The 72,089-nt window shown below is 41.5% G+C and overlaps 1 protein-coding gene across 1 annotated transcript; it reads left to right on the top strand.

The window, feature by feature from the left end:
- The first annotated feature begins 28,947 nt into the window (after positions 1 to 28,947).
- HCRTR2 (hypocretin receptor 2) lies at positions 28,948 to 69,180 on the top strand. Its single transcript, XM_064146773.1, has 8 exons — positions 28,948 to 29,193; positions 46,534 to 46,712; positions 48,765 to 49,008; positions 57,089 to 57,204; positions 61,700 to 61,920; positions 63,763 to 63,884; positions 66,330 to 66,530; positions 68,762 to 69,180. Exons 1-8 carry the CDS (start codon positions 28,965 to 28,967, stop codon positions 68,953 to 68,955), a joined length of 1,506 nt encoding a protein of 501 aa, XP_064002843.1. The 5' UTR covers positions 28,948 to 28,964; the 3' UTR covers positions 68,956 to 69,180.
- Positions 69,181 to 72,089: the final 2,909 nt, after the last annotated feature.

Here is a 72,089-nt window from a genome sequence, read left to right as displayed (position 1 = left end):
TTTCATTTTGGACCCTCTGCTTTCAACCAGAGAAGGCAAGTCTAAAAGCCACACTGGATAATTTACAGCACTGTAATTTAGTAATGCTATATGAATGCTGCTAGTGTTGTGCAGCTGAGATACCCTGACTGCCTCTATTTGTGCCTTTAGTTCTTTACAGAGGCTAGTGCACAGATCTGAGCACTCTTTTTTTCCCCTCATCAATAATTTCTTAGCATTGCCATAATTACAGTGTCCCAGACCCAGCTCAGGAGTTAGGTCACACTACAGATGAATGCCAGTGTAGTTCAGGTAAGTCTGTCTCCTGATTTTGTGAAGATGAGAAATGCTCAGTGTGCCAGCTGGCCTTCAGTTTATGCAGTATTGATCAACCACTGTTATTTATTAATACGGGCAAATTCTCTGGGTTTGCCAAAACCTCTTCACTAGGAACATGGACTAACAGATTGGTAATGATGTTAATAATAGCCTAGATCAGCCATAATGTGTTTGGCAGGCTTAGAGCTGGAGAAATAGAAAACATTTATTGCTTCAGAAGAGAGGAGTGAAAACTGGATTTGGGACTCACATTTTGTAGCAACAGTCTGCTCTTTAAATGATTGCTAATTGTCCTCTGGTTTTGGTGTCAGATCTTCCTAGCAATCATTAAAGTATCAATTCTAACTGTTCTTTGCACAACCACACTAGGGGTATTTCCAGTTGCCTGCCAACAGTTAGTTGTGAAAAACCCTGCAAAAGGATTTTGTTGGTGTGCAGGAGGAGTGGTTGGATTTTTTCCTTAGCACACAGCCGAAGCAGTTATATTTCAGACATGAATGGAATGCGAGATGAATGGAAGCTGCTCAGCCTGAGAAGTCTTTTGATCCAAAGACTGATGTGAATGACAGTGATGGAAGGAAATTCAAAACAAGGCTGTGATGCCCCTAAGCCAAGAATGTTTGAAATAGCCTTGTAGGGCTAGCCTTATAGCTCCAAGATGGGACTTGTCTTGCTCTGGTAGCGTTAGAGAAGTTGACCCATACTGTGTTCCTACCAAGATCTGGCATGCAACATGACAGGACACACACTGAGGACTCTGACCCAATCTCATGTGTCATGCCATTACACTGGGGCAGCTCATCACAAAGAAGCCCAAGTGTTGCCATGGAAATACAGGGTGATCCGCACAGGCTGGCTCTGAACGCTGACTACAGGATGGCTCCCAGGAGGTGAATCGATGGCTGCCTTTTAAAATGAAATTCAATGTCTCTGCAAGAGCTTAATGCTCCCCCACTTCTTCTGATGAAGTATTCCACTGTTTAATTTTCATCCTCAGGGAAGTGGCCTGTCTTCAACTTCAAGTAGCTGTGCTATCTCATGCTCTTCTCTGTAGGACTTAGAAAATTCTCTCTTTTCCACACTGGATAATTACTAATTACTTGTTATGGACGAGCAACCCCCATAACTTCTCTCTGGCTAACTGGACAGAATATGCTTTTCAAGCTCTTTAACACAAGGGTACACTCCCTCACTCCCCACCTTTTTTTTTTTTTCTTCCTTTCTTGAGTCTGACCTCTTAAGACTGGCTTAAAGAAATGCTTGAGAATTTGAGTTCAGCCTGGAAAGGAGAAGATTCTGAGATGTTATTGCAGCATTTCAGTACTTAAAGGGTACTTCTAAGGAAGATGGAGACAATATTTTTATCAGGGAAAAGAGTTGAAAATTAAACAGGGCAGACTGAGACTCCATTTAAAAAAGGAATTTTTTCATGATGAGGGTGGTGAAACACTGGCATAGGTTGCCCAGAGAAGTGGTAGATGCCCCATCCCTGGAAACATTCAAGGTCAGATTGGACAGAGTTGTGCGCAATCTGATCTAGCTGAAGATGCCCCAGCTCATTGAAAGGTACTTGGACTACATGACCTTTAAAATCCCTTCCAACCTGAAACATTCCATAATTCTATGGTTCTATGATATCAGACGAAATTCTTCCCAGAGAGAGTGATTTGCCATTGGAATGGGCTGCTCAGGGAGGTGGTGGAGTCACCATCCCTGGAGGTGTTCAAGAAAAGCCTGGCTGAGGCATTTAGTGCCATGGTCTAGTTGACTGGCTAGGGCTGGGTGCTAGGTTGGACTGGATGATCTTGGAGGTCTCTTTCAACCTCGTTGACTCTATGATTCTATTCTATTCTATGATTCTCTGATATCAGGCTGTAAGTGAGAAGGGCTGGAAGCCAATTTTGGTTATGAAGGCCAAGACAATAAAAGTATTGAGTAATTTAATATATTCTGTATATCTCTCCCATCCAAAAAGATGCCACATTTTCTCTGAATCTCCTCTTATTACCAGCACACCTGTGGAATTCTTCTTATCCTTTATGTGTCTAGCTAGCTTTGCAGGTGAAGTTTGACCTTCTTGCTTTGTCCCTAAATGTCCTTGGTTTTAATTGTTTTTCATGGCCTCTGGAACTATGTCCATCCTCTACTCTTACTAATCCAGGGTGAAAGAGTAATGTGTTGGTTCATCTCAGTGAAGGATATTGGGCCCTGTGCAGATTCAGAAAATATGGATGCCAATATTTTCAATTACCTCCAAGTTATGCATATTTTTTGTGCCTTAAACAGCTGTAAGTGAGGATTAAAATAGTCCTTTCCATCAAGACTGGATTTGTGCAAAGAAGTTTCTTTGGCCCTCCTCAAACTGGAGCAAACACCCAAGAAAGCAATCAGTGCAAGCCTTCTCCAAAGACAGCCATCAAGAGGCTGGGCATCCAGGGAAAGGTTCAGTTGCCTGAGGGGAATGTGATTAAATGCTAATGCATTTTTCTGGTATGGTAAAAGTAACAGAAAATGTAAGACTAAATTTCTGCTACCCTTCTGTTTCTGCTACCCTTCTGAATGTAGCAGTGGTGTTTGTCACACCAGTCTCCTCACCAAATAATTTAGCCTATGGATAGAACTATTTTTTTATCATGCCTCCTGGTGTGATCTACTTGCCAAATATCAGCAGCTCCACCCATGATGTTTCTTTTCTTTATAGCTGAAAGCCCATATACAATGAAAACCATATTCTGTTGTCATTTTCTGTCTTCATAGTCACTTTAAGATCTTTATGGTTGACTTAATGTATTTTGTAGCTGGTGCAATTAGTAAGAGCTAATAGGAATCAGTTTCTCTGTGTTTGTGAGCAAATGCTACCAGATGGAAAAAGAAATGGTAAAAAGTACATAATGTTCTGTTCTTAGTGTTACTCTAAATTACTTTGGCAAAGGAAGAAAGCATAGTGTGTTTTTTACACTGGTTAACTTGTAGTCAGTGGAAGTGGAACTGCCACAAACACTTCCACACAAGGCCAACATAGTTTTAAGAGCTATGACAGTCATAATGCTGTGACGTGGTTCATTAAAGGAAAATAGCATTTCAGTTGATCACAGCACTCAACAAACCTTGAATGAAAATCACAGGTCTGTGGGTTTAGAGTTTTTTTAATAGGTATTTTTCTATGTTCTTTGAATCCACTCAATTTATAGTCAGAGCCTCAGGTTATAGTTACCTTCACAGTTGGCTTTTTGACTCAGCACTCAAGTATTTAAAAGTGAGTTTAAAATATGGTCATGGTGCTTGTTTTCATCCTTTCTTGACCAAACAAAACCTTCCTCTTTGCCAAGGACAATAAAAGTCATCCTGTTTCTGACCTGCTTTCAGTGGCCCAGTCTCCTGCAGGCATTTTACAGAAACAAAGCAGAGAAACACAATCCAAAAGGAAAGTTAAATACAGAGTGAGTAAACAAGGTTTGCTCTAGGTTTAAATGGAGTTTCCTGTATTAGAAGCTGTGCTCATAGGTTCTTGTCTTATCACCGAATAGCACTGAAAAGAGCCTGGCTCCCTGTTCTTTACACCCTTCTTCAGGTTGAGCAGAAGATTAAGAGAACAGCAGGTCTTACTCATGGAAGTGAGATAGGCGTTTGGCAGTGAACCCTTACTGGATTACTCTGCAGAAGCAGGCTTCTGACGCTGCAGACAATATCCAACAGAATAGAATAGAATCAACCAAGTTGGAAGAGACCTCCAAGATCATCCAGACCAACCTAGCACCCAGCCCTAGCCAACTAGATCGTGGCACTAAATGCCTCATCCAGGCTTTTCTTGAACACCTCCAGGGACGGTGCCTCTACCACCTCCCTGGGCAGCCCATTCCAATGCCAATCACTCTCTCTGGGAAGAACTTCCTCCTAACATCCAGCCTACACCTACCCTGGCACAACTTGAGACTGTGTCCCCTTGTTCTATTGCTGGTTGCCTGGGAGAAGTGTTTGTCCACGCAGCAGAATCCCAAGGCGCGTGCAGAGCTGCCAAACTCAGAAACATCTCAGGCACTCCTTCCACGAGTGGGATGATCACGGGACGACATTGCCTTCACAGTGGCAGGGGAGAGCCAAAACTGCTCACATCCCCAAGTCTGGAAGGCAGCCAGGAACTCAGCTGCTGGTATGGTCTGAGAGGGGACGGTCCAGATGTCACCAGTGGCTCTCTCAAAGGACTCCAGGCCTTGCTAAGGCTGCAAGTTTGCACAGAAGGGTGCAAAAGTGGAGAGAACCGTCCAAAAGCAGGGACGGGGCAAAACAAAACGCCATGCAAAAAGGTAGGAGTCGTCCAAAAGTGAGGACGGTCCAGTCACAGCAGGAACCTGTCCTGCTGGACGCTCTGTAAAGATGGGGACCTCTCAAGGCTGAACCTCTCAAGGCGAGGAACCTTTTCCCATTCTCTCTTGCTCTATTTATGCTTCTCTAGACAAAGTGTCCATTTACCATTTATACTGGGCACAAAACCCCAGCCAACCACCAGCCCCATTCCAGCACGGGCTTCCACATGGGTCAGCCAAGGCACCTTGTGTTGTTCCCCCAAGCCCACAGGGCAAGGGTGGGGAAAGCAGTTTTTGCACCTTCTTCTCCCATTCGAACCTGCAGAGGGGGAGGGAGAAGAAAGGAATTTGGGGTACCCCAGGACACCTCACTCTGAAGTGCTAAAGAACTGTGTGGGTGAGCATCAACTGTCAGAGTACATCTTTACAAACACACAGCACTTCTTTCCTTTTCATATAACAGCAAATAAAAAAGCATGTTCTGTACCTGTGCATCTCTAATTACCAACAAACTATAGATTTTTGTAAAGAATCAAGTAAAAAAAAAAAAAAAAAGAACAAAAATTAATTTCCTTGAGGTTTTGGAACATCTTTTAGGTAAACATCTTCACCTTCTTCAGTATAGGTTTGTGGTATAAGAGCTGTAATGGAAGCATTGGAGGTCTTTTATTTTGCTCTGACTCCACGTCAGACTGTGGCTATGGGTAGCTAATGCTTCTCATTCCATGCCAACATGTTGTACTGACTGTTCTCAAGAACATACTGTGTTTGTAATAATAAAGAAGCATTTTGGACTGGAAATAAAAACCATCTTCATTTATTATTCAGAAGACAGTGGTATACAAAATAAGGGATTTATTTTTTCCCCACAATAACACCTTCAGTCTAACTAGGTCATCATTCCAAGATCAGCTCTTGAAGGTTTCATCCACCAGCCACATCAGTAGGCTGCATTCACAAAAGAATACAGTTTTAAGAGTGATTGTTGTACTCTTCACATCTCCTTTCACATGGATTTCAATTGAGGATTAGATAGCTGTAGAGAAAATCTAGAGCGTGTTGCTAAATGAGATACTCAGGGTTTGGTATAATGAATGTGGGACTCTCTCTTCTACTTTTTAAGCAATGGAGCATTAGGTGGCCCAGGACATTAAGAAAAGTAGCCATCCTGATACCTGGACCTCACTGTTGTCTACAACTACCTGAAGGGACATTGTAGCCAGGTGGGAGGTGGCCTCTTCTCCCAGGCAACCAGCAATAGAACAAGGGGACACAGTCACAACTTGTGCCGGGGTAGGTATAGGCTGGATGTTAGGAGGAAGTTGTTGGCAGAGAGAGTGATTGGCATTGGAATGGGCTGCCCAGGGAGGTGGTGGAGTCACTGTCCCTGGAGGTCTTCGAGAGAGGACTGGATGGGGCACTCAGTGCCGTGATCTAGTTGACTGGATGGGGCTGGGTGCTAGTTTGGCCTGGATGATCTTGGAGGTCTCTTCCAACCTGGTTGATTCTATGATTCTATGATATTTTTTTTTCTTTTCTGGTGTATTATGACTAGGCAAATGGAAAAGAGTTTTCTGAAACTAAGATAGAAGGAAGCAAGAAAGAGGGGGGGAAAAAGTGTGTTTATAAATAATAATCTATGCAATCATAATTTGTTGCATCAAATTATTGATGAAGCCAGAAACAACAATGATTTAACCTTACAAAATGTAGAATCTTCTCTTTTCCTACCCTGTTTTGGTGATGATTTCTTCTCACAACTCTGCATTGAAGTAACAGTCATTTTTGATTAAACAGGCATTTTGGAATTGGAGTCCAACATGAACTTAATTAAAGGTTGACATTTCCATTTTCCATAAAACCCCTTTGTAATTAGATCTATTGTGAAAATAATTACTTTCTCTTTTTACTTACATGTATGATACTGTATAACTATTTCTAAATACAAAAGTGATGTGAACTGATGTGAAAGGTTAAGGACTTTATTCAAAAACTACTTTTTAATACACATAATTTATAGAGTATCTTAATATTAGTACTTATTCCTCAAACTACTTCCAAAAGGGAAGGTAATAATTTCTCAGGGAGTAACAGAAGATCTAATGATTGAAAATTGACCGTGGTTGTTGTTAAGGGTTCTTAATAGCTGCCACCCTCCTGCAGCATTGACCAAAGACCTCCTCCCGCCCAGCTGCTGAAGCCCTGCCCAGTATTCCAGAGACCTGGAGTTGCTGTTAAGGCACAGTCACTGTTGTTACTGACCAGGTTTGTTTCTTGGTTTTGTCTTCATTACTCTTGTCTGTTGGTTTTGTGTCTCTTTTCATGTTCTTCTTTATGCCTTCCCTTACACCATTAAAGGAGCAGATGCTCTTTCACAATATCACAGTATCACCAAGGTTGGAAGAGACCTCACAGAATCTTTCCTTACACTCATCCTTGGAATTTATTCCACGGATTGGCTGGACCACATGTTTATTCCTTGCAAGCTTAAAAGGAAGGAGTCCAGAACATTGAGTCAGAGTTTAAGTCTGGTATGAGATATGTTATTAATTATAAAAGCTAAATATGTATTTAATCTACTACTGCCAAGTGCTTTTGGTGCTTTTGAACATGAAAGGAAGCCTCTGACTTGAGCTTACCACATTTAAATACAAGCTAAAGTAGTGAGAGCTTTGATGAAGATTGTAATGATAGACACTAAACTTAAACCAAGTGTATTAGAAATGAAAAATCAGTTATGAGTTATATTAATTTCTGTAGGATTATCAATTTTATTATTAATATTAAAAAAAAAAGGGGGGGAAAATTCCCTGAGATTCTTTGGATTTTTGGTTGACAGGAAGTAGTTGCACAGAGGGCATTTAGAAACACAGAATTAAACAGTTTAAACAATCAGAACTTGGAAAAATAGCAACACAAAACCAGGAAAAATTCTAACTATGCTTATGGATTCTTAGCATTAACTCCAGCATATGTACTCATGGTGCTTTTGGTCCCTGAGCAAATTTCCTGTACAAAGACGCTTCCAAACCTCATGATAATGGGCCAGAGGTAAAAAGACAAACTATTCCAGGCAGGGGGAAGGAGAGGAGAACTGAGTTGCTGCTGCTGAGCTAGTGCAAGCTGCAAACACATGGACACTGAGATTCCTAATTAACAAACCATAAATGGGGTGATGCTCCTGGTGGAGGATCATTGTTGGAGAAATTCTTGTTAGCAGAGCACACAAGAATTGATAAACAATGAGCAACCCGTGCTGGGAATGTCCTTGAATCCATCTTGGGAGTTTAGATAGCAGGCACAGGGTAGCTTCCCCCCACATGCAGCTGCAGGGGGTGGAGTGCAGCTGCAGGTGGGCAGAGTTTAGCCAGCCCCAGAGGCTGACCCTCAGATTGTTATGGTGTGCTGACCTATTGATGCCTTACAAGTAACTCCCGACCCTCTGACTGTAACCAATCTTGGTGGAGCACGCCTCTTGCTGGAATGCATATAGGTCATTGTATCACGGAAATAAAGGGGGATTTGACCATCTAACCATAGTGGTGAACAAAGAGTCATCTTCCCATAGCGCTCCACTGAACGTGTTCTCCAACATATCAGTGCAGAAAGGCAGGGTTTCTAAATCAGCCCCCATTAGATACATCATTTTGAAAATGAAACTGGCCAGTAGGCACTAGCATCATTGTTCTGGCCAATGAATTCAAAGCTACATGCCTCCTGTGACCACACAGCCACCTTTGGTGGATACAGTAATATTAAATGTAGTGATTTTATAGAATTGTCTGACTGTGGTACAGCTATTGGAATATTATACAGTGGAAGATCAGTCATGGACAGGTGAGAGTGCACGAGCTCAGAAGTACTGATAGAGGATTGGAATGACCTTAGAGAACGGTGTAACAAATATAAACAACTGTAAGGCTGGAGTCTATGATCTTCTCCTATCTCTACTTAGACACAACATACGTGTTGCTGAGAGAATATGAAGAATGTCTTTGCTAATTAGTGTGTAATCCTAACATAATCCTGACGTAAGTGTATGTAACCAAGTAGAGTCTAACATGATTTGTAATCCTGTTATGTAGCCTTCTGATGGAAAATATATAAACCCATGCTTGGGGTGCAGTAAAAGGATTTGGATCTGAATTAGAACTTGCTTATGTTAAGTGCACCCTGTCTCTTTTATTACACATGGTAAACAGCCTGTGGCAGCACAAGACACCTGCAACAGGAGGAGAGCAAGGGTTAAACTGACCTGGCAGGATTTATGCCCTACTGGTACACCAAGTGCTCTCTTCTCTCAGGTGGCCAGCATCAGGACAAGAGGACACAGCCTCAAGCTGTGCCAGGGGAAATTTAGGCTTGAGGTGAGGAGAAAGTTCTTCACTGAGAGAGTCATTGGACACTGGAGTGGGCTGCCTGGGGAGGTGGTGGAGTCCCCATCCCTGGAGCTGTTCAAGGCAGGATTGGACGTGGCACTTGGTGCCATGGTCTAGCCTTGAGCTCTGTGGTAAAGGGTTGGACTTGATGATCTGTGAGGTCTCTTCCAACCTTGATGATACTGTGATACTATAATTGAATGGAAAGCAAACAGAATGCTGAAACTAAAGGGGTTATTTTTCAAAAGGAGAAGTGTTGCTACCGGTTTGAGTCCATGAACAGAGGGGTGAAATAAGAATATTTTAGGTGAACACAGATATACAGTATTTCAAAGCCTAAAACATCTTGGCTACAATTAGTGTTCTCTGGAACAATGGTTTAGTGTCCATTATCCTGCCTTTTTCTTTGAACTCATGCACCAGCTTCTAAAATGCTCTTATTTTGTTTATACCTGCTGGGTAGTTTTTATATAGAATTTAAAATGGAGTTTATGTGAGAAAATAAGAGTTTATGTGAGATTCCTAGAACTATTTAGGAGGAAGTTCTTCACAGAGAGAGTGATTTCCCATTGAAATGGGCTGCCCAGGGAGGTGGTGGAGGCACCATCCCTGGAGGTGTTCAAGAAAAGCCTGGCTGAGGCACTTAGTGCCATGGTCTAGGTGACTGGATAGGGCTGGGTGCTAGGTTGGACTGGATGATCCTGGAGGTCTCTTCCAACCTGGTTGATTCTATGATTCTATTAATCCTTTGCTGAATACTCTTCAACTAAGTTTCAGAAAAGATGGGATGAATAAATAACTCTCCATCCCATCATAATTCTGAATATTGCCAGTGTCTGATTTGGATCCTGTAGGAAACTCTGAGTGACCAGGAACTTGCTGGTGAAGCTGGGAAGTTCTGAACTGTGACGTTGCTAGATTCTGCTTTAAGGTTATCCAGCAAGGCTATAAATTGTCATTTGTGAGCATTAAAATTAAGAGTTCAATTTTAAAATAGCGAGCATCAAATTCTCACTCAGAGAATTTAGTCAGAATACATGTCCAAAAAACCCTACTTTGAAGCACTTAAAATATTGAGATAAGCAAAATAATGAGTAATAGCAGTGCTTTCAGAAGTTGAATATATTTCTGACTCTTTGTTAAAAAATTTAACTCCCCAGGAACTCCTATAATCCCTCAGACCACTCATTTCAAGCCTAGTTTGGCAGCCCTTTGATGTCTGAAAGGCACTTTGAAACATTTACTGTATCAAATTCTTTTTATCTAATGAACATGTATTTCCCAGCATAGTTCAAAGCAAGTCCCTACCAATAATGATGGTTTAAGGGTGTGCTAAACCATAATGATTTGTATCTAATATTGTGCCAGTATTGAACAGTCAAGGTTCAATGGACCTCTAACTGTTCTTCCTCTCTAGCCATGTTTTCTTGTTTGTTGGGAATAGTAATATTAAATGTAGTGATTCTATAGAATTGTCTGATTATGGTACCCTGGAACATGAGCCATGGACAGGTGAGAGTGCAGGAGCTCAGCAGTACTGAGTTGAGATAAAATAGAAGGTTGGAATTACCTTAGAGAATGGTGTAACAAATACAAACAAATGTAAGGCTGGAGCCTGTGGTTTTTGCCTATCTCTGTTGACTTATGTTGCTTAGACACAATGCACATATTGTTGAGAGCATATGATGAATGTCTACACTAATTAGTATGTAATTTCTGTGGCAAGTATGTGTAACCAATTACAGTTTAATACTATTTGTAGCCTTCTGATGAAAGGTATAAAAACACATTTGGAATGCAATAAAGGGATTGGATTGGCTTGGCTTACATTAAGCATTGCCCTATCTCTTCTGATGCCTGTGGCATTTGTTAATGCAAGGGAAAAGCCTGCTACCAAGTAGACTAATTTAAACAAAGTAAATTTTTTTTCTATGCAATTATCTACTGGTCAGATTCCCATTTTCATCTCCTCCATATGCCGGCTATACTGATCTTCCCTTCCTTTGTTTTCTAAAGTAACAGTCTTTTCAAAACTAAAAGCTAGTGTACCAAATAGCAGAAAAAGACAGTGCAATTTCACAAAATAAGTAGTTGTTGCAGAACGCTGTTTAGCTTGCCATGAGAAGGTGGTCAAGGCCCCACAGATCAATGTGATCAAAGGCAATGCCATGTGGACTCCAGATGATTCAATATGAATTATGCCAGAGGCATTTATTGATCATTTTAGCTCTCAATAGATCCCTCAGGGCATAAGGCACATGCCTACATATTAGCATAATTAGTCAAGGACAACCCACTCCATCAGCATAAACCATGCCTTGCTCTCCTCATTAATGAGGTGTCCGTTACCTATCCCTTCTGAGATAAGTTAGCCAGCAGCTGGTGGAAACCAAGGTCAGCATCCGCCTGTTATTATCCTTCTTCACTTTGCATCCCCACAAGTAGTCACCTTTTGGAAATACTTCTTGGAGCAGGCAGTGTATGTTGAAAATATACACAGGAAAAAGCAACAGCCCAGCCCCGCAAAAAAACCCAAAACAACACACACAGACAACCCAAACAACACAAACAAAAACCACCACCAACAAAAATATTAAAACTAAGCACAAGGTCCAAGTTCCACCCACCAGAGAGTTATTTCAAACCACAGAAATAGATTTTGCCCTAAGGAGGGATCATGTATTGCTAGCAAGGACAAGAACTGCCAAGCTACAGATCAATAAAATAGAAAAGTTTGCATAAAAAGACATTTCAGATATGAAAAAAGTCCAGGAAACTGGAAAGGAAGAGAATGATAACCTTTCTCTTTTGATGTCATGAAACCTACACTAAGCTAATTTGTCAATTTAAAAGATGTAAATAGCACAATACATGCCAGAAAACATTGGTTGGTTCTCAGTAAAGATCAGGTATTTACTAATATTTATGTATAGATGTTTGATCAGTGTCATGGTCTAGTTGATTGGATAGGGCTGGGTGCTAGATTGGACTGGATGATCTTGGGGGTCTCTTCCAACCTGCTTGATTCTATGATTCTATGATATTGGCTGTGTTTTGGGTTTGTTTGTTTTTCCTCATTTGGAGACAACTCCCTGCCAGCTACCTCTTAATGTCACCTTTAACTCACTGTGTGTTGGGGAGGGGAAGTTAGTTGATGCGAGATGATATTTTCCAAAGTTACTATTGTTTATTAATTTTGCTATTCAGGACTCTGCCACCCCTGACCACTGATTTTAATAGTACTTTGGTTCTTACATGGTCATGGAAACATTCCATGGGTAATATCTACAGCTAATATAACCAGCAAAATATAGAAACATTAATTGAACTGGAAGAGACTATTCCTGCAGTCAAATGCCGCTTGCCCAGTAGCTGGGCTCAAGCTCTGTCTGCTCTGTGGCAGAAGGCAATAGAGAATTACAAAGAGGCATTGAGCATTTACTCACAGGTTATTATTGTTACCCACTTGCAGGTCCTTGCCACAGTCCAGACAGTGCCCAGATGCTTTCAGGGGACTCTGTCTTGTTGGATGTTGAGGCTTGAATCTTCCCAGCTTCTGGGGACAGGATGCAGGCAATCTCTGCCCTTGTCTCCTGGCTGCTTCTGCACCATCTGTGTCTATGCCCAGGGATTCTGAGCAGGACCTTCAGGTGCAGAGGCAGATGTGGTGCAGTCTCAGCACCATGTCACGCTGGCCACACAGGCCGATCGCCTGCAGGCATCCAGGCTCTGCTCCTGGTCACTGGCGGCAGTGGAGTTGAGCAGGCAGCACTAAGGCAGTGTGCAAGAGCAGCAGGGCTGGGCACAGCAGAGAGAGCAGGCACAGAGCAGGGCAGCAAAGCAGGGAAGCAGAAGCAGGTTGTTCACCTGCACATCTCCTTTGATCAGTGTGGGCCGAGATGAATTGCCCTTTGGACACAGAACAGCCACTCAGGATGGCAGTTAGCCAAACCTCACCATATGAGGCAAAGTCACAGGCTGGCTTTTCCCTACTTTGGGCAAAGCACAGGCCCTGCACTAGGCAGGTACAAGCTCAGTGTGTGTACCTTACAGCACAGGACCCTGGGCAGGCCAGACTCAGTGGCTCCAGGTCCTTTTGTGTCCCTTTCCCACGCTTGCCTCTTTGGTGGTGGAGCAGCAAAACATGCCTAGGCAAGGCAGTACATGTGTAAGCCTATTTTGGACCCATCAGGCCTACCACAACACTGTGCTAATGACAAAGTTTTAGCAAGTACACTATGCAGCACACATTGCAGTTGGCACAGAACAAATTATTTTTCCTCCAGTACCTGATATGAGCAGCAGCTGTTTTGTGACACCAAAATTTGCACAGCTAAGCACAAAGAATTAGTGCTGTTGATAAAGCAAGCAGGAGTCTAAAGAATAGAAATACCCCCAGGTTCTCCTGCAGACAGGACATGTTCCTGGTATTTTTCCAGTTGTTCATTTTGCACTTATTTTTTTCTTCATTTCACATTTCTCAAGAAAGAGTATTGTAGGTAGTCCTCACTACCTAAAATACTCACTACTCTTCAAGCTCTTTCTCTTTTTCAGGGAAGACTTCCAGGCAAGCCTCAGTATTCAGTTATCTGGAAACATTTCTGATTTGTTTTCTCTCTCTAGTCTGACCCTAGGACCTCTGACTTGGATGTCTCCGTTCAGCACTTAAATTATTCTGGTAAATGTCACCATTATGCCATAGATAATAAAGCACACCAAGAGGACACTACTAGCACTTGAGTTCTATCTTTAGGGATACCCAGGATAAATAATTCTACCACACATCTAAAGCCATTTTCCAGGTATCCTACATTCAGAGTGGAGCTGAAGGATTTGCCCAGGTTTGACAATGCTTAGAAGAGGACTGTGGAAGCAATCAGCCAGTTTATGTATTGCATTCAATTTTGTTTGTCATTTCAGCGTTCAACCATTCTGTTTGTTAAGTTACTGAGGATACAATTCAAGCTGTTGAGCAGGACCTTTAAAACTACCAATTGCTGATCCACCAGGAAAAAAAGCCATCACTCTAATGGTCAAAGTGATTTAATTTAACTATCATTAAAGTTACAATGATTTTCTTCCATCATGAGAAACCATAGAAAATAACGAGAGGTACAAAGATATTTCTTGTACCAGAAGGTGATGTTGGTTGCTGTCAACATGGATTTAAGCACCAGACAATTACAAACTCAGTTTAAACAATACAATGTCTGATTCAGCTTTCTTCTGTCTTAAATAGTTCTGAGAGGGGAGTCCTGTGGATACAAAGCTGACTGAGAAGATAATTGGAGGAAACAAAGAAAACCCTGTTCCTCTTGTGCTCAGGGAAAACAGGCTTGAGGTGTAGGGTGAAGAAGAATCTCGTGTTTTGTCATTGATTTATTCTGAAAATAGAGAGAGACTATCTAGTGAGTAACTAACAACTCAAAAGTTATCATAGAATCATAGAATCAAGCAGGTTGGAAGAGATCTCCAAGATCATTCAGTCCAACCTAGCACCCAGCCCTAGCCAGTCAGCTAGACTGGATAACTAGAATGGAAACCACAGAGCTCTCACTAGGCTGTCTAGGAAATCAGCTATGTAAAACTATGTGATTGCCACTCAGTGAAGAAAGTGAATTATTTAGCATATGCTATTGCTTGATTTTCTTCTTTTATTGTTATTTCTTAGTGCAGTTCTGCTGCAGGTGAAAGAAATACAAGGTGCCATGCTCTAGCCTCAGCTGGTGACTATGCACCACACAGCTGCTTGCTCACTCATCCCCAGTGGGATGGTAGAGACAACTGCCTCAAACTAGCACACAGTTAACAAAACTCTGGTGTCTTTCTGGCAACAAAAATTGAGGAGATGGAAAGGGATAGAACCCCCTTTTTTTTTTATGGCTCAAGTGACTCTAAAACTGAGCTATTTTTACCTTGTTGATGTTTGATTGCTTTGGTCTTTTGTATGTGGCATTGTTCTTTGTTCATTTGTTTTGTTTTGTTTTTTCTTAAGATATTTATTTGTTTTGTTTTGTTTTTTCTTAAGATATTTATTTGTTTTGTTATGATTTTTTTCTTAAGATATTTCCCAGAAATTTTATCACCTGAGGTTTCATTGTCCAGAATCTAGCTCATGGTCTTTGTAAGAGCTCATGCTCTTTGTAAGCTATCGAGCTCATGCTCTTTGTAAGCTATTTAGCTCATGGTCTTTGTAAGAGCTCATAGTCTTTGTAAACTATCTAGCTCATGGTCTTTGTAAGAGCTCATGGTCTTTGTAAACTATCTAGCTCATGGTCTTTGTAAGAGCTCATGGTCTTTGTAAGCTATCTAGCTCGTGGTCTTTGTAAGGGCTCATGGTCTTTGTAAGAGCTCATGGTCTTTGTAAACTATCTAGCTCATGGTCTTTGTAAGAGCTCATGGTCTTTGTAAGAGCTCATGCTCTTTGTAAGCTATCTAGCTCATGGTCTTTGTAAGAGCTCATGCTCTTTGTAAGAGCTCATGCTCTTTGTAAGCTATCTAGCTCATGGTCTTTGTAAGAGCTCATGCTCTTTGTAAGAGCTCATGCTCTTTGTAAGCTATCTAGCTCATGGTCTTTGTAAGAGCTCATGCTCTTTGTAAGCTATCTAGCTCATGGTCTTTGTAAGAGCTAAGCTAGAATGTTTCATCTAATTGGTTAAGAATTATTCACTTCTTGGGAGCAATTTAAATTCAAGACATATGTGAGTTATAGAACAGATCACAATACTCCTTCCTTATAGTTGGGACTATTGCCAAACCAATATTTTTCAAGTGACTCTCTAGAAACCACATGCCATTCTGTCACCTAAGAAAAGTTTCTGGAATGCTTGGATAAGATCCAAACCCAAATGGCTTTAAGATATTTAGAAAGCTTCCTGATCCTTTAAGAAGCATATTATGACCACTGTTAGAAGGAAATGCATAACCAGACCTACTGGAGCTTTTCTGCAGTTTTGTTTCTGGCTTTGAACATGCCTTAAGGCTGTCAGCAAATGGAATAATTTGGAATGGCCCTAAACTATCTTCTTGCTCTAAGAACATTGCTGGGCTGTTCTAGAACAGAAATCCTTGAGTGATAGCAGTCCATCTGCCTAGTCATGCTCATGTGTCTGTGGAAATTCTCATATGATTCTCTGCCACATGCCTTTTTCAGAACTAAATAATGGTTTGGGTTTCATTGAGAATTACATCAAACTAAAGGGAACCACCAGCTGGCAGGAGTTATACATATCCAGGCTATGCCTAGGCTTATAGTAATGAATCAAAATACAGTTTGAACATGAGTGCTCTGATTTTGAGGAAAAGAAAAACCAAGTAGTGTCAATGCAATTGCTAAAGAACTTTGTCTTGTGTACTAATTCATTTATCACAGATATAGCTCCACTTCCATGATAAATACCATTCATTTTATGAGATGAAAGCATCCATGAGTAGCTTCAAGCTGTTGGCAATGGTAGTTGGCTACCTTCCTTGAAGCACAGAAGGTTTCTGTACAAGCACTTACAATATGCTACCTTTAAATATCACCTTCTATAAGCACCTGACCTAGACATCACTGAGTCCTCCAAAGATCCAATCTGAGCTTGGAAGAAGCCTTAATAGATGCTGGTTAAGATCTAGATCTTTCCAGCAACCTCCCTTGTGCATAACCCTCAATAGGTAAGCAGTACATGTAATGGAGGCTTTGATGAACAGCTGAAATAACAGGGCAGAGAGTTATGGTTCTGCTGTGAGCCACTGCTTCACAAAAAGAGCATAATTTCCGATGTAAAGAGTATGTTAAAATGCTCAAGCTTGGGGGCCTCTTTTTTCTAATGGGCCACATATCCACACTGGTCATAATCCTCTATTTTTAAGATGCAAAGGTTTGGGTGTATAAGACACATGATTAGGAATCAGAAGAAATGAGCTAGGTTTCCAACAGTGTGAATTATTTTCTTTGGCATTAGGAAGGTCTGCACATCCCTGTTTTCCTGTTTGACCACCTACATTTTTCTTTCTTGTCTGTTCCCACAACATCTTCAAAGATGACCACAATTCCTTAACTCTGTTTATGTTTTCTAGACTGCTGTGGTTTTCTTTTAAAGTACACATTTTGGAATACAAACAAGGTGATTTGTCCTAACTTTCAGGGACTTTTATTGATTTATAAGTGCTATGATTTATTACCTGCACTGCCTGATTTCATTTAACTAAAATTTCAGTCCAAACATAATGAGTATAGCACTTGTCACAGAAAACATCAAAGGTATTTCTCTTCCTAGGAAAATCCATCCTAACTAAATAAATAGAATGTGTTTCAGCTGGAAACAAATATTGAAGACTATGGTATGGGCTGTAGGACTTGCAACTGGAATCCATGGGAGAAGTAACCAACGGTTCTCTGCTTGCCTTTCAGTTCCATCAGCAAGATTCAGGCCATGGTTCAACCATCACGAACCTAAGATCTGGACACTACTGAGTCAGCCATGGGGTGGAGTAAATCCAGTGATGCAGAAGGAAGTGCTTAATTCTGTTGACTTTCTCTGTCACCTTTAAAAAGTCAGGACAGTCAGGAAAGATTACCCCTGACTTCAAAAGTGAAAGTGTCACATACATCTTCAATAAAGGCAAGAAAAAGTATCCAGGAACATGCAAACAAATCAGGAACCTTCCTCTGATGACATCAGTTAATATGGCATGGCTCATGTCAAAAGAGATAAACTCTTTTCATAGAATCATAGAATCAACCAGGTTGGAAGAGACCTCCAACATCATCCAGTCCAACCTAGCACCCAGCCCTATCCCAGTCAACTAGACCATGGCATCAAGTGCCTCATCCAGGCTTTTCTTGAAGACCCCCAGTGATGGTGACTCCACCACCTCCCTGGGCAGCCCATTCCAGTGGCAAAGAATAGGTGGTGTCCTGAAAACTGTGTGTAAAAATGGTTCCTACCTTATTTTAACTTCCAAATCACATTCAGGCATTGCTTAAACTTCGTTTAGTTTACTGTCTAAATGTAGTCAGTAACATCAGAGCTGCAGCCAGAGATCCAAAGCCAGGCTAACGATGGACCAGAGAACAGGCCCTAGCTCTATTTAATTAAAATTACAGATGCATTGATTACTTCACAAATCAGTCCAACATATGCACAGGCACTCTGGGGACAAGCACATAGACAAGCAGATGGTAAATATTTTGCTTGTGTGAAGTCACTTCAAACAGCAGAAGGTTTCTGAAACTGGTCAGAGTATTTTTCAGAAGGCGTGGAGGAGGGGAACAATAGAAACAGAGTTGGTCTTTGCTCTGCATCACATTGCTAAATGTGTTTTCCAGAAGCCTGTTCAGACAACAGCTTATTCTAACAATAAAATTATTTTATCTGAGTGATGCAAGTTTGACTATTTTGTTAACCTTTAATAACTTGTTTCATTCTTTACTGTTGTTTAACACATTCTGTCTGACAATAAAAACACACGAAAATTCTACAGATATAATTATACAAGTCAAAAAATAAGATTCCTTCCTGGTGCAAACTGAAATTCCTCAGCATTCACTTCAGTGTTGTTGCTTACATGGGAGGAAGCTCATTATTCCTTTTCTAAACTTTGCCATGAATGCACATCCAGCAAAACAATATTCACAGGGCAAATCTAAAACCTAGGCTCAAAGATGGGTCACTAGGAGAATCTTACAGTGATGTTAGTGCATAATGACACAGCGTTTAGAACACTAAAGGGGCTGTGCTTTGTGGGGCACGAGGAGCACTGATATTTGAAGAAAGTGCACATCTTGCACTACAGGCCTAAAGAAAAAGGATGGGAAGATACAAGCTAATGTACTACACTATTGCAGCAATACAGCACAACACAATCCAAGGTACCGTTAGTGCTACGTTGTAATGTTGCTTGCAATGGTATTCATAGAAAAAGGAGGCATTTGTCTGCTAGGTGAATTGTATTCCCTCTTAACTGTGTTTTCCTTCACAGAGTGGCAAAATATGATCTAGCTAACCTGCCTCTAGTAAAGAGAAGGAATATCTTTTGGATAATTAATTAAATACTAGTTCCTAGGAGATGGATTGATGCACAGGAGGCAGGGTAAGTCCTCTTCTCTGGAGCAATGCTTGCTCTCCAGTGTGCTCTCAACCTCCAATATTAAGCTCTCTTAATGGATCTGGGAATAAGAAATCTGTTTCTGTGTAAATGTCCTGAATTACTGAAGAGTAATTTAGGAAAATTTCCACATTAATTATGGCAGCCTCTCATATTCTGTGCAGGAGACTTGAGTAAGATCCAAGTACAGACTTCAAGAGTCTATGTGTTACCAGAAGTCTGTGAGGTTATCCTGCCTGAGTACACCACACATGTACAAATTTGGTGGGATTGAACCCCAGGAGCTGGGGTTGTTTAGCCTGGAGAAGAGGAGGCTCAGAGGGGACATCATTGCTGTCTACAACTACCTGAAGGGACATTGTAGCCAGGTGGGGGGGTGGCTTCTTCTCCCAGGCAACCAGCAACAGAACAAGGGGAGACAGTCTCAAGTTGTGCCAGGGGAGGTCTAGGTTGGATGTTAGGAGGAAGCTGTTGCCAGAGAGAGTGATTGGCATTGGAATGGGCTGCCCAGGGAGGTGGTGGAGTCACCGTCCCTGGAGGTGTTCAAGACTGGATGAGGCACTTGGTGCCATGGTCTGGTTGACTGGCTAGGGCTGGGTGCTAGGTTGGCCTGGATGATCTTGGAGGTCTCTTCCAACCTGGCTGATTCTATGATTCTATGATATCTGAATTGGAACTTTTATATTGTGGGATGTGCATTTATGCAGCTTTTGCACTGATGCTTCCACAGAAGATAAAACTTACATTCTTAATTATCTGTAGTGAAGGGGGACAGTGCAATATTCAAAGAATATGCTTTTCCCATAGTGTTTTATTTTAAACTTCAAATTATAACTGATAATGTAATTTGCAAACCATTCAGTTCAATAATATTTAACTGTCTTTCCTGTTATTTTGTGATGACAGACATACAGTTTACCTGGGGACAACTGTGTCCTTACAGTAGGCTAGATTTGCAGAGAAAACAAATGTGCTTAGGGTGCAGCTTACCAAACAAATATTATGGTGTGTTAATCTATGAGCAGAAAGATATCATGTGGTTTAATCTCCTTTGTGAGACTTCAAAAACCTCCTGCAACTTCTGACAAAGGAAAGCTAAGGCAACCGTTTTGTTATAATCAACAGTGTCAAGCCTGGATATTATTCTTTGCTGTATGAATGATGAGAACCTCTAAAAGGTAACTACATTTTTTTACCTTAATGAGTTCTTCAGTCTATATTTGTCTCATTGGGAAAAAAAAAGGTAGATCTACTCTATATTTCCCACTACTAATTTCATTCAGTGATTCCCACTTGTGCCACAAGTTAGAGAGAACAGAAATACCTAATTTGCTTTCCTCTTGCTGTTCATTTTTTGACACATTGCTTTAGTAATGCCCATTCTAATGTATTTCCTGTGGCAAAGCATTCCCACTTTTAAGCTTCTTTTCAAAGATATTCTCATTGGATTTATATTTCTTACCATCCTTTTACAAAGATTGCCTAGTGCATCCAACAGTATTACTGACCAGATAAAGCTACTGATCTCTTTATTACCATGTGGATGGATTTCTTGCTAACAGAGGACATGACTTGATAAACATGAGCAACCCTGCTGCAGAGTGTCCTTGAGTCCATCCTGGAGGCAGGAACTAAGACAGGGAAGCAAACCTCCCACATGCAGCTGCGAGGAGGCAGGGTCTGCTGGCTGCAGGAGGCTGACCCTACAAGTTGTTCATGTAAGTTTAACCTTTCTGTACCTCACACATAGCCTTAAGCCTATCTGTACCTTCCACATGTACCAATCTTAACTAAGCTAGCTATGCTGGCTCAGGGGTGACCTCATTGCTGTCTACAATGTCCCTGAAGGGAGGTTGTATCCAGGTGGGGGTTGGCCTCTTCTCCCAGACAACCAGCAACAGAACAAGGGGACACAGTCTCAAGTTGTGCCAGGGGAAGTCTAGGCTGGATGTTAGGAGGAAGTTGTTGGCAGAGAGAGTGATTGGCATTGGCATGGGCTGCCCAGGGAGGTGGTGGAGGCACCGTCCCTGGAGGTGTTAAAGCAAAGCCTGGATGAGGCACTTAGTGCCATGGTCTAGTTGACTGTCTAGGGCTGAGTGCTAGGTTGGCCTGGATGATCTTGGAGGTCTCTTCCGACCTGGCTGATTCTATGATTCTATGACTCTATGCACACCTCTTCCAAGCTGGCATATAAGTCGCTGTATCACTGCAATAAACTGGAGAACAGTGATCTAACCATATTAGTGCTTGAATTGTTGCTCTGGGGTGCAAATGCCAGCAGAAAAAGTTGCCAGCAGAAATCTGTTACTAGATCCAGAGATCCGGACTGGACTTGTGTTAGCTACCATATTCACAGATGATTTAACAAAGGGCATAGAATCATAGAATCATAGAATCAACCAGGTTGGAAGAGACCTCCAAGATCATCTAGTCCAACCTATCACCCAGCCCTATCCAATCAACTAGATCATGGCACTAAGTGCCTCATCCAGGCTTTTCTTGAAGAATAGAATCATAGAATCAACCAGGTTAGAAGGTAATAAACTTTTCTGAAGATGCTAAGTTGAGTAATGAATGTAAACAGTTGCTGGACTGGAGATCCTTTCAAAGACTTGAGTGCTAAAAAGAGCATCACAAGTGCTATGGCAAAAGTGGAAATGGAAATGTTAGGATTTTTACAATATAGGAGAAACAAACAAAATAAGATTATCCAGTCACAACTTTAAAGCTAGCAAAAGAAAAACACTGTATCAAACAATGGAAAACATTGCTTCTAGTTCAAGTGGAAGCCAGAGGTTCAGATGAGTTCAGAAAACAATTAAGCAAAATTGTTGGGGAAAAAAAAATGTAATGGCTTATTTATTAACCAGACCTCCTGTGCCTCAGCAAGGTGCTAATTTGTGAATTGGCCAAAGATGAGAGGTTGTAACAATGGAAGGAATCCTTGCAAGTTTGCCTTATCCTCATGTTCTCTGCTACCTCTATTCCTGACACTGACAGAGATGTAATTTTGATTAGAGAGATTTTTGACCTCGTGCAGTGTGACCTTCTATTCTGAGGGATTGTGGAACAAAGTGAGAAACACTTTGATGAAAGCAGTGAGACAATATAGTACTTTTGGTCTGTCCTTATGTCTTCAGGTCAGTGAACCTGAAGACAGAAAACATGGGTCATAGACTGTCATACAGGCCAGCGTCATTTAGCTTTCATATACCAAAAGTGCTACATCACTTAAAATCTGATTTTTGATGTTTTTAACCTATCTTGCCTACTTGAGATGTGCGTTCTGCAGAAGAGACTGTTACATGCTGTATATTTTAAAGGGTATATCCAGAGTACTAATCACCATGAAAACCTCTATCATAAAGAACACGATGTTTTCTAGAGCACAGGGTGTTATGCTAAATTCCTTTGAAAGACCTTTATTTCCATCAAAATAACAAAACTATTCATTAAAAAAGAAGGAAGAAAAAAAAAAGGAAAGGAAAAAGGTTTGTGCCTCTTGCTTATTCTTCAAAACAGTTAATATGAAAGCATCGGTCTTGTCTCAGATCACATCAAAGATATTGTGCTGTTTCAAAATGGGTCAGGAACAGATGCTTGAGAAATTAAGTTGAAGAAACACTTCATATTTGGAGTTTTGTTTTCTCTGGCTTCAGAGCTCGAGTGCAATGTTGCATCCAAACTGGTTCATTTAACAGCTTTGATGGACTTATCATAAATTTGCCTTGGCTTCTACACCAAGTTCCAGTATTCACACAAACAGGAATTTAAGAACAGATTTTTCTTTTTCATGTATTTAAATCTGATGACTGAAATTGTCATTGCTTGTGTCTTGTCTTTGGGGCCAACAAACCAACCAACCAACCAACAAAAAAAAAAAAAAAACAAACCAACCAAATAAAACCCAAAAACCCCTCCACCAAAACCATAAACAGACATCCCTCTTTCAACTTCTGTATGCAGCCCAGAAAAGCCTTTGAGAATGATATATTATAACTTGTTCTATCAAGGCTGGATCTATGCCCTGATCATTAAATTTGTTTGCTTTTAAATATTTGTAGACTTGGTAGAGGAGTGAATACTGAAGATGGAACACATTTAATTTCCTAATCAAACCTGGGGATTTTTTTATTTCTCTTTTTTTCCAAACTCTTTTTGCTATTTGACTGACAATAATGAAGTAGCTCAAGGAAAGCAAGAGGAGCAGTGTAGTGGGTTTGTGATTTTTTTCCATATTAATTGAACTGCCTTTGAAATTACAGCTGAAACATACAGGAATGATGTGGGAATGATGCTGCAGGTTGCAAAACAGTATTTTCACCACACTTCAGCTTCTCGTGGTGCTTTCTGAATTTGCACAACTATGCAGTGTATTGTTTTAATGAGTGTTACAGCAACATAACTACTGATATGAATGAAGTTGCTTCTATTCTGTAGACGAGAGTCAGAGGTTCTCACTTCAAATGGCACTGATGGATGCTAATTATGAAAATGACACAATTTAACTGTTTATTTTTCTTACTTGATCACTGATAGAAGCAGAAAAAGTATTCTTAGCTTTGCCTCAATGTAATGGTGCTACTAAGCTTATAAATCAATAGACCATAGCTGATATTCTTACTGTATTTGAGTAATAGTACTCTAGCAAGCTCTTGAGTTGTTTAAAAGAGGATCCTACTTTCCATGCACAAAGAGAAAAATACCACCAGTGGCTCAAAAAAGGTCATCATCAGGTGTGAATAATATCTATCTTATTAAAACTCAGTTTGCTTCTTGAACCTACAGTTTGTGAATGAATCAGTGGTAAGAAGACAGAGACTGTAAAAGTAATGTGGCACTGTGAATGCATTGTATGATGGAGCATCATTATGTACATTTATAGGATTGCTGATTAATCCCTTCTTTTCACAAACAACACAGTACTCGTTTTCATTTTGTAGACCTTTATTCCTGACTGCCTAGTAGTTACAACACTTAGTACCCCACTGAGTTTTATGGCTGTAGATAACCCAGATGTGGATTTTTCTGTCGACCAGTCTCTTATTCTTAGCTTCCTTCTACTTGGTCATTTACCACCTTCCCTTTTTCACTATTCAGCTGATGATAGCTCATCTGTTTCTTGAAAACTACTTAGCAGTACTGCCAAGGAAGCAGCACTTCCACCTTGAAATAATCTTACAGGAGAAAAGGTAGCAGAAGGGCTTCATGCTGAAAATCTGGCACATGACTAACCAGGAGTGCTCAAGTAAATAAACAGTAAAGCTGGTGGTTTTCCATGTGGCATATATCTTAAGAGAAAGAAAGAAAATGAAGAAAAGTTATTAATGAGAACAGGGAAATGAAGATGGGAAAGAAAGACGTGTTCACACAATCCATCTCCATGGCAAATACAACAGCCTGTTCCTCTTCAGCAGCTGTGCTTATGTGTCTGTTTTTATGATGAACAAAAATGTTAAGTCTTCCATAGGATCATTATTATAGAGGGGAGAAATACATTTGGTAAAACAATAAATTTGGATGCTGAGGTAGGGCTGGTTTGTTCTCTATGACTGTCAGCTCCTGTGAGCTATCAGAGGCAATAAAACATAAAATTGTGTTTGATTTATGGTCACATGTTCTAATATCATACAATAAAAGTGACAGCCACAATGCATATCTTCTAGGGCTGCTAATTTCATTTCAGTGTTTTTGGATCAGGGATGGAAAGTTAGGGATTAGAAGAGGTATCAATGTATGTTAACCTTTTAGCTGGGATTATTTAGCCTGGAGAAGAGGAGGCTCAGAGGTGACCTTATTGCTGTCTACAACTACCTGAGGGGAGGTTGTGGCCAGGAGGAGGTTGCTCTCTTCTCTCAGGTGGCCAACACCAGAACAAGAGGATACAGCCTCAAGCTACGCCAGGGGAAATGTAGGCTTGAGGTGAGGAGAAAGTTCTTCACTGAGAGAGTCATTGGACACTGGAATGGGCTGCCCGGGGAGGTGGTGGAGTCGCTGTCCCTGGAGCTGTTCAAGGCAGGATTGGACGTGGCACTTGGTGCCATGGTCTGGCCTTGAGCTCTGTGGTAAAGGGTTGGACTTGATGATCTGTGAGGTCTCTTCCAACCTTGGTGATACTGGGATACTGTGATAAAGTACCAAATAGTACTCCCCTGAAGGTTAGCAGATTCAAGTTTGAATTTATACTTCTTTTCAGTTCTGGACAGACAGTATCTTTTTGTTTGCAGAATTATGTGAAACCATGATAAATATGTTTTGAACTAGAAAAAAGATCAACAAAATAGGAATTACATGCTTCTGAGCATTTGCTGTTCACTTGCATGTGAAAGGAACAGATTTAAACTGTAGCACTAGTCTTGATGAAAATAGTGTCATTAAAAGGAACACTAAAATTCATCAGGTGAATCTATTTTGCTAAGGTACCTTCACAAATTAGGAAGCTAGGGGGGACTATTGTAGTCATCCAGCCTGACCTCTTGCATTCTACAGGTCATGTGAGTATCCTGAATTAATTTCTCTTTCAGCTAGGACCTACCTTTTAGAAAGACATTTGATCTGGGTTTTAGAATGCACAGCTAAATCTGGAAAGTATTTCCTCAGAAGCACAGTTTGGAAAGTGTTTCCTCAGAAGCACACTTTTGTACATTATGAATATTTTCATTTAGTCAAGTTTCACTCATATTTGTCTACACCTTAAATCTTTTTTTCGTGGGTATGCTTATTTCTGCCACCAAGAATCACATGAAGCTTTCTGGCCACAAATTCATGATGACAGTGTCTTTAGCTGATTACCTTTGGTCTTTGGATCACCTACCAGCTTCTTGAAGGCCAGTGAACAATCACAGAATCACAGAAACATTCAGGTTGAAAAAGACCTTTGGGATCATCAAGTCCATCTGATAACTCTATTCTATGAAGTTCATCCTTAACCCATATCCCCAAGGACCACAGCTAAACAACCTTTAAACACATCTAGGGTTGGTGACTCAATCAACTTCCCTGTTCAGCCAATTCCAATGCCTGACCATTCTTTGTGAGAAAAAATTCTTCCTCATGTCCAGTCTAAATCTACCTTGTGGCAGCTTGAGGCTATTCCCTCTTGTTCTATTGCTAATTACCTATAAGAAGAGACCAGCACTAGCCTCTGCACAATGTCCTCTCAAGTAGTTGTAGAGAGCAATATTAGCTCCCCTAAGCCTCCTCTTTTTCATTTGGCCTTGTTGAAGCTCATCCTGTTAACATTGTTTCATTGATCAAATCAATTCAAGTCCTTCTGTAGAGTTTCCCTACCCTCATGCAGATCAACAGTCCCACTTAACTTGGTGTCATCTGCAAACTTACTGGTGATATAGTCTGTATATTCCGCATCAATAAAGATGTTAAACGGAAATAGTTCCAACACTGACCACTTGTGACTGGCCACTAGCTGCATTTAACTCCATTGACCACCCCTCTTTGGGTCTGTTTGTCCAGCCAGTGCTTTATCCAGCAGAGTGTGCGCTCATGCAAGCAATGGTTAAAGAGTGAGATATCCAGTGAATGTAACAGAACCAAGAACTGATGGTAGAAATTCACAGGCTCAGTGATGACTGTGTCTACTATTTCGTTCTTGGTGAGTCCATTTTGAACCTTTACAAGGTGTGCCATATCGATTTTTCACTATCCTGCCTGCCTAATCAGAATGTGCTGTATCAGTCAGGGAAAATGTCTTACGGTACTCCAGGAATACCAAATGTATTTTGTTTATCAATCTGCATAATCAGATGTGTCTTTATCAATCAGACTTGTAATCTCGTTGAAAAAGCAAGGAGCTCTAAGATGTATTTTTCATAAAGCCATGCTGGTTCTTAACATTCAGACCTTTTAAATTTAATGTCTTGGTATTGATGTGGGAGGAAAGGGGGGAAAAGCACTACGTGTGAAAAACAGTATTACTTGTTTCAGACTATATGACAACTTGTCAGCAAATACTGGAATTATTGACCAACATTTTAACATCTGAAACAAGCTGGATCATGAATGCTCTTGTCTGTTACTGATTGCCAGATTGTCATGCTCTAAGTCTTTTCACCACTAGCAAAGACTCTGTTAAAATCCTCTCTGTTTGTATACCAAAAGGACCTGTATTCCCACAGTCTCAGGAGAGTCTCAATCACTTCTCAAAATTCATACCTAACCGTAGATGATTTCATTAGTTGCGAAATCTCTGATCTTTATTTATGACGCTTATAAAGCCTGTGTTTCTAATTGGTGCTGATCTTATCTGGGTGTCTGAATCTATTTCACTCTTTGATGTGTTTAGCCTAAAAAGTCTATTTAAGTTCCCCTTGGGAAAGTAAAGGGATTTTTACTTTGTTTTGCAGGGATCTACAGAACAGAGAGGAGATCTGTAGAAGTAGATGCAGGTACACCAAGTATAGGTATAGTGTATGCAACTTTGAAGGTAGTAGAGAAAGAAGCCTGTACACTGATGAAGAACAACTCAAGAACATGATGTATTATCTAGAGCTAAGCACAACAGTGTTAATGAATATCAGCCTATTATGCTTATGTGTTGGAGGTAGTGTCCCACCATAACAGTGCCTCCATTTCTATAGCAATGTGGACCCTGTGCTAAAATGCTTGTTAGTGATGTTTGCTATGCAGGTGGTGCTTAATAGTGGATTCAAATTATGCAGCTAGGAAGTAAGTGGATTACCTGAATGCAAGCAGGTTTTTTTTCAGTTGAGAAGGGACAAGTTCAAACCTAACTCTTCTCTTATAGGAAATGTACAGTGGGCAAAGTATGAAAATTATTTTAAAACGCAGTGATTAGAAACCAGGAATCCTATCAGGCTGCTTAACTGGCACTTTTGGACTCTCTGGCATTGCTTTCTGCCAGCTCAGCTCAATTCAGAATAGCTGAGGGACAGCTGCTGCCCTGAGATCCCAAGCTGGATGTTTGAAATGACATCAACCTAGGGAACACGTATGCTAAATTCAAGCCCATAGGGAGCTCTCAGTGATCCTCAAATCCAGTGAACCCCTGCTCTCGCCTGATCAGTGCTCTTAAGGATTTTAACCTTGGAGTTGATTTGTCTGATTTAGCTGCATACTCAGCCCAGCTTTCAAAAGGAGCACAGAAAGGAGACAGCCTCATTAGACATTCTTTTTTTAATGGCTCTTTTAATCCTGTACTTCCTCCCACAGCAGTTTTCTACTGCCTTCAGTCTACAAATATCTTGAATATATATTTAATATAGAAAGATCTAAATAAAAGTGCCTATGCAAGAAAGGGTGGTAAATCGAGGAGAACTGGGGCCAGAAGTGGGGTGGACGAGCTACGAGCAGGGTGAGATGCAGGGTTAGAAGATGTGCGATGTTGGAGGGGGGAGGGGGGGAGCGGGGAGAGGCTATGGAAGATGGAGAGGTTATTGGTGGGAGGTGTATGTGTGTGTGCATATGCACGGTTTGGGGAAAGAAAATCGTCGTCGTTCAAAACAGATGTGACTTTTCCAGCAGGGGAGGTGCAGCTGCCACTCGCGGCATGCAGCCCACCGGCTGGGGAGAAGGCTGGTCAGAGAGGGTTGGGGACCGACGCGGATCCCCAGTCTGCTCCCGCATTGGTTCCCGTAAGTTCCCGCGTCATTTTTCTCCCCACACCCCGCTTTTCGTGCTGGCAACCACAAGCCTCGATGGACAGAGGGGAGAAAGCTCGGATGATCTGAGAGGGTCCGTTTTGTCGTTGGTTTTTTTTTTTTTTTTTCCTTCTGGGTTTGCTTTCCTTTCTTTTTCTTTTTCTTTTTCTTTTTTTTTTTTTTTTTTTTTTTCCTTTTCCTTCTTGTCTTTTTTTTTTTTTTCCACCCAGTCACCGGACCGACTACCAGGGATGTCCGGGATTCAACCTGAGGATGGTTCCTCTCCGTGCAGGAACTGGACGACCGGATCGGAGCTAAACGGAACACAGGAGGCTCTTCTAACCTCCTCCTCCGACTACGACGATGAGGAGTTTCTGCGGTACCTCTGGAAGGAGTATTTGCATCCCAAGGAGTACGAATGGGCGCTGATCGCTGGCTACATTGTCGTCTTCATCGTGGCACTCGTCGGGAACGTCCTGGGTGAGTGTTATTCCCGGAAACTTCCCTTTCCCCCTTGCTGTTGCGGGCTTCGCACGGCGGCTGGAAGACGGGGGTGGGTTTCCCCCCCTGGAAAAGCGGGCATCCCCAGCAACAGGGGAAAGTTAAGCCTGCGCGGGAGGGGCCTTTGCTGCGGGATGAACGAAAACCGCTTCTTCCTGCGCCTGCGAGGGGCTGCGGAGTCAACCGCTTGCTGCTGGGGCTGGACGCAGTAGGAAAGGCCAGCGGAGCTCGCACAGGAATCCGCTGGGGGAGCGCCCCGGATCGCGGGCGGGCACCCGTCTCTGTCCGCCGGGTCGAGGTGCTGAACTCCCGCAGCCCTGCCCGCCCGGGCCGGTGGCTCCGCCTCTGAGCCTGCTCGGGAAAGCTGCTGCTCCCTCACACGCACACACACATCTCCCAGCGCGGCTCTGGAAATAACAAAGGCTCCGTGATTTCTGAAGGGTGGACAAGGGGAGAGCGGAGCACGGAACGGGGCGGAGGGCGTCGGGACTGGGAGCCGGACGTTGCTCCCCTCAGCAACCGGCGCGCTGAAGGCGCCCCGGAGCGGGCATGGGGAGCGGGGGCGGTGCGTTCCTGGGCTTTCATTGAGGGAAGCGAGGCGGGGTGGTGCCTCGAAGCCGCCTCCCCCCGCTTCCATTCACCCGTGATGGAGGCACGGAGGCTGGGAGGAGGAGGCGGTGCTGTCGGCGGGCAACCCTTGCGCGGGTGGCGAGAAGCCGAGGACACGGGCGGGCTGCGGCTCCTGGAAGTGTGAGCGCTTGCGGGAGCAAGCGGAAGCGGTGGAGAGAGGCAAGCGGGCTCTGACCGGAGCCCCCTGTCCCCTCGCTAGCGGAGCTGCCGCTCTGCTTCCCCTGCAAGCCGAGAACGGCCCCCATGCCGGGCTTCTTGCCGGGCTGCCCCTGCTGGGGCGTGGGGCAGGCTCGCTTGTGCACATGCATGCCCCGGGGCGGCCGTGTCCTCCGTCCTCCGCAGCCGCGCCCGCGTAGCTTGCCGGCCGCCCAGCGAGTGGAGAAGATGCCGCCCTTCGTTTGTGCAGTGTTTATGAATGGCCTGGAAAGCGGCAGAGCCGCTGGAGCAGGCGCTGAGCCGGAGGCACGGCCATTTGCATTTGTGATTTACACCGGTGACATTTCCATGAAGGAGGCGGCGCTGGAGCGCCCAGCCCTGCCGTACGGGTCTGCCATTCATGTTCTTTCAGAAGGGCTTACGCTTTGTAGGGCTGTCGTCTGCTCTCCAGGATGCAAACAGGACTGCAGCCAAAGGCGAAATTGTCGAAAGCTTTTTTTCTTTTTTCTTTTCTTAACACGGACTGATGATGATTTTGGGTTTGATCTATTATTTTTTTTGTCAACAGTGTGCTCAGTGCCTGTAAACAAGTATGCACCTTGGCAAACCCAGCGTGTTTTCAGCCAAAGAGGTAGTTATGCTAGAGCTGTCGAGGAGCTCAGGAGTGTTTACTCAGTCCATTGGTCAGCATCTACCTTGACAGGCAGTGTAACAATAATAGTCTTGCAAAGAGGCTGTACTTCAGGATCAAAAGTGTCCTTCATGCTGTCCATGAGCAAAGATGGTTTTAGGACAGCTAAAACTCTGTTTACGCTCTTTTCCCACAAGGAGAAAAGCTTTCTTGTCTGTGCACTTGCTGGTGTTGATGTGGAGCTGTTCCTCCCTGCCATTTATGCATGTTATCTTTTTGCTTGGGGTAGAAGCTGGCATTTACCTGCTTTACCTGCTTTACCTGAGCCATGTGCTCTTTAAACTGCCTTTGTGCATTATGTGGCCCTCACCCACCTAAACTGTCACTTCTGTTTACGGACCGGTTGTTTGTGGAGTCTGCAGGTGCTCATTAGCTGAACCCTGTCTCATCTTTATGCAGTAAAGATCATACTACACTGATTGTGCAGGCTGGCGTGATTTTCAGGAGAGAAACTGATGTGGTCTAATGCTCTTTCCAAAGACATTTTTCTGAGACTTTATTTTACTGCCAGTGAACATCTTAAGAGCCAAGTGCACATGTTGGAATCTCTGAGAAGCTAATTTCTCCTGCTTGAAAAAAATCCATGTTCAAGGTCAATCTGGGATTTATTCATGGACATTCTTGAAGCAGAGCAAAAGTAATTCTGAAGGGAGTTTTAGTGGCTAGCAGAGCTTTAAGGCATCATGAGTGTTGCAGGACTTGAGTGGTGTGTGAAGTCAATGTTTTGGCACTCTTTATTCTGTGCTCTGTTCAAAACAGCACTTAGGTTACCAGGAAAGAAAGCCTCGTTCCCTCTGCTGTACTGAAAAGTTACCTTTCTGCCTCTTATTTTGGTTTGTGGATACTTGAGATTAAAAGACTCACTGTGTCCCAGCAACAAGATCTGTGCAAGTGGAAGGCGCAACACATCCCTCAGGTGTTAGTGATAAACTGGTCTGAATCAGTAATTAACAATCAGGGATAGAATCAGAATCTTGAACTCTGATTGGCATCTTCTGGGCTTCTGAGTGAGCTACACTGCAGGAATTCTACTTACAGTAGCATATAAGGGTCTGCATTGCTTTTTTGCCTTTCAATTTAGGTAAAAGAGATGCCTACAGTGGCTGAGCTGCTGCACAAACCATTAACAAACCTGTGTTTGAATGCAAGTTTCATTGTTGTATTTGAGTGCATCATTGTCAGTGACTCTCACGTGTGCTCATGTTGGCTGCTCATCAGAGATTTCAGTGCAAGCCACTGGGAAGAAACAGTTTTTTTTTAGGACACGCTTAATGAATATTCATAAAATGTGAAATCTGGTTGAAAACATCAGTATGCTTTGCCCTGTTTGCTTTTTTCACTTGGTCACTATCAGAAAAAGCAGAGTAGATATCGAAAGTAAGGATTTTCTGTTTTGCAAACAAGGCCAGAATTCTTCACCACTGCACACCAATTAAAATCTTGCAGCTTCTTTTCACAATTAGTGCCAAACATTGAACTTCTTAATAGAAAATATATGCTGACTATAAAGAGCTGTCTCATCTTTTCCAGACAACATTACATTAAAAACATTGCTTAAAAGTAGAAAACTTTATAAAGATGGAAAGATATTTTTAGGATGTGAAGAAGTCTCTGGTTGCTGACATCATTCCATGCTAACCAGTTGCAACAGTTGGTAACTGGAACAAGACCATGAGGGATTTATAAGTAATGTACAACTCCATACATTACATACAGGAAAAGAATAGGAATAATCCTTATTTTAGTTACTCATTAACATGGCTCAGAACTTCCCTAATTAAATGTTTTCCCTCAAGGTACACACATTCATCAAAATCAAAATGTGCTGTAGAGGTCACTTGGTTTGATCAAAGACTGAAGGCAGAAGAAGCAATCGTCTCTTGGCAGCACTTCCCAGAGCTGGCAGGAACTGAAATCCTGTGCACACAGCTTGCAAGTCCTCAGCACTGCAGGCTTCCCAGGCTACAAGACCATGAAGTACATCAGAGGGTGATTTCAGAAACTTTATTTACTCACAGTTTGGCAATGCTTATTTTTCTTTCCAGCTCGGAATGAATCCAAATTTAATTGTCAGATAATTACTATTTTCTGGATAGCTCTTTCATTTAATATCTATTTTACAGTAACTGCTAGTAGTGCTGTGATCTGTACAGAATCCAACTGTGGTCCTTTCCTCAAAGTGTTCATAGGCTGACTCATAGAGCTCAACAACTCGACTTTTGATTTTTACTTATTGTAGTCAGGGCTTTTTAGGGCTGCAGAAGAAGCAGTTTCTGCACAGTACTGATACCAGAGTACTTGGTCAGCGTGTATCAATGGGAAATTTGCTTCATATTTGCTTTCTTCTCATTTTAAAGGTATATGAATACTGAAGTCTAGGCATATGTACACATGTTGGTAGAATAGAATGAGTCCTACATTCTCTTAATGCCACAAACTTCATGAATCCTCTTTGATCATCATATATGAGGCACATATCATTTAACCACATTTTAAATGACTACATTTGATTTTGTCTGGATTGCTTGGGAAATCATACACAGTATCACACACACACACAGAGTATCACACACAGTATCACCAAGGTTGGAAGAGACCTCACAGATCATCAAGTCCAACCCTTTACCACAGAGCTCAAGGCCAGACCATGGCACCAAGTGCCACGTCCAATCCTGCCTTGAACAGCCCCAGGGACGGCGACTCCACCACCTCCCCGGGCAGCCCATTCCAGTGTCCAATGACTCTCTCAGTGAAGAACTTTCTCCTCACCTCCAGCCTAAATCTCCCCTGGCACAGCCTGAGGCTGTGTCCTCTCGTTCTGGTGCTGGCCACCTGAGAGAAGAGAGCAACCTCCCCCTGGCCACAACCACCCTTCAGGTAGTTATAGACAGCAATAAGGTCACCCCTGAGCCTCCTCTTCTCCAGGCTAACCAATCCCAGCTCCTTCAGCCTCTCCTTGTAGGGCTGTGCTCAAGGCCTCTCCCCAGCCTCGTCGCCCTTCTCTGGACACGCTCAAGCATCTCGAGGTCCCTCCTAAACTGGGGGGCCCAGAACTGAACACTGCCACTGGCACTGAAAGGGCTTTACTTTGGTAATATCATCATGAGAGTCACCCTTTATCTTTTGGATGAATTACAGCTAAAGGGGCTTTATCATTTTAAAAAGGACACCAGGTAGGAAGTGACAGAATATTTGTAAGATTCATCTAGCTAAGATATAGAATGCATGAGTTTCATTTCTGTAAGAGTGCAAATATCAACTGAAGTACATTGAGGTTTAGATAACATGAGGATTCCTGGCAAGAATGAGTCATACACATCCTTGTGAGGTACCAAAAAGTAGGAAAACATTAAAAAATGAAGATGGCTTGTAAATACACCTTCTTCACTACAGATTCTTACAGCCAGATAAGTAACTAATTCCACTTTTCATGCTTACTGATCAAACAGACTTGAGGGAAGGACAGCTTTACTTTACCATTCTTTATGTCAAACTGTGAATAATGTGGTCCTATTGAACCTAGTTATGAAAAATAGAAGCTCTCAAGACTGAAGGAAGGTGAACTGCAGGAGATGTTTGATGTGTCATTCTCTTCACTTTTGAGTTCTTCTGAGAGAAAGGACATTTGTATCTGTCTGGAGGCTACCCTTATGGCTGAATGAAACAAGAATATCTTCAGATTGTTTTGTTTGGTGTTCTTTTTTTGTTATTATTTGGTTGGTTTGGATTTATTTGTTTGTTTCTTGGGGTTTATTTTGGTTAGTTGGGGGTTATTTTGTTTGGTTTTGTTGGGGTTTGAGTAAAATAATAAGGAGTTTGGCTACTTGTATTAACATGTAATTCCAAATGGTAACATTTCTGCTGTGAACTCATTCAGTGATAAAAAAGAAGGGTTGGAATCTGAATACTGGGAAAGTACTTGGTCTCTGGTGTCAAAACCCATCAGAAAGTGTTGAAAGAGGAATAATATATTCCTTTCCATATGGAGCCTCATATTCTGTTTGATTCTTAACTACTTTCAGTAGTGTTATTCTTACTTCTATGATGAAGGAAAAGTAATTCAGCAGAGCAAATTCAGCAATGGCAGAACTCCAAAACCACCCAGCAGTTGCTAAACACATTCATAATGATGAAGCAGGTCTGACATCAAGCCAGAAAGTCAAGTCAGTGGGTAAGGATTGCAATCAAAATCATCAAGTTACATGTAAACTTGCGGTCTGATCTTTGCCTAGGTGTGAGAGCCTGGGTTTAAATGCATCTCCCAGGAAAGAGGTCACTCCAGAAAGAGCTGTCATCTATCTTTCTCCAAGATCTCTGTTCCTAGCAGTCTGATCCCAGCTTATATGCTTCCCATTGCCAGAGTTGGCTTTCAGCATAGACGGCCAGTCACTGAAGCAGGGGCAGAGCCCAAGTCTGCACTCAGCCCTGATAGAACTGTGTCTCCTGGCTCTCAGATCAGAGCATTTTAGCCTTGTTCAGGGAAAATTGTACAGACAATGCAGATTCTTTATATAGATTCATCAGTTTCACAGTATGTGCAGCATTTGCTGTAGCATTTCACTAGCACAGTGAATTGTATTTTCCGTGGAAGAATCTTTCCTAGACCAACTTTGTTTTACACTGACTGACATGCATTTTGAACCATGTGGTTTCAAAGCTGCAGGGCATTTCAGCTTTGAAGAATACTTGGATTTTAATGACTTGTGCAAATTTGAATTGAATCATTCTGAAGTGTGAAATCTTTTTATTGTAGTGTCATGTGTGGTATGTCACCTATCTCTATGCCCCTTTCATCCCTTTCTATCATGAAGTATGTGCACAGTTTTTTGTAGGCTTTATATTGTTGTATGGATAGAAAACTAAGTATATCAGATGTGACTATGAAATAACTGGCCATTCAGTACAGCCAGGTCTGCAGAGATTACTGGGGTTGCTAATCAACACTTGCAATGGTTTGTGTGTGTGTGTGGTGGGACAATTCAAAACTAATCTGTATTAATCTATTGGGGAAAAATGTATGATGGTACCTTTTATTTCCTCCAGAGCTGACCAAACCTGGCATTTAGGGCAGTCTGGTTTTATAGCATAGCTGATCTTTCAGTCGTAACTCTCAATTCTTTTTGGTTGTTAATTACCTAGAATGTGTAATGTGTCTGCGTTAGAAAATGAATCCTGTGCCAATTAGATGTGCTGTTACTGGTGGTTGTGACCTGTAAAGACAAGCTTCCAGCAAAAGTATTTAAGTTTTTGTCCTCTTCTCTAGCACCATAACAATAAGGAAGCACGAAATAATGTAGAAGTGGGTTGGAGAGCATAAGTAACCCACAACCCCCAACTCCTGAGTCCCTTTAAAAGCCTGAGTGCAATAGAGCACTTGGTAGCTAGAAAACATCTCAGACAATATATTGGAGCTAGGAAGCCTGCTTCAAACTAGCACACTGTATATCTGCTTTATTCATGTAGGCTCTCACTGTCTTTTTGTGGGATGCAGTTCCCTGTTAGTACATTTCAGTGAAGCTCATATTCAACAAAATATTCCAAGCAATGTTACATAGCTGTATTTCTTTTGGTTTATGTGGTTTTCTTAGAGTTTTACTAGGGGAAAAAAAAGTGTTGGAACCTACAGAAATATACTTGTTTATGAGTGATACAAGGGAACATGACCTAACCAACTACTCCTTTGTCATGCTTCCATGATATTGTTCCAATTTGTTTAATTGTTCAAATCTAGTGCGTCCTGTTGACGGGGATCTGTCATCTCACTGGCAGGAGTGTATGCAGTTCCTTTGCCTATGCAGCCTGCAGTGTTGTCCTTCTTCATATATTCAAAGACAGTTCAGACCTGCTGGGCATAATTACCAGCCCCAGGATTCCCCCCCCCCCCAATATTTCCATTATAATAAATATTGCCTAAAAGTGCCTTCTGTTTGTGTCATTCTTTCTATTACTTTTCTATTCCTATTCTTTCTATTCCTTTTCCAATGTAAACCTGTGTCATGGTTTAACCTCATCTGGCAACTAAGGCTCATAAAAGCTGCTTACTCATTCCCTTTCAGTGGGATGAGCGAGAAATGGAAGAGTAAAAGGGAGAAAAGTTTGAGTTGCAGTTTAATAGGTAAAGCAAAACAAAGCATTAATTCACCACTTCTCATCAGCAGCAGGTGTTCAGTCATCTCCAATACAGCAGGACTCCATCATACATAATGGTTGCTTGGGAAGACAAATGCCCTCACTTTAAATCTTTCCCCAATTACTTCTTCTTGCCCCAGCTTTATATGCTGAGCCTGAAGTCATATGGTGTGGGATATCCCTTTGTTTATTCGAGGTTAGCTGTCCCATCTGTGTGTGTCCCTAACTTCTCACGCACCCACAGCCTAGTCTCTGCGACGATGGTGTGAGAAACAGAAAAGGTCTTTACTCTGTATGAGTTCTGCTCAGCAACAGCTAAAACATCTCTGTGTTATCAGGAGTGTTTTCAACACAAACCCAGAACACAGTCACATACCATCTACTATGAAGAAAATTAACTCAGTTCTAGCCAAATCCAGCACAACTCAGTCTTCTGTTGGGCTCTCTCTTTCAGACAAGATTAGTTATGTAAAGAGTGAAGTAGTGTGTGAATTCAGAGCTTAGTCATGGGTAAGAGATGGACAGCATAGAAAGTAGCTATCATCTTCCTATTCACAGAGGACATCACTTTATATTACATCTTTTATTCCCACTGCTGGTTTCAAAATCCCCTAATTAAATAGTCTAGGTAATTTAATCAGTGTGCTCCTCACCCCTAAATCAAGATTATCAATACTGTTATTGAAAGTGTCATGGACAACCCACCCAAACCAAATAAAATAAGCTTAGTCATAGACACCTAATTGTTACACTCTTAAATTAAACCAGAATAAGTCTCAATCAGGAATTATTTATAATGCTAATAGTTTCAGTGACAGTGTTTTTTCCTTCCAACAGTATGCACTGATTCTCTGTTTCCATAGGGGCTCTAGCTTTCCAGAGTCTTATTAGGTGGCCTTTCTACTCAACCTTCCTTTCAACCTGATTGTAGTGATGGATATCTCACCATCCAAGCCTTGAATCGCAATAGGAAATAGCATTGCCAAAAAAAGACCAACAGAGAGAATGCCATATGGAGAACCAATTCATTGCCAAGTGTAAACATGTCTTTGGGAGGGGATAGAGGACAGAGAGTAGAATCATAGAATCAACCAGGTTGGAAGAGACCTCCAAGATCATCCAGGCCAACCTAGCACCCAGCCCTAACCAATCAACTAGACCATGGCACTAAGTGCCTCATCCAGTCTTTTCTTGAAGACCCCCAGGGATGGTGCCTCCACCACCTCCCTGGGCAGCCCATTCCAATGCCAATCACTCTCTCTGGGAAGAACTTCCTCCTAACATCCAGCCTATACCTACCCTGGCACAACTTGAGGCTGTGTCCCCTTGTTCTATTGCTGGTTGCCTGGGAGAAGAGGCCACCCCCCACCTGGCTACAATGTGTAATGTGTAACTCAAATGTTTAACACATTTCTTTAAAAGTCATTTGACTGTAAGATACTGTGAAGGAGTTTTTCTGCTTCATGCATTTGGAAGTACTGATGACCAATGGTTCTAATTACAACATTCCCTCCAAAGGACTACTGGATGGCCATATTATGAACTTTTAGTTTTATCATCATGCTACTGAATTACCAGAGAAAGTAAAGCCATTGAAATACAGTATAACAGGAAAGAAAGTGATTAATTATTTGTTTATATGCATCTGGGATTCATTATTAACCAAATATGACATAAAAGGTGGAAGTGTTAATTTATATAAGGTAATTCCATGTATTGCTGGTTATGGAAATTGTATTTCACACTGGAAAGTGACACATTGAATAAGAGATTGGCAAGACTTCTGGAGTGCTAGGGAAAAGATTAAGAGTTGATATGTAAAAAACAAATTCACAACTGAACCAGCAGGCCACCAGCAGAATCAGAGAATCATAGAATCAACCAGGTTGGAAGAGACCTCCAAGATCATCCAGGCCAACCTAGCACCCAGCCCTAGCCAGTCAGCTACACCATGGCACTAAGTGCCTCACCTAGTCTTTTCTTGAACACCTCCAGGGATGGAGACTCCACCACCTCCCTGGGCAGCCCACTCCAATGCCAATCACTCTCTCTGTGAAGAGCTTCCTCCTAACATGATGTAGGAAAAACAGTAATATGAAAACTGCTCCAGAGATGAGCCAGTAAGGATTTGTAAGCTAGTCAGAAATACTGAGCAACAACATATTGAAGTCAACACCCATTAGAGCAAAAGATTAGAAATGCTCCACCCACCTATGTGCCTTTTCTTTTCTTTTTTTTAATCATCTCTGGAAATATTTCATAGAATGGTTTAGGTTGGAAGGCACCTCAGAGCTCATCTGCTCCAATCTCCCTGCCATGGGCAGGAACACAGTATCACAGTATCACCAAGGTTGGAAAAGACCTCACAGATCATCAAGTCCGACTCTTTACCACAGAGCTCAAGGCTAGACCATGGCACCAAGTGCCACGTCCAACCTTGCCTTGAACTGCCCCAGGGATGGCGACTCCACCACCTCCCCAGGCAGCCCATTCCAGTGTCCAATGACTCTCTCAGTGAAGAACTTTCTCCTCACCTCCAGCCTAAATTTCCCCTGACGTAGCTTGAGGCTGTGTCCTCTCATTCTGGTGCTGGCCACCTGAGAGAAGAGAGCAACCTCCTCCTGGCCACAACCACCCTTCAGGTAGTTGTAGGCAGCAATAAGGTCTCCCCTGAGCCTCCTCTTCTCCAGGCTAACCAATCCCAGCTCCCTCAGCCTCTCCTCGTAGGGCTGTGCTCAAGGCCTCTCCCCAGCCTCGTCGCCCTTCTCTGGACACGCTCAAGCATCTCAATGTCCCTCCTAAACTGGGGGGCCCAGAACTGGACACAGTACTCAAGGTGTAGTCTAACCAGTGCAGAGTACAGGGGCAGAATGACCTCCCTGCTCCTGCTGGCCACACCATTCCTGATGCAGGCCAGGATGCCACTGGCTCTCTTGGCCACCTGGGCACACTGCTGGCTCATGTTCAGGCGGGTATCAATCAGCACCCCCAGATCCCTCTCTCAGCCAGACACTGCAGCACAATGTTTGGTATGCTCAAGACAGTGTAAACCTTCCAGGAGACAAACAGCTGAATTTTATACCAGCTGGAGCCTTTGTATAGTTTTCACATTCAGCTTGAGATGCAATGAGCTGTGATGATTGAATAGATGGCCTCTAATTAAAATGCCCCAGAACACTAACCCAACAGGGAACAAACATGTATGTGAAAACAGCAATCTCACAATACTGTCCTAAATGAGAGTGGTTTTGTTTGTTTGTTCGTTTCATGCACAGAATGAGATATATTAATTTTTCTTGATGGACTTCTAATAGTGTCCCTCTTCAACTTTTAACTTTGATTTTCATTTGCTGTCTAGTTCTGTCTAGGACTTGCCTGTCAGACTTTTTTTTTTGGGGGATGGGAGATTGTGGCTATTTGGAAGATGGGTTCTGAAGCAGACTTTGTTATTGCACAATTGTTCAAAGGTCAAAGAATGGAATGGATTGGAAGGGACCTCTGGAGATCATTCAGCACCGTCCCTGGGGGTCTTCAAGAAAAGACTGGATGAGGCACTTAGTGCCATGGTCTAGTTGATTGATTAGGGCTGGGTGATAGGTTGGACTGGATGAGCTTGGAGGTCTCTTCCAACCTGGTTGATTCTATGATTCTATGATTCTATGATTCTCTTCCAAAGCAAGGTCACCTAGGGCAAGTCATACAGGAACACATCTTTGTGAACTTCCACAAATAGAAGGGGAGGAGAACCTCCCCAAACCTCTTCATGATTGTCTCCTTCAAACCTGCTTCAGCTGCCCCGGACAACTCTCTTCCCTCCTTTGCTTTTTGATCTTTGGCTACTGTAGCTAAAACAGTTGCAGATTGTTCCCCTCCCATCGCTAAAGGTTCTCACTTGCGCCAAAGCCTCCGTATTTTCCAGTCAGCTTATTTTCGAGCCTTTACTGACACTGTGTGGCTGGGATAAGAATAGCAGTTTTGCTTAATGCTTCTTGAATTCTGGCAGAAAAGCAAAGCATCAGCAAGCAGTAAGACAGAGTTTTGGGACTAGGATTGCTTAATAACCACTAGGGGGAAAAAAAAGGAAAGCTGTACCTTGAAATCTGGCTTGTGTGTTTTCTTTCGTAGCACAGTTATTTAAGTGTAATAGTAAAACATAACGAGCAGGTATTTAAGTTCTGGTAGAGTTCTAGCAGTCAGGAAAACAAGGCACATTCTGGGCACCTTACTCAGTTTCTCTCACATTTCTCTCCAGCTTTTATTCTTTATTTTTAAAATTCTGATCCTCTCCTCAGATTATATTAATGCATGTGTCCCTCCACTTTCTTCCTCTCTCCTGTTTATAGAGGGAACATCAAAAGTCTTGCCCATTATGTTAAACTGAGGCTTTACTCAGGATTGTTTTTACTTTCAGAATTAGTTTTGTTTCATAGATTTTTACGCAGATGCCTGAAAAGATCAGTTTGAGCCACTATGTTATTGTGCCCTGTGTAGGCATCTGGTTAACTCTGTGGAGTTTCCCAAGTATGTTAGGAAGGCTGATGCTGAACACATCTCTTTGTTTTGAAGTATGCCTAGCTGAGAATCTTTAGTACCTTTATCACTTTAGTGTTATGCAGGAGCTCATTTCCTCCACTTGTGTATGGAACCACCTGATATCATAGCATCATGGAATCAAATAATTGTTTCTGTTGGACAAGATCTTCTCAAGTCAGCCCAAGACCACTATGGCCATTAAATCACGTCCTGCAGTGCCATCTCCACATATTTCCTGAACACCTCCAGCAACAATCATAGAATCGTAGAATCAAGCAGGTTGGAAGAGACCTCCAAGATCATCCAGGCCAACCTAGCACCCAGCCCTAGCCAGTCAACTAGACCATGGCACTGAGTGCCTCATTCAGTCTTTTCTTGAACACCTCCAGGGATGGTGACTCCACTACCTCCCTGAGAATAGGCATGTTTGAAGGAGTTAGATGTTCTGACTTATAAAATACTCAGCAGCACAATCAAACTATTTTTCACACCTATAAAATGATAGTTTTTTAACCACAGGTTAGAGAATCTTTATTGGTGATCTGTTAGATATGCATCAATGGGGCAAGGTCCTACTTGTGTTTCCTCCTCTGGGCGAGCACCAGGAATCATAGAATCATAGAATCAACCAGGCTGGAAGAGACCTCCAAGATCATCCAGTCCAACCTAGCACCCAACCCTAGCCAGTCAACCAGACCATGGCACTAAGTGCCTCAGCCAGGCTTTGCTTGAACACCTCCAGGGACGGTGACTCCACCAACTCCCTGGGCAGCCCATTCCAATGCCAATCACTCTCTCTGCCAACAACTTCCTCCTAACATCCAGCCTAGACTTCCCCAGCACAACTTGAGACTGTGTCCCCTTGTTCTGTTGCTGTTTGCCTGGAAGAAGAGACCAACCCCCACCTGGCTACAGCCTCCCTTCAGGTAGTTGTAGAGAGCAATGAGGTCAGCCCTGAGCCTCCTCTTCTCTTCTGAAGAAATTGCCTGAGACTAATGGTTAACCTTGTACTGCAAGAGTCTCAGAAGGCCATCGAATCTGGAATAAATATATTAAACTACCATTCTGTTATTTTATAGCCTTCTGTGCTTTTGAAATAAGTGACAGCAAACCCTCACAGCCCTGTTTATCCTTTCACTAAAGGAAAACGTTACCAGTGTTCCCAGAGACTGAAAACAATACTGCAACCAGCAGAGGGCAACGAGGTGAGGGGAAAAGCTGAGTTGCTTTTGGAATAGTTTCTTTTCAGAAGCTGTTTTCCACTCAAACTCCCTCTCCTTACCCACCCCCCCCACCCCCCCCCACCCCCCCCCCCCCGCGCCCTTACATTGTTGTGGTAATATGTAAGCACAGTAATTAAGATGCTCTTGTCTATGCTGCAAAGAATGGATAAGACCAAAAGGAGAAACACTCGAGAATGGAAAGAGAAATCTAAAGTAACAAACTATATGGCATTTCTTTGCTTGTAGAGTATTGCTTTTTCCACCTTACAGGTGCCTCTTGCACCCATAGACTGGAATTCAAAGGAATTCAGAGCTAGTTTCTATATGCTGTCTTTCTTGCACACTCCCTGGGTATCAAGAGAGATAGCAGGTGCTGGAGTTCACCTGAATTCTGCCAGTGTACTGTGGAGTGTTTAGTACAGCTCTAGGAATTAGGAGTCCAAGCTTCTTATTCTGTGTCTGCTTTACTATATGGCCTTGAGCAATTTCTGTTCTACAGTTCAATTTCTTTGCATCAGAGATGAAAATAGTTAGTAGTATGTTCTTAGCTTTCTGGGGTATCATGAGGTTTCATATGCTCATCCTGATAGAAAGCTTAGAGTACAAGATGCAGAATGCTACGAATTGATTTCTGATACAGTTTGCTGCTAATGAGATTGGCCTCACATTTTTTAACTTGATGTTGTGCCAGGGTAGGTATAGGCTGGATATTAGGAAGAAGTTCTTCACAGAGAGAGTGATTTCCCATTGGAATGGGCTGCCCAGGGAGGTGGTGGAGGCACCATCCCTGGGGGTCTTCAAGAAAAGACTGGATGAGGCACTTAGTGCCATGGTCTGGTTGAGTGGCTAGGGCTGGGTGCTAGGTTGGCCTGGATGATCTTGGAGGTCTCTTCCAGCCTGGTTGATTCTATGATTCTATGATTCTATGTATTTCTTTTACTAGAAGTAATGTTTCTGTGTTTTCCCCAAACATGTCTGTACAGGTATGGGAATAAACCTTGTCAAAAATATACATCTCTGCTTAAACCTTGCACCTTTAAGACATCTTAGGCTGAAATGTGCACCACTGACATCTTAGGATGAAATGATGTACTTGTATGAATTGGGTAGACTGCAGGAGTGTTACAAATATAGCATGAGAACATAGTAATAACTCCTTAGACCTCTAGTAAGTTCTTAAATGAGTATTCCACTGATTTTGATCTCTGCACTCTGACCACAAAGGCACAACCCAGTCTGAAACATGTCCAGGGAACAGCAACAAAGGATAGTTGCAGAGATTCTAAATGTGATTGGAAGGGAAAAAAAAACCCAGAGTTCTGAAGCTGCACAGTCTGAAGAGAAAACTGAGGAAAGATTTAACATCAATCATTTTATATGTGAAACATTGCTGCAGGGAAAAAACTTAATTCTTGCCCCTGTGCAGGGAGTTGGGGGGGGGGGGAGAAGTTACATTAAAAAGGTGCATATCAATAGGAGCATATAATCACTAGATTAGAAATTAAAGATTTGTTGTGTTGGTTGGTTTGTGTGTGTGGTTTGTCATTGTTGCTGGTTTGGTTTGGGGGGAGGGATTGGTTGGTTGGGGTTTTTTTGGGGAGGTTTGTTTGCTTGTTTCTTGATAGGGAGGATAGTTAAACACTGCAACACCTTTAAGAAAGGCTTGATATGTTCAAATGTAGTAGATTTGGAGATGTAAACTTGCCAGCAGTGGCTTAGTGGTAGTCTTGCTGTACTTGTGTTGGTCTAAAGACTTAAACAAGAAAAAAAATTGTGGAATGAAGCAATGTATTTTATTAGATCAAGAGATACGGCTGGAAGATGGACACAAGCTTTCAAGCACACTGTCTTTAGGATCTAAAAAAGCTTCTCATCTCAAGATTTTATAATCCTTCAAGTCTGTGTGCTTTTTTCCCCCAGCTGTTTTATCTAGGTTAGGGGAATGGTTTAACTCTAGCAGATTCTTGGAACACAAACCCTATGAAGAGAGGCTGAGGGAGCTGGGGTTGTCTAGCCTAGTGAAGAGGAGGCTCAGAGGGGTCCTCATTGCTGTCTACAACTCCCTGAAGAGAAGTTGTAGCCAAATGGGGGTTGGTCTCTTCTCCCCAGGCAACCAGCAACAGAACAAGGGGGCACAGGCTCAAGTTGTGCTGGGGGAAGTCTAGGCTGGATGTTAGGAAGAAGTTGTTGGCAGAGAGAGTGATTGGCATTGGAATGGGCTGCCCAGGGAGTTGGTGGAGGCACTGTCCCTGGAGGTGTTGAAGCAAAGCCTGGCTGAGGCACTTAGTGCCATGGTCTGGTTGACTGGCTAGGGCTGGGTGCTAGGTTGGAGTGGATGATGTTGGAGGTCTCTTCCAACCTGCTTGATTCTATGATTCAATGATTCCATGTTAGATTTGGGTAACCTTGTGATGACCCTTCTAACTCTAGCATCCTGTGATCTCTTAAAAATACCTACACTAAGCATAGTGCAGCTTAAGGAGACTTTGAATCTTCATCTGCATTTGTATGATAAATAAATTATTGCTTACAGAAGAACCTTTGATGCACAATGAGTTGTGCTGTTTCCTTACAGGAAGTGTTGTGGTGTCTCTTGAAAATGTTGTGCATCAGTTTTTAGAGGTTTTTCAGTGATAGAAGCTATTGATTGCTACAATCTCTCAGGGGTTTTTACTTCCAAAGTTACTTAAAAACTTATTTTTAGACCAGCTTCTCAGACTCAGTTTTGGTATTTAAAGCCTACAAATTAGAGCAACCACATCGCAGGACTAATTTGCCTCATTTCTGAAAGCCTTTTAAATTGAAAAAGAAGGAAGAGAAAAGTTATAAAACAAGCTGTAAAGGCCTATCTTGTAAAGTGTCTGCTACATGCTGCTGTTGATCACAGTAATCATCATCAAGCATACACCACATTTAAAATGGATAATGATTAATACTGCAAAAATTATGTGTAGTTACTTACTTCAAATGACAGTTACAGATTCTCTGCAGATGCAGTGAAAATATTATGCCCAGAAGCATATTGGAGTCGTCGTCCCTGGGGCAGTTCAAGGCAAGGTTGGATGTGGCACTTGGTGCCATGGTCTAGCCTTGGGCACTGTGGTAAAGGGTTGGACTTGATGATCTGTGAGGTCTCTTCCAACCTTGGTGATACTGTGATACTGTGTGATATTTTATCACGTTATTGTTATCTTGGTGCAGTTGACAAGACTTCATGTGGTAACACTTTGAATGAAGCATCACACTATGACAGGAAAATCATGAGCTTTTACAAGTGTAGAAGTCCATTGCCATAGGCTGGAGCCAATGCATTGAAATATACATGGAGAAATTTGTGTGAGTAGTTAGTGAAGATAAACTGCTTTATGTATCAGAATGTTTTACTTGCTGTGGTCTGTGGAAAGCTATTCCTCGTGTACTCAGCTTGTCTGTTGGGAACTGGCTGAAAAATGGGGGGCACGAGCCCCCAGAATCTTGTACAACCAAGCCTTGGATGTGAGGTCTGAGCATTGGAGCTGCAGTAAACCACAGCGCTGTGTGTGAAGAAGCTCAGAGGAATTTGTCCTTGAGCCTCCTGATAAACATCATCTGTGGGACTGTGTCCAGATTAGGAGGGAACTAGGAGGAAGATGCAAATTCCAACCTGATGTACCTCATTGCATGCTGGGTGTGCTCACTTTTCTCACCCTAAGTGAAACGTATGTGCTTTGTAACTTGAAGCCTGATGCTCTCAATAAAGAGTTGGATTGCTTGGATAGCATAGCTCATATTGAGTCGTCTCCTTGCTTTCCCATCCTGTCCCCTATTGTCTCTACAAGCTTCCATTCCAAAGGAAAACACACGAACTACATGCTCAAATATTCTCTGTTAAACATAGGACACAAACTTAATTCTGTTTTCCTGTTGAAATATTCCTTAAGTCGTTTCCTTCTCACTGACTTGTCGTTCCAAACTCAGTTTGTATTGCAGTGTGGAAGAATCATCACATGAGGACAGTTACCAACTATTTCATAGTGAATCTTTCTCTGGCTGATATTCTGGTCACAATTACTTGTCTTCCAGCAACTTTAGTAGTTGACATCACAGAAACGTGGTTCTTCGGGCAGCCTCTCTGCAAAGTGATTCCCTACTTACAGGTATTATTTTGACTGTCTTTGTGTACACTTCATCCATGTCACAAAAAAGAGGAAGAATAATAGCATTTCCCTACCAGTGATAATCTGGCTGAAGGTCTGCCCATGCTACTGAAATAGGTATCTCAAGGTACATGCTTAGAGAACTGTTGCAGTTCTGAGTATACTGTTGGGTACATATTGTTCTTGGTCATAGGATCATAGGGTGTTAGAAGTTGGAAGGGACCCAAAGAGATCATCGAGTCCAACCCCCATGCCAGAGCAGGACAATCCTATCTAACACAGATCACAGAGGAACACATCCAGACAGGCCTTGAAAGGCTCCAGAGAAGGAGACTCCACAGCCTCTCTGGGCAGCCTATGCCAGTGCTTTGTGACCCTTACAGTAAAGAAGTTCCCCCTTGTATTGAGGTGGAACCTCTTTTGCTGCAACTTACACCCATCCATTTGATCATAAAGATTTGGCTAATGCACTTTCTGGAATGTCTGAAGATCTTCAATTTTTTACTTTTTTTTGGTTGTTGTTTGTTTGGGGGTTTTGTTTGTTTGTTTGTGTTTTGTTTGGTTAGGTTTTTTGCTGTGTTTGAGTTTGTTTGTTTGTTTTTAATTAACAAGGGATATAAAGCAATAAAAATGTCTATAAATAGAATTACAATCATGTGTACTCTGTGTGTGGATCTCAACAGCTTCATAAGGGTCCAGGACAGAGAATCCAAACTTCTGAAGGAAATTCAGGTTTTCATACACGTTTAGTGACTTACTTAGTGACTGACTGGATGTTAGGAGGAAGTTCTTCACAGAGAGAGTGATTGGCATTGGAATGGGCTGCCCAGGGAGGTGGTGGAGGCACCATCCCTGGAGGTGTTCAAGCAAAGCCTGGCTGAGGCACTTAGTGCCATGGTCTATTTGACTGGCTAGGGCTGGGTGCTAGGTTGGCCTGGATGATCTCTGAGGTCTCTTCCAACCTGGTTGATTCTATGATTCTTTGCTTTCTTTAGAATTAGTCAAAGTATCCAGATTCACTGGGGTCCCATCAGTCTCTGTGCCCTAAGCAGTATTTACCACCACTCATTTACCAGTGGATTTAATTGGCTGTGAAATTATTTGCATCAAAATGATTGACAAATGCCTTTTCTAAGCATAGCAAGTTACATGAACTGATTTGGCATACTAGAATGACAAATGCTTATCCTTCCAGTCAAGAGATCAATCAGAAGAATTAAGTAGAGCACAGGATGTATGCAGGTGATCAGTTCTGTGCTGTACAGCAGAAACTTGTGTGGTGGAAGAGGCCCTTTTATCAAGGGCAACAGCTCTCTCCAGCAGCTATGTTCTCTACCTGGTGCAATCAAAACAACACAATTCTTTTCCTGAGCCTCTGTTCTAGTGGAAGAAAACATGAAGAGAAAGTGAAATGATCACCTAGTGTACAGAGCAAAAGATTAAACCCAAAGTGATGTTATTTCCTATAGTGAATAAAAGGCAAAATTACTTAGTCTGCCTGAAGCCAATTGTTGTTTATTTGGGTTTTTTTTTGTTGTTCATGAGACCCTGATTTTCCATTGCTCCTGTGAAAACTGAAAAGGCAAAATGATTGTGCTGATACCCAAATAGAACATAGAAAACAAACGAACAAAGTTGTTCTACACAGGAAAAACAAAAATCTAATTAGTTCTCTAGTGTTTTAAAAGTAGTTTTTCAGCTTTGCAAATGTTAGGTAGCATAAATTTGCTCTTTCAGAATCTGACCCTGCTACACTGCCTCAGTTTGGGTAGCACCTTAATCTGTGAAGTGCCATTTAGGACTGCAGCAGATGAGGATATCTGTTGCAATTCTGTAAGAAGAGATCTTTGAATAGATTTCTTTATTTTTTTTTCCCCTGGGAATATTTTCTACTTTATAATTGCAGATAAAGAGATAATTACATTGAAAATAGAAATCAGTTTTAAAACTCTGGGGGAGGGAGGGGGGGAATCTACAGTAGATAATTTTTAAAGCTCTGGGAAAAAAAAAACCCAACACATTTAAATTTACTTAATATTTCCTTTTCTTTAGACGGTTTCAGTCTCTGTGTCTGTACTAACACTCAGCTGCATTGCTTTGGATCGATGGTATGCAATTTGTCACCCTTTGATGTTTAAAAGCACAGCCAAGCGAGCAAGGAACAGCATTATAATCATCTGGATTGTGTCCTGCATCATAATGATTCCTCAGGCTATTGTTATGGAGTGCAGCAGCGTGTTCCCAGGATTAGCCAACAAAACCACCTTGTTCACAGTGTGCGATGAGCGCTGGGGAGGTGAGTGTGTCATTGGCCACAAAGACTGAACTTGAACTGCTGTTAAGTAATAAGAATATCTGGACACAGTAATATGCATCAGGTTGTATAAGCATATCACGAAACAGTCCTAACTGTACAAGCTTTCCTAGAACTACTGTTTGTCAAATGCTGTGCAATAATCCTGTGGGGCTTTTTTTTCTCCTGTTTTCATTCTTGTGTTTGGGTTGGGTTTGGGTTTGGTTGTGGGGGTTTTTTGGGGGGGTTGTTGTTGTTGTTTTCCTTTTTGGTATGGCTAAAACCTTAAGTACATTTGAAACCAAGTTTAAATGAATGGTGCTGGCTTGTATGCTGACCTTGTTAATGTTTCCCAGAGGGTAGAAATGTTCTCTCCCTTAAATGCTTATGCTTATGTAATTCTGTGATCGATGGACAGTGCAGGTTTACAAAGACTTCAGTGTTTAGCCTTAAGAAATAACTACATGAGGACAGAATTACCTGAGCTTTTCTCTGATTGCTGATCTATGACTCATCTTTATAGATATCCCAAGACTGTGATGCAAACTGCATGTCATTAGAGAATTTGCAAAGGTGTCATCAGTGAATTTGCAAAGGTGTCATCAGTATGGGGCAGAGAGTTGGTCTACAATTTGAGATTTGTCACAGACAAGATCATTTGAATGGCTTTGTGAATGTAATCAGTTACAAATTATCCTGCCCCCAAATTGCAATTCTGCCTTTCCTGGTTAACTTTGAATCCTCCTTGTTCCGTATCTGAATTTAGTAAGAAGTCCTAAGGGTTGCCAAGGAGTAACTATGTCTATTTTGTCCTTCTTCACAGTGAGTGGTATTAGCCACCCACCCAAATGGTTGATACTCAACTCTGGTGGGCCTTGGCATAACTCCAAAGCTAACAGAGGGTATGAGTTACATGCTGTGACTCTGACACTGGATATAATGGCCATCGGTAATACCATTATTCACACACTGGAAAATAAAGCCAAGTTTGCCAAAATATATATCTAGGAGGTGTCTGTTTAGCAGCCTTGAGTCAGACTAAAATGCAATCAGATTCTCTCCTAGAGCTGTCTCTGTAGAAGATTCCAGTCCTGTGAACAATTAAGATAAAATACAACTGGATCACCTGCACTTAATTATCGTGATAGATTATCTTGAGCAGCTTGAACTGCTGAGAGCTCTTCCATGTGCTGTTTTGGAAGTTGCTCCCCTGCTAATGGCCTCCACAGGGCCACCAGGGGATTAATGAGAAGACATTGGCTGTCACATTCCCTATTCTTTATCTATTGCATCCCACTTAGTCTTCTGGACAAGACAAGGAGGCAGAGATGGCCATTAGCTAGCTGGCACTCGTTGCATGCTAAGACATGCTGGAGGTTTGGAGGTTAGAGGAAGTGTCTGCTAAATAATGAATATTGTACTTGGTGTTCCATTGGAGAGGACACATCTGCTCTTTACTTCCAGTATTCTTCCTTCATCTGTGAGCAATTTAATATCCCACTCTGCTGCTGGAGGCTTCGGTATTTATGTGACTATTTTCTTTCACAGCATTCACTCCAAGTACAATCTGTGTCCATTCAATTTGGCTGTAGAGCTATTTATCCATCCCTTCACCACTTCTAAGTTAGTTCTGCAGCAGAAGCTCTTTTAATAAGCCTAGGAGATGAAAATTGTGTAGTAAATAAATTAGGGATTTAGGAGAGCATTTCATTAGAGAATTTAATCTCAGAATTTCCAGATCTGCCTTGGTCACTTTTTGATTCCTAACAGGAAAATGTTTCTTTTGAACTACTCAGTTTGTGCTAGCTTTGGAACTGTTTTAAAGAGAGCCTCTCATTCAGTGCTGCACTGAAGTAGTCCCAGAGCACAGATATGCCTGAACTGAAGCACCCCTTACACAAAGGTTAAAAAAAAGCTTCCACTTGTTTGCAAGACTCTGCTCCTAAGGGGTCTATTTGTCCAAAATGAAATTTATTGATCTTCAGGGTATCCCACGAGCTTTCATTTGGACGTTTAAAGAGGCAAACAAGGGTATAACAAAGACATATTTGTGCATAGAATTGGCGTTATTTTGAGTGTGTGCCTTCAGAAATGAAGTGCAAACACCCCCACATTTTATTTATTCTTAAATTTATAGTGAGCACAAAATGAAACAGTTTGACATTAAAAAGTCATTAAAGTTTTGTTTCTTTTCATTTGACTAACAGACACCAATCCTGTTTTTATCTTGTTGCTTTTTTAATGAATTCTTCTTCTCATGCTAATGCTCCATCATCGCTAGTTACTTTGGTGGTGAGTTTTATCTACCCATAAAATGAATCTCTTCCACTTTCTAATAATAGCTTATCATAGTAACTTCAGAGAAGAACCTTTCTATGAGTTAAGTTACAAGTAAGTTGCTCAAATTGTGGAACTATTAGTAAATGTAGACTGCACAATGTATTATCAATGAGGAGAAAATATAATACATACTCCTTAACATCCCTTTCAGACTTAGGAGAATACAGAGTCATTAGCTAAAAACAAAATAAATAAGATTAAACATTCTATTCAGTTGAAAATACCTACAAATAACCAAGTTAGGCCAAAGCATAGAAGAGGCAGTTTTTCTCATGAAAACTGGGGTTTGAAATCATAAAAGTCCCAAACCAGAAGAAACGAAGAACATGGATAACAGGACAGCAGCTTGAAAAGAACAGTGAGCCTTGAGGACAGAAGAAGCAAAAAAGAACTAATAGTTTGCTGATGATAAGGAAAATAGTCAAGGGTTTTTGTTGGATTTCAGTTTGTCTTTTTTGAGTATGAGAATACTGAGGATTAAAGAAAGCTAAAAAAGGAATTCATGTTTGCAAAAATAAGCTACATTTGCAAAGAGGAAATGGGGACATAAATACTGTGTGCACTCAAGAGAGCCTCAGCAAATCACACAGGAAAGTCAGTTTACAGGAAAGGGGATATATTTGAGTGTTTACTGCTTTGTTTAGAACTGCATATCATTTAGGTTGTCAAAAATTAGGGTCTGATGAAATCTTGTACACCGTATGTCCCAGGGATATTAAACTATACATTTTCAAGGTTCTGCCCATAAACAGAGGGTTGTTACTGACATTTTGCCAAGCAGATTTGGAAATCTACTCTAATTCTGGGAACTCAGGGCCACTGAAACATCAGGTGCTATAGAGGACTAACAAGAAGCCATGTCCAGGAAAATGTCAGAGACACCAAAGCAGGAGACAGCACTACTCATACATAGTTTCAGCTACTGAAATCCATACAAGTCTGATGAGCATCTGGAAGGAAGGTCTAATCAGCACTGTCACACTTGGGCTCCTTAACAGTGAACAAATAGTGGCCACTCTGACTAATAAGATTTCAAGCATGCTGTTGGAGAGCTGCCAGTGACTGCAAACAGAGCAATAGTTCAGCTTGAAACAGGGTTCAATTTCTTTTTAATTGCTTCTGGCATTCCTGACTATAAAATCCATTGCCAATTCTAGACTGGGTTGTTGTTTTTTTTCCTCATTCTGAGAACTGTCTAATAACAATATTTTATTTGGGAATGCAGAAAGATCCAACATGTGACCTACGCAGGCTCACTTAAGGAGCCAATGTTGGCCACAGTTCTATAATAGTCTGTAATTGCTATGTGCTGATCTTGATGATAAAGTGCCAAAATAAAAGAAACTTATACTAAAATGAGTTCACCATGTGTCCAAGTAAGCTAAATGTATTGTCTTGGAGTTGTTTATACAATGAACATTAGCCAAAGTGCATCAGCCAATCCCTTTGCAAATGATAAAAAGAATATGGAGATAATCCTTTCCCAAACTACATGGCTGAATGGAAACAAAGGGAAGGCTTCGTATTCCATTTCCTCTTAGGCTACTCATAAAATACTACAAACCCACATTGTCTGAATTCTGGATAGCAAATAGCTGGAAATTCAATTAATACATAGAGGTTTATATATCCTGTTTATTGACGTGATCAGAATTTAAAGGAAAACTTGTGGGACATATACTGTAGGAGAAAGAAGTCAGAGTAATGCTAATGCTGAAATCATGCCTGGCTTTTTCATGAACTGGTAAACGTAATAGAGCAGGTTTGAAAAAGTAATTTTAGTATTAGCTAACTGTAAGTACTCTCACATAGGTGCTGGAACATGTCCAGAGAAGGGCAACAAAGCTGGTGAGGGGCCTGGAGCACAAATCCTATGAGGAGAGGTTGAGGGAGCTGGGGGTGTTTAGCCTGGAGAAGAGGAGGCTCAGGGGTGATCTTATTGCTGTCTACAACTACCAGAAGGGGCATTGTAGCCAGGTGGGGGGTGGCCTCTTCTCCCAGGTAACCAGCAATAGAACAAGGGGACACAGTCTCAAGTTGTGCCAGGGTAGGTATAGGCTGGATATTAGGAAGAAGTTCTTCACAGAGAGAGTGATTTCCCTTTGGAATGGGCTGCCCAGGGAGGTGGTGGAGGCACCATCCCTGGGGGTCTTCAAGCAAAGCCTGGATGAGGCACTTAGTGCCATGGTCTGGTTGATTGGATAGGGCTGGGTGCTAGGTTGGCCTGGATGATCTTGGAGGTCTCTTCCAACCTGGTTGATTCTATGATACCATTCTGCAGCTTTCCAGATGCCTTACACACTGGCAAATAAAACTTTCTATGATAGGAGCATGGTTTGGAAGGGGATGTGTTACGTGGTTGGATTTCCTCTATTATGGACACCTGCTTCCTAACATCCTTTGTTATTAAGCTTTGTTCTGAAAATATACTTTTTATAATGGTGACTCCAAAACTTTATAGATATCTTCCTGAGACACTGCAATCTGAGAGCACATTATTGAGGCTCAACAAATTTGATAGTCTTGTTGGTTTTATCTGTTCTTAAGGATACTGTCAAGGCTACCAGCTTCGTCATATACTTATGGCTTAAGGGAATATTTCATTTGCTAGACATCAAAATCTCTTGAGGCTGGGTTGATTTCAGTTTGGTGACATATGTGTGTGTGTGTATATGCATGTATGGATGGATTTACAGAAACACAGTAACATTCTGGCCAAACTCTAGAAGCTGTAGTTTCAGTCTTCCTCGTGGCTTCACTGAACAGCAGCCTATGAATGGAACAGAGAGACAAGAAATAGTGTTTTTAAAAGTTTAAATTTGTTTAATAACCCCTGGAGCAGAAGTCTTGTTCTAGCACATAGACCCTTTTTTAGGTGAAGTTTGATTACTCTACCATATGACTGCTGCTAAGTAGGAATGCTAATTTCAACCTAGTATGGTCCCCATGACTATGTTTGATTTTGTTCCCTTCTCACTTTTCAGTAGAAGAGTGGCCAGTGATGTAAGAATCAGTAATTTCTTCTTAAGGAAATGGTTACTTCAGCTAAGAATGATCTCCCCCTGTCCTGAAGCCCACTTAAATGACCACAGAAGGCAAAGACAGTTTTCTACTCTTCTGCTTGGCAGCTGATATATCACCAAGACCATAGACTGATTGATATTCTCATTCAAGGAGCCTGGAACTCACTCGATAGATGAATGGTATCCTAAACCAGCCCTTCCTCCTTCTTGCTGCTGGGATTGTCAACAGCTTTAAAGCCTTTCTTTGGCTTGAGAAGCTAAACAGAGTCATGATTCTTAGGGAAAAGTTCTCCAAAGGGCTTTGCCCTGGGTGAAGGAGGGACAGGTTTCCTTTGATGTTTAGCAACTGGCACTTTCCAGGTGGCTAAACTTCAAAGGCTAACGTTGGGATCTTACTCCAACCTGGCCCGTCAGTTCTTTGTAGATAGCTAGGCTCATTTAATGTTTCCCTTTACTTGGAATGCTAAATTAGAAGCCATAAACTCCAGATGGCCTTTTAAATATGTACCATCCTTCTACCTGAAAGGGGCCTGGATGCCTGCAGAGCATTGATGAGGCAGGTGTCACCTCCTTTGGAGCAGAAAGAATATATTTTCAGCTCTGACCTCCCATGATCCCAGTAAGTCAGGTTACTTCAGTTTCTCCTTAATCTCTCCACCCATGAAGCAAGCATGTCAGTATTTTCTTGCCTAACAGGACTCCTGTGAGGCTGCATTTTCTGGAACACAAAGCAAATTTGAGATCACCAGCCAATATACACACCCAAGTTTCACCAGTTATAAAAAAACCCCTTGCACCCATTTTCCTGCCTCCCTAGAGGACATTGGCAAGAGCTAGTAGCTGCAGCTGCTAACTGATAGTTGGTAAGCTGGTTTTCTATGGGATCTTAGTGCAAGTAAGGACACAAATGCTGTTCATCTGAAGTTTTGCTGCTTTGATCAAATGTCAATGCCAACATCTCTACTACTGTTTCTAGCAATAAACGTGGGCTGGAGTTTGCTATAGCAAATTTCTTTTTCCTTGCTAGTGAAGTTTTTCTGACTGGTGAACAAGATGGCACTTTCAGGCCCAGGACTGAGTTTAATATTATTTGAGTCTTGTTTTGAGGGTGAGCCTGAAGTTACCTTGATAATGTACTCCTTTCTGTTATGGGAATTATGGCCCAGATCTTTGTATCTGGCTGGATTCTATGTTCTTAAAGGTTTTTCTCAACTGAAATGGTTCTATGGTTCTGTGATCTCCTTGTCTCTCAGGGATCCTTCTGGTATGCAAAGGAAGCTATTGTTTAATAGGGACCACAATCACAGTCACTTGAGGATGCAGAAAATAAGTTTGATTCACTAATGTTTTGATCTCATGCAAGGTTCTCTTTTCTCCTTCCTTCCTTCCTTCCTTCCTTCCTTCCTTCCTTCCTTCCTTCCTTCCTTCCTTCCTTCCTTCCTTCCTTCCTTCCTTCCTTCCTTCCTTCCTTCCTTCCTTCCTTCCTCCCTCCCTCCCTCCCTCCCTCCCTTCCTTCCTTCCTTCCTTCATTCCGAAAGTTAACAAAGTACTTCTTTTTTTTTAGTCAAAATGCAATGTACAGAATTGCCACTTAGGGACTGCAGAGTTTCTTTTTGGCTACTTATTGTCTCTCTCCATAACATTCATTCCTATTCTGAGACCATCCCTAAATGTTAAGTTGTAATTATTACCAACATTTGGCAATAGCAAACTACACCTGATGATGTGAAAGCGAAAGCACTTGGTGCTGTAGTCAATATTTTCTGGTTTACAGGTAAAATCCTGTGCAGTTTACCTAGGGAAACGTAGTAGCCTTTGCAGAATTACAACTAAAGATAGTTACATAACCTGACAAATGCATCAAAGATGAGGTAGCTTGGATAATTAGTTAGCTATTTTTAGGTAATGAAATCTTATATCTGTCACTGATTTAATAAAAACCCAGAACTTCTTAAGGCTTCAAACCTAAAGCAATAATGTGATATGGAAGAAATAATGTCACAGTATCATCGGGGTTGGAAAAGACCTCACAGATCATCAAGTCCAACCCTTTACCACAGAGCTCAAGGCTAGACCATGGCACCAAGTGCCACGTCCAATCCTGCCTTGAACAGCTCCAGGGACGGCGACTCCACCACCTCCCCGGGCAGCCCATTCCAGTGTCCAATGACTCTCTCAGTGAAGAACTTTCTCCTCACCTCCAGCCTAAATCTCCCCTGGCTCAGCCTGAGGCTGTGTCCTCTCGTTCTGGTGCTGGCCACCTGAGAGAAGAGAGCAACCTCCTCCTGGCCACAACCACCCTTCAGGTAGTTGCAGACAGCAATAAGGTCACCCCTGAGCCTCCTCTTCTCCAGGCTAACCAATCCCAGCTCCCTCAGCCTCTCCTTGTAGGGCTGTGCTCGAGGCCTCTCACCAGCCTCGTTGCCCTTCTCTGGACACGCTCAAGCATCTCAACGTCCCTTTTAATGTGATACAATAAGAGATGCTTGAGATAAAAGCATGTTTATAATAGAAACAGAATCTATACAGAAGTGATTAAAAAATCAATCCTGACCATAATATTATTGGATACATCTTCTGTTATAACCTGTTATGTCTGAAAAGTAATTGCCTAAGTATGTGACTCGCTTGTCTTAAAGTGACTTTGAAATGTACGTTAAAGTGACGTTGAAATGTATGTATACTTAAATGTACTTTTCTTGTTCAAATTCACTTTTCAGCTGAGTTGTACCCCAAAATGTACCACACTTGCTTTTTCCTGGTGACATACATGGCACCACTTTGTCTTATGGTGTTGGCCTATTTGCAGATCTTTCGAAAGCTGTGGTGCCGCCAGGTAAGTCACTTAGCGTTAGCTCTGTTTGCTTGCTGTTGTGACTGTGTGCAGGTTCTTGTGTACAGCTTTCCTCTCTCTCTATGTTCCATGTTAACATGTAGGATTGTGCTAGTTTGAGGCTAGCTAGAGTGTTTTGGTGAGAAGAATTGGGTTACAGGCTGTGAAAGGGAAACAAAACAATGTCTAATTCACTCACAGGCTTGCAGAGAGGTATAACAACAAGAATCCAAACGGGAGTCTGCTGCTTCTGCTGGGGAGCTTGGAGCTGCATTTTTTTTTCTCTCTCTAGCCTCTCTGCTGTTTCTCTGACTAATCCACTTTGCTTCCTAACCCCCTGGCCAAACCTCCATTCTTCCTTGGGACCGGGATAAGGCTGAGAGGGGTAGGGAGAAGGTGAAGGGGCAGTTGGGAGCCCCTCCTGGGGACTCAGGTTTCTGGGAGGGCTGTTGTGCTTCTGTATTCCCTTTTCCCTTGTCTATTTCTGTCTATAACTGTATAGACTGTAAATATCTGCTTGTATATCACATTGTGCTAAGCTGTAAATATAAGCTTCATTCACTTTCCAGAGCCAGCTGAGTCTAGTGTGGGTGATTTCTAAAGTTGGGGTGGGGCAGGGAGCACCCAAACCATCACAGGACTTAGAATTTTGTATCCAGCACTGTTGCCAGGTTCAGTGACACTGCAGGGTTTTGGCCACCTGAGATGCATGAGAAACTGAAGGCAGTCGAGATGACTGTAAACCTCTACTTCCTCATGTCTATAAAGGGCATAGAGTGAGAGAGAGAAAAAAAGCAACAGAAAGACTGATTATAGGCATGAGAAAGAGCTTTCCCATTGTATCTAACATGCTTACCAAAATACTTTCGATGACCTTGTTTATACCACTTAAGTCTCCTGTAGCAGTCAAAAGTTAGGATTGACTTTCCCATTTTCTTAGTAGTCTACAATAATTTGTTTTTATTTTTCACCCTACAAAGTCTCAGGTTCATAGCAACAAAAGTTAGACTGAACAAAAGTTAGACTAGAAATCCAACTATCAGGATTCTGAGACTGGATTTGCCTGATGTGAAGCTGACTTCTATCAATAACATTTGATGTGAATTACTGACAAAAAGTTCTAAAGTGAATTTTTTTTCAAGGTAAACATTAAAAACACAGGAAGAAAATCTGAAATACTAAACAACAACAACAACAAAAAAGAGCAAATCCACAAGCAAGCAAGCACACAAAGAACTTTTGAACTGAAGTGACAAATATGAGATTACTTTTTACCCCTGCAACCGTTCAAAGTGGTGTCAGCTTGAGAATAGTCTTTTGGGTATGAACATACATCAGACCATGCTTCTCTCTACTGTCTTCTCTTTAGCCTGAGATTTATCTAAAGCTGTAGTCCTCTGTCACCCCTATTGTGTCATCCTGTAAAGGGCAATATGCTCATCCCAATGAAGACATGATGCAAGGTATTCCCTCTCCTGTTGTCTCAAATAGCTCTAACATCAGCTGACATTTCCATCAAATACATTGCAAAGATATTTTAGACTGTCTTGGCCGTGTTTGCCCTGTCAGGAGTGTTATCAACTTGGATGCAGACATCAGGCATCTTTCTAAGTGCAACAGGTGTGCCACAGTCAGTCATATAAAGCAAATCAATGCAGCACTTTAAATAATAATTTCAATTAAGAAATCATTCTCTTCACTAGAACTTCAGTTACATAAAGTGGTCTTATTGTAATCACAGTATCACCAAGGTTGGAAGAGACCTCATAGATCATCAAGTCCAACCCTTTACCACAGAGCTCAAGGCTAGACCATGGCACCAAGTGCCACGTCCAATCCTGCCTTGAACAGCTCCAGGGACAGCGACTCCACCACCTCCCCGGGCAGCCCATTCCAGTGTCCAATGACTCTCTCAGTGAAGAACTTTCTCCTCACCTCAAGCCTAAATTTCCCCTGGCACAGCTTGAGGCTGTGTCCTCCTGTTCTGGTGCTGGCCACCTGAGAGAAGAGAGCAACCTCCTCCTGGCCACAACCACCCCTCAGGTAGTTGTAGACAGCAATAAGGTCCCCCCTGAGCCTCCTCTTCTCCAGGCCAAACACCCCCAGCTCCCTCAGTCTCTCCTCATAGGGTTTATGTTCCAGGCCCCTCACCAGCTTTGTCACTCTTCTCTGGACACCTTCCAGCACCTCAACATCTCTCAATGCTGCTGCTTTCAACTGAATGAGTGGGAACTTGCAGTAGGACTAAGCGCAAGAGGTTGTTTTGGGGTTTTTTTTTTGCTTTGTGTCCACAGACATATTAATGAAAAATAAATGCTATAACATATCCCCTGTTCTGCTTCACTGCTTTCCTGCTGGCTACAACACAACTTTGCCAACATTTTGCATCATTTGATGATGCACATAAATACGAAATTAAGGGCTTGTCTGCTTAAAGGAGATTTTCACAACAAAAGGACCCCCAAAAACAACATAGAAACTACTCCAGAATAAATCAGAATGTGTTTGGGTTTTATTTCAGAACAAGTATTCACTTTTTTGTTTACTTCTTTTCTGAACTATCAAAAAAACCCACTCTTTTCTCGTCAGTTTGCTTGGGTAAATCTTGATATGTAAATTGTTACAATACACAGTTTAAATCTTGCAGATACTTTCAAATAGGAATTATTTTACACTTGTGAGACTAATCACTCTCCCACCTCCCCCCCCCCCCCCAAGCAATTGCACCACTCCTGAGTAAAACTACCTTTCTCCACAAAAGGTTTTCATAATTGAGAACATTGCCAGTGCACTTACAATAAAGTTCTCTGAGGAGGTCTTTGCACTCTGTACTCTTTCCTATTTGGCTGCAGGTAGGAAACGATTCTGGTGAACTGGAGCAAAATTGTTTTATTTGGCTTAGATTATGGGAGGACACAGAAAACAAAACCCAAGATTTATTGGTTGTTTTTTTTCATAGCATGCTGTTGCATCTACCCATTGCAAGACATCTTTGGCTAACTTAATTCTTCCTGTATCTTGGCACTCTTCCATGATTCCCTTCTGTTCACAGCCCTATTTACACTTGAAGCCCTTTGCAGGGAGATCCATGCTTCAACCCTAATGTCTTTAGGTGCTTCTGTTGTCATCTAGCTAGCCTTGGAAGTTTTATGACACTTGAAACTATGTAGGCTTTAAATTCTTGTTTTCCAATGATGAAAAGATGTTTAGCACCTTAACTTAGCAACGTATTAATGAGACAAACTGCTCTGCCAGACAACAAGCCACTTAATATACAACTTTGCATCAGCATAATTGCAGCAATAGAATCGGTAAATATGACAGCCTGAAGACATAAGCAAGCCAAGTTATGTGGCAAGTAAAGACATTTTTACTACATTAGTTCATATATATGGATAAAACACACGTTTTTTTCATGCAGTCCTTCAAGTGTGCCTGAAATTGAGTTTGTTTGTTGCTACTATGTTGATTAATTGAATAAATAACTCTACTTCAGAAATTTTTAGTGCATTAGTTCACATATATGGATAAAACACACAGTTTTTTATGCAGTCCTTCAAGTGTGCCTGAAACTGAGTTTGTTTGTTGCTACTATGTAGATTAATTGAATAAACAACTCTACTTCAGAAATTTTTACTACATTAGTTTGTATATTTGGATAAAACACACATTTTTTAATGCAGTCCTTCAAGTTTGCCTGAAACTGAGTTTGTTTGTTGCTGCTATGTAGATTAATTGAATAAATAACTCTACTTCAGAAATTTTTACTACATTAGTTCATATATTTGGCATTTTTTCTTATGCAGTCCTTTAAGTGTGCCTGAAATTGAGTTTGTTTGTTGCTATTATGTTGATTAATTGAATAAATATCCATACTTCAGAAATTTTTAATGCATTGGTTCACATATATGGATATAACACACATTTTTTAATGCAGTCCTTCAAGTTTGCCTGAAACTGAGTTTGTATGTTGCTGCTATGTAGGTTAATTGAATAAATAACTCTACTTCAGAAATTTTTACTACACTAGTTCATATATTTGGCATTTTTTCTTATGCAGTCCTTTAAGTGTGCCTGAAATTGAGTTTGTTTGTTGCTATTATGTTGATTAATTGAATAAATATCCATACTTCAGAAATTTTTAATGCATTAGTTCACATATATGGATAAAACACACATTTTTTAATGCAGTCCTTCAAGTTTGCCTGAAACTGAGTTTGTTTGTTGCTATTATGTTGATTAATTGAATAAATATCCATACTTCAGAAATTTTTAATGCATTAGTTCACATATATGGATAAAACACACTTTTTTAAATGCAGTCCTTCAAGTTTGCCTGAAACTGAGTTTGTTTGTTGCTGCTATGTTGATTAATTGAATAAATACCCCTACTTCTCCCCAAAAGGTTACACTGTGTATTGTCAGCTTGTCTGCTATTCTTGGTTTAGTTGCCTATAATGATAGTTCATCAAAGTTCCCCTTATTTTGCCTTTCTCAGATCCCAGGAACTTCTTCTTTTGTTCAGAAAAAGTGGAAGCCCCTGCAACCCTCAGCACAGCCCCGAGGGCTGAGCCAATCAACAAAGTCAAAGATTAGTGCTGTGGCAGCTGAAATAAAGCAGATTCGTGCAAGAAGGAAAACAGCACGTATGCTAATGGTTGTCCTCCTGGTTTTTGCTCTTTGCTATCTACCAATTAGCATCCTCAATGTCTTGAAAAGGTAAAGTTTATCCCAGTATGTAAACACTTGGCAAAGCTTTCTATCTAAAAGCAATCCTCTGTTGTGAGGTTACTGTTTGCTGGCAGATGCTTCTGAAGAATAGACTACTTATGACAAAATCAGTGGAAAATAAGCATACTCTGAAGAATAGGCTTATTTCATGACAACCTCAGTAGAAATTAAGCATGCTCTGAAGAATAGACTACTTATTTCATGACAACATCAGTGGAAAATAAGCATAGTCTGAAGAATAGACTACTTATTTCATGACAACCTCAGTAGAAAATAAGCATGCTCTGAAGAATAGACTACTTATTTCATGACATCATCAGTGGAAAATAAGCATGCTCTGAAGAATAGACCACTTATTTCATGACATCAGTGGAAAATAAGCATGCTCTGAAGAATAGACTACTTATTTAATGACAAAATCAGTGGAAAATAAGCATACAGTAAATATATGTATATATATATGTGTGTGTGTGTATATATATATATTTAACCTATCTATAGTACTTTTAAAAAGGCCATATATATTGTGGAATCCTTGTTAGCAAACTCTTGCTCATGAAAATTGTCTCCTGTATCTGCTCATTACAAGTTGTCTTTTGCATGGGATTACAGCTTGTTAATGTGCCCATGGCAAGTGCATTTACCTCAAAGCAGCAGCTGAAGGTTAGCAGTACAGTATTTTCTTGGCTCTCAGGACTGTGAAATGCTGAATTGAAACCCATGCCCTATCATATGCAATTTTAAGACCTTAAGCTAATCCTTCAGTCTGCCTATGAAGATATATTTTACTTTTTAACCTTTTTTCTCTCCTCTTCATTTGAGATGTAATTGTGTACACTCGTTTTTTGTTCAGTGCCTGCCAGTCTAAGGCTTCAGCATAGTTATATCTGGTGAGGAATATTGATAAGTAATGACACATAGCAGAAGATTTGGATATCCTCAAAAATGATCAGCCTGTTATTGGTGCTTGAGGAGCATTTTAGTTTTTAAGGAACAGTTTCAAGTTGGATATGAAGGCTTAAATACATCCCATTCAATTCTGGCCCCTTCCTGAGGGCTAATTTAGGTCTCTTGGTACACAACATGGAGGTAAAGAACTATTTCCAGAAGGTAATTGAGGCCACCTATAATCTGCACCACAGAGGAACTGAACAGCTGGATAAGCCTATAGTTAGATTTTTCACTTAGATGGCAAAAGTAAGCGGTAAGAAATCTGAGCAAAGCATATTTCTCTGGAGAGCTGATGCTGGAACTGTGGTCTCAATTTCCAAACTGGTTCAGTGCATTTTTAATTCCAGTGCATTTTTAGTTTCAGGGCATTTTTAGTTCCAGTGCGTTTTCAGTTCCAGTGCATTTTCAATTCCAGTGCATTTTCAGTTCCAGTGCATTTTCAGTTCCAGTGCATTTTCAATTCCAGTGCATTTTCAGTTTCAGTGCATTTTCAATTCCAGTGCATTTTCAGTTCCAGTGCATTTTCAGTTCCAGTGCATTTTCAGCTCCAGTGCCCTTGTTTCTTAGAGAATGTACCTAGAGACAGGAGCCTCAGTGACATGCACAGTTACTTAGCAGGAAAGACTTGCATCTGCACCATTACTAGGTAAGTACTGATGGCCTATGTTGTGCCAAACCAGACAGAAGGCTGAGAGATGGAGAGAGGAGTTTATTCTCTCAAGGAAGTGAGACTGTTACTATTGTATCTGCTTTTCCGTGCTACTACAAATAAGTCATCAGAGATAAAATTAGCCCAGAAGTTGCTAAATATTTTTGGATGATTTCTAATTTTGCCATCTTTCATGTTTAATTTGGATATTTTTTTTTTCCTTTTGGTAGGGTATTTGGGATGTTTAATCATGCTGATGACAGAGAAACTGTATATGCCTGGTTCATGTTCTCACACTGGCTGGTGTATGCAAACAGTGCAGCCAATCCTATTATTTATAACTTCCTCAGCGGTAAGTTACCATTACCTACAATTTAAGTTTAATGTGTAGTTTGAATGCAATGAGCCATAACAAATAAGATTAATGACTGTGTAACATCAGCCCAACTCCTCTGGTGGGAGCTAGATCCTCTTTTTGGAAAAGGTTGCCTGAAGTATCCCATTACCCTCAGGCTATCTACCTAGAAGTAAATTAAACAATTTCAGGGCTTGAGTCCAAGTGCTTGAATTTGTCAGTCCATGCTATTAATTTGGTAGAGAAGTCTCTGGTGTAACTCTGGTCTGAAATAATTGCCATTACACTAAATATTCCCTAGATACTGTCTGGGAGGTAGCACAGGCCAGTGACTGTCCTTAGTTGGCATTCTATATGCAGATACTGGGTTTTAAAGGCTGTACTTGTGTGACTAGGCTGCACCAACTGTTTTCAAGACCAAAGAACCAGGCAGGATGTTGTTGAGGCTCAGGGGAGACCTTATTGCTGTCTACAACTACCTGAGGGGAGGGTGTAGCCAGGAGGAGGTTGCTCTCTTCTCTCTGGTGGCCAGCGCCAGAACAAGAGGACACAGCCTCAAGCTATGCCAGGGGAAATTTAGGCTTGAGGTGAGGAGAAAGTTCTTCACTGAGAGAGTCATTGGACACTGGAATGGGCTGCCCGGGGAGGTGGTGGAGTCGCCATCCCTGGAGCTGTTCAAGGCAGGATTGGACGTGGCACTTGGTGCCATGGTCTAGCCTTGAGCTCTGTGGTAAAGGGTTGGACTTGATGATCTGTGAGGTCTCTTCCAACCTTGGTGATACTGTGATACTGTGACTTACTAGTAAAGAATTGTCTTACTTTGTGTTTGTCTTGTTTGGCTATGGCCAGCAGTATCAGAGTCTGAACTGGTGGTATTTGAGTTCACAGAATCAAAATTAACCAGGCTGGAAAAGACCTCTAGGATCATCAAGTCTAACCTATCACCTAACCTTTCTAATTAACTAAACCATGGCACTAAGTGCCTCATCCAGTCTCCTTTTAAATACCTCCAGGGATGGTCACTCCACCACCTCCCCAGGCAGCCCATTCCAATGGGCTGTCACTCTTTCTGTGTCAGACTTCTTCCTAATGCCCACTCTAAACCTGCCCTGGCACAGTTTGAGACTGTGTCCTCTTGTTCTGGCACTGGGTGCCTGGCAGAAGAGACCAACCCCTGCCTGGTTACAACCTCTTTTCAGGTAGTTGTAGACAGCAATAAGGTCTCCCCTGAGCCTCCTCTTCTCCAGGCTGAACAACCCCAACTCCCTCAGCCACTTGTTGTAGGGTTTGTGCTCCAGCCCACTCACCAGCCTTGTTGCCCTTCTCTGGACACGTTCAAGCACCTCAACACCTTTCTTTAATTGAAGACAAATGAAAGTCTACTCATCCTCACTACACATTTGGCCCCTTCATTTATTTTTATGTGTAATGAGAGGATGATCTGAACCATTTAGTCTGAGTCCCTAAAGCAGATGACTGGACTGTTCAATGGTTTGAATCTTCTTTCAAAATGTGTCCAAGATAAAACATATGTTAGCCATGCCCTCTCATTTCACATCAAGTAATGATTCAGTGTGCTAGTTTGAAGCTAGCTAGAATGTTTTGGTGAGAAGAACTAGATTACAGGCTGTGAAAGGGAGGCAATGGTGATGTTACTTCACTCATAGGCTTGCTGAGAAGTATAAGAGCAAGAATCCAAACACAGATAAGCTCAATGCTCTCTGTCCAGGCTGTGGGCTGCATTTCTTTTTCTCTCTCTCTAACCTAACCTGATTAATCCACCTGCTTCATAACCCCCTTGGCCAAGCCTCCATTCTTCCTTGGGCACAGGGCAACATCTGGGATAAAGCAGAGGAGTGGGAGAAGGTGGAAGGGTGGTTGGGAGCCCCTCCTGGGGACTCAGGTTTCTGGGAGGGCTGTTGTGTTTCTGTGTTCCCTTTTAACTTGTATTTTTCTGTCTGTAACTGTATAGACTGTAAATATCTGCTTGCATATAGTGCTAGCTGTAAATGTAAGCTTCATTCAATTTTCCACATTGGCTGAGTCTAGTCTGGGTGATTTTCCAAAGTGTGGGGGGACAGGGAACACCCAAACCATCACATCCAGTCATTATTTTTATTAGATATGTTATTAACAACAGACTACCCATGATATGATTTTATAAATCATCCTAGTCTGTCCAGCCTATCTAGCCAAGAATAATTAAGGCTTCACATCACATCTCACACATCTTCTTACAAAAGTTGTATTCTCTATTTCTCCAGGATGTTGAAATCAATATTTCCTACTTCTGCATTAGAAGAAGATGGTTTGCATTAAGTTTGCTTTAGATAGTTTGTTTTTGCTTCTAATCTATATATGAAGTTTGATTAAAAAAAAAAACAAAAACAAAACCAGTTTATGTATGAAAATTTCTTCATGAGTTTTATTTGTGGTTGACAGGGAAATTTAGAGAAGAATTTAAAGCAGCATTTTCCTGTTGCATCTTTGGCATTCGCGGTCACCGTGACGAGCGACTCAGCAGAGGCCATGCCAGTACAGAGAGTCGGAAATCATTGACCACCCAGATCAGCAACTTTGATAACGTTTCCAAACTTGCAGAGCACGTTGTGTTGACCAACATAAACACAATTCCAGCAAATGGTACTGCACTTGTTATCCACTGGTACTATACTCGTCCCTATGCCTTTTGATGCTGTGGAAGTAAAATCTGACTGTGCATGCAACCAGACTTGAATCTGAGCACAATGCAGTGAGAGAAGAGTGTTTACAATTTAAAAACTTACCAAAAATTGCTTTATGGAATGTGCTACAGCTTTGTTTATGCACTGATGGAACAAACTTTCTTTTCATTTGTTTCAAAAATAGGGTGGTAATTGGGGAGAGGGTAAGGTATATGTATTTTATATGCATGTTTTCTTTGGAGCCTTACTTCATTCAGGCCCCTAAGTAAATAAAGAACAGGTAGCTGAAAGGATGACAATCATTTTCCCTGGAGCTGCAATGTATTTATAAATATCCATATTCTACTCAGAGCTGGTTCTCTGAAGTGTGGTATATTTTATAACAAATAATTTAACTGTAAAAACCAAACTCCCCCAATGTCCTTGACTACTTCAAGTGATCTGCTTACCATGCATTCTGGTTTGTGGTGAGTTGATCAAGTAAGAAATCCACACTAACTTCTCACCTTTTCTGTTCTTTTTTCCTCTGGAATGGGTTGTTGTATGTGTTCAGGAACAGATGTGTATCCACTCTTGAGTTTTTTTAGCACAGGCTGATAAACAAATCAGAATCACAGAATGTCAGGGACTGTAAAGGACCTGGAAGGACAATCTAGTTCAACCCCCCTGACAGAGCAGGATCACCTATACCAATCACACTGGAACGTGTCAAGGCTGGTTTTGAATATCTCCAGAGAGGGAGGCTCCACATGCCCCCTGGGCAGCCTGTTCCAGTGTTCTGTCATCCTCACAGTGGAAAAATTCCTCTTCATGTTTAAATGAAATTTCCTATGCCTCAACTTCCACTCATTGCCCCTTGTTCTGTCATTAGGCACCACCGAGAAGAGCCTGGCTCCATCCTCCTGGCTCTCACCCTTTACATATTTATAAACATTGATGAAGTCACTTCTCAGTCTCCTCTTCTCCAAGCTAAAGAGCCCCAGCTGCCTCAGTCTCTCCTCACAAGAGAGAAGTCCCATTCCCTTAATCATCTTTGTGGCTCTGTGCTGGACTCTCCAAGCAGTTCTATGTCCCTCTTGTACTGGGGGTCCCAGAACTGGACACAGTACTCCAGATGCAGCCTCACCAGGGCAGAGTAGAGGGTCAGGAGAACTTCTCTCGACCTACTAGCCATGCCTCTTTTAATACACCCCATAATGGCATTGGCTCTCCTGGCCACAAGAGCACATTGCTCTCTGAAACAGTGGCTGAAACAAAGGGCCTAAGTTGATCAAACTTTCCCAGTTCTGGGTCAACAATCCAATGATTGTTCAGTTCTCTAGCTTTGTGGATAGCTGGAAAATGGCATGTGGTTTATTATTTGCTATTTCTCTTTATATGCTGTATTTGATCAGGACTTTGCAAGGGAATATGAGTGCAGATTTCCCCCCTTGTCTCCTAGAGATGTGAATGTTCATTGTCTAGAAATTGCCTCAGACATGATAGACTATGACTATATAAGCTCTACATTGATAATAGAGAAACAGGTATCCCCAAGGAAACCTAATCTGTTCCTAAAACATATATCTAAAAGAATTAAATTCTATCTGGAGAAGTCTGCTCTTTTCACATACTATAAAGGGATTTTTTCCCCTGAATTTAAGTTGTTGTTCTCTAGTAGTGTCATGACTTTTATATGTATGCAGATGCAAGCTTACAGCCATGGAACTCAGATGCCAGTACGACTCTAGATTATTTTCCTCTACTATCTGTCATCATTTTCAACTCATGACTGTATGGTTGGCCTCAATGAGTTTTAAAGATCTGTTGCTAGTCAGAGTACCCTGTAATTCTATTATTGACTTGAACATGGGAAGCTGTAGTGCTTTCCTGGTCACAGTGGCATTTGGATAAGGAACCACTGGGCCATTTACCAAAAAAAAAAAATGCATATTAAATAAGTAGTAGAGCACATGAAAAATATTTAAAAGTAAGGAAAATAAGGTTTATGCATCAGAAATCACCATACATTTCAGTCAAGAACTGGTCATTTTAAATTTGCAAGTGCAATTTGGAACATTTTCTGGAGGACCATTTTGTTAACAGATCATCACCTGCATAGTGTTCAGAATGGCAATCATAAGGTGAGCCAGTTGGCTACCTGATACAAACAGCATCAGGTACAAACAAAACCTTTATTTTGTTTTACAGGTATCCCAGCTATACTCAGCCCACTGAAATCAGTGGAGCTGCATCTTCACATACCAGGGGTAAACATGACTTCAAATTTGGATGAAGCTGTGAGGGCTTCTGCAGAAGATACCAGTAACACAGAGAACGCAGAGTGGAACAAGTTCATCCCTAGCATAACTAAACTTACCTCGACAGAGTTACAGCAAGGATGACTGGCTCAGCACATGTAAGACCACCGGAGAATGACACATGCTTTTAGCATGTCACAGACACCTGGGCAAAGGGATTCCTTCAAAATGACTGCCTCTCCCTTTTCTTCTCAGTCTTACAGAAACCTACTTACCTCAGTATGAGCTAAAGAACATGTCTTTACAAGTCTTTTTAGATTGGGTTGTATCATACTTTGTAAATATTGTAGATATTTATTTTTATATATTTTAGATGCTGTGGAATGATCTAAAATGTATCATATAAAGAACTCTAAGTATTTGAAAGAAGTCTCAAACATGATTTATTTATATCCAGTTTCTACAAGTGAGTGACTTATTTCCAAGGAATGCCTATTTATGCACCCATGATACTCTGGAATCACTTTGCACTACTTTTTCTGCTAATTCAGTATAGTAAATTCTACATTTCATATGGAACTTTCACTTCAGATTGATTTGAGGACATCCCAGGTTATCTTTCTAAGCACAGGCTTTCTTCTAAGACGTGAACCCGAAGTGCTGCAAGCCACACACTTCCATAAGATTACACTATAGAGCCAGCTTCTTTTTCTTCTTCAGATCTGAGTGCCTAAAAAGCAACACTTAAAACTTACGTGGTGCTCACAGGTGCTATAAGCTCAGAATTGCTACTCAGGCCAATAGAATTAACAAGTGTTAGCACCCCTGAAGGACAGGCCATTTTAGCTTTTGTAACTCATTTTAGTCTGTAGTGTCTGTATTACTCCAGAAAATCTCTGGTGATCTTTGAACTAGAAAACTTTGGTTGCCTTGCTTGCCTTCACAATTTCTTTCTCATCTCCTACTCAATACAAATGGTACTAACAGTCAACAGATTTATATGCCAAGGGAACATTGACTTTTCAACAATTAGAACGTTTCTCTTTGAAAATTATAGAGGTGGTATCTCATGGGAGCAATAGTCAAGCATCCACTTACCCATTTTCCATTTGTGGGATCAGCTCCCTGGCCTGGTGCTTCCTATCATGCATTGTAATTATTATGCTCAGACATACAAGACGCATTGCTGGAGACTTAGCCTAATAGGAGAGCATGGCCTACTGGTTAGAAAGTATCTAGCCTATAACCTGAGCTACATCCTCCCTGGGACACAATTCTTGCATTTCAGTTAATAGTTTCCAAAAGGAAAGATAAACTGGAAGGGAAGATTTGCTTTTCAGTGAAAAAGAAAGAACACATTCTCACACGTGCAAATGCTCCTGAAAGCAAATTATTCACAGACAAGTTATTAACTTCTGTAAATACTTTTTCTAGCTTTTAGTTTGATCTCATGTTAGGAGATGTACTGACTACCATGACAGCTGTACTACTATCAAGTGCTTAATCACTGTATGGTTTTAGATTTCCCCAATAGCTGTTTCACTTGACATCATCGCAATTACTTCTGCTTTGCACTAGCGTGAAGTGAGAGGGGACAAAACAATTCTATTTATTTGTGTATTAAAGTGTTCTTTTTGCATTAAGATAGAAAAAAAAATCTTTTTCTATTAAAAAAAATGATAAGGAGAAATAACTAAATGAAAGTAATATTGAAACATCAAATAAAATCATAGGAATTCTTATATTCCTGTGTGTAAACCTAGTTTTTGGGTAGAGCTGTTGTATAATTGTTATTTCCAGAAATGACTTTACTTTGTGTCTTCAAAGAAAACACAAACAACTGTGTGCAGCAAGATTTGATAGTTATTGCATCTCTTTTTCTATCAGAAGGCCTTTTTTGCTCTTCAGCTACAGAAAATGTAATATTCCTATACTGTGTGGGACAAGATAAAATTTTTCTACATAAGGAGGAGGTGTTCAAGAAAAGCCTGGATGAGGCACTTAGTGCCATGGTCTAGAAGATTGGCTAGGGCTGGGGGATAGGTTGGACTGGCTGATCTTGGAGGTCTCTTCCAACCTGGTTGATTCTATGATTCTATGACACTTACAATAATTTGAATTGATTGGACAAGCAGCCATGAACTAAAACATTACAGAAGCGAAAGAATGGAATTTGAAATATCTTCTTTCTTTTGATATAAGTAAATCAAAAATCCAAATCCTTAAAAATCAGTACAGGAATCTGGCTGAAAAACAATGAGCAGTAATCTTTTGATTGTCCCCTAAAATTTCACCACTGCTGAAAAATGTCAAGCATGTGAAAATTTTGTAAATCTATGCTTCTATTTCAGAAACTGAACAGAGGGGAAGAAAGTAGCAGTCTAAGAAAACCTTGTCAGTATCAACGAAGAGTAGGCATACTTTTCAAACATAAAACTTCATGGTGGAATGTGGAAAACCTCCCAAATGTGCATACTCGGTTAGATGTGTTGCCCAGATCCCTGTGACAAGGAGTGCTGGTGGTGGCATACTAAAAACACAAGTAGCAGCTTTCTAAAAGGGTTTTGAATACCACCTGGCAACTCAAATTGCCTTCTTTTTCTGCTACCTTAATGCTGGTGGGATGAATGGTGTTAGTTAGTCTAGGGTGAGAAAACCACCTTAATGCTGGTGGGATGAATGGTGTTAGTTAGTCTAGGGTGAGAAAACCACCTTAATGCTGGTGGGATGAATGGTGTTAGTTAGTCTAGGGTGAGAAAACCACCTTAATGCTGTTGGGATGAATGGTGTTAGTTAGTCTAGGGTGAGAAAACCACCTTAATGCTGGTGGGATGAATGGTGTTAGTTAGTTTAGGGTGAGAAAACCACCTTAATGCTGGTGGGATGAATGGTGTTAGTTAGTTTAGGGTGAGAAAACCACTAAATGTCACTGCTACTTTTTGATCCCTGCACTTTCTAGTGACATGTTAGAAATGAAGGTCTGGCCTTAATTTTCTCTTCTCTGAAAGAGAATGATAAATGTTTATAAGTATCTGAAGGTTGGCCAGAAAGGGAGGGACAGTGATAGGACAAGGAGCAACGGGTGTAAGTTGCAGCAAAAGAGGTTCCACCTCAACTCCAGGGAGAGCTTCTTTACTGTAAGGGTCACAGAGCACTGGAACAGGCTGCCCAGAGAGGTTGTGGAGTCTCCTTCTCTGGAGCCTTTCCAGGCCTGTCTGGATGTGTTCCTCTGTGATCTGTGTTAGATAGGAATGTCCTGCTCCAGCAGGCGGGTTGGA

The sequence above is a fragment of the Pogoniulus pusillus genome, chromosome 7 (assembly GCF_015220805.1).
Source record: "Pogoniulus pusillus isolate bPogPus1 chromosome 7, bPogPus1.pri, whole genome shotgun sequence".
NCBI classification, from domain to species: Eukaryota; Metazoa; Chordata; class Aves; order Piciformes; family Lybiidae; genus Pogoniulus; species Pogoniulus pusillus.
This window is presented reverse-complemented; position numbering and strand designations above follow the sequence as displayed.

What these genes read in the sequence shown, in the direction of transcription:
- HCRTR2 (XM_064146773.1), top strand. Translation starts at nt 28,965, where the DNA reads ATGTCCGGGATTCAACCTGAGGATGGTTCCTCTCCGTGCAGGAACTGG. An exon ending in GTGCGATGAGCGCTGGGGAG is followed by an intron (nt 49,009 to 57,088) that starts GTGAGTGTGTCA and finishes TTCACTTTTCAG; the next exon opens with CTGAGTTGTACCCCAAAATG. An exon ending in TATTTATAACTTCCTCAGCG is followed by an intron (nt 63,885 to 66,329) that starts GTAAGTTACCAT and finishes TGTGGTTGACAG; the next exon opens with GGAAATTTAGAGAAGAATTT.